General features: G+C 32.0%; 2 protein-coding genes across 2 annotated transcripts; one reads left to right on the top strand and one right to left on the bottom strand.

Moving 5' to 3' along the window:
• The first annotated feature begins 2,649 nt into the window (after nucleotides 1-2,649).
• On the top strand, nucleotides 2,650-18,832 carry LOC127720053 (uncharacterized). Its single transcript, XM_052226459.1, has 6 exons — nucleotides 2,650-2,875; nucleotides 10,137-10,202; nucleotides 13,331-13,416; nucleotides 15,016-15,133; nucleotides 15,780-15,838; nucleotides 17,290-18,832. Exons 1-6 carry the CDS (start codon nucleotides 2,663-2,665, stop codon nucleotides 17,393-17,395), a joined length of 648 nt encoding a protein of 215 aa, XP_052082419.1. The 5' UTR covers nucleotides 2,650-2,662; the 3' UTR covers nucleotides 17,396-18,832.
• A 10,971-nt stretch (nucleotides 18,833-29,803) lies between these two features.
• On the bottom strand, nucleotides 29,804-42,259 carry LOC127720909 (carbohydrate sulfotransferase 1-like). Its single transcript, XM_052227648.1, has 4 exons — nucleotides 42,247-42,259; nucleotides 37,199-37,373; nucleotides 31,729-32,163; nucleotides 29,804-29,813 (listed from the first exon to the last, which is right to left on the bottom strand). Exons 1-4 carry the CDS (start codon nucleotides 42,257-42,259, stop codon nucleotides 29,804-29,806), a joined length of 633 nt encoding a protein of 210 aa, XP_052083608.1.
• Nucleotides 42,260-60,948: the final 18,689 nt, after the last annotated feature.

The raw sequence follows: 60,948 nt of genomic DNA, 5'->3' as shown, positions 1-60,948 counted from the left end.
GATATTTTTCTAATAAGAAGTGTTCTTTTCTCTGATTTAAAAGATAAAAATAGTGACTCGGAGATGTATTTTGTTTCTGATAAAACACTAAATTAACGTTCGACGAACAGTGGGTTTAGCAAAAAGCACACACCTGAATATCTTCTTTTTCGTGTGCTCCGAACAGATTCAAAGTCACATTAGCATTATTAGGTTGACTGACATCTTTTTGCTTATCAGAGCATTTAACAGACTGAAGCAACTTTACGCATGGCGGGTGATGCATTCATGGCAGGAGACGCTTATCCTGTCGGTGCACCTTTATTTGTCTCTTCCTGGTCGATTTTTGAGATTTTAACAACGGTGAAGTACCGTCACATTAACTCATCAGAATGTAAACCAAAGAATACCCTTACTCATATCTTTGCATTACGTACAACCAAACCGGCACAGCCTTGTATAGCGAAACTCATGCTATACATAGAGAAGAATCAGTTTGGCTGTGCAGGATGTATAAATTCGAGGCAACTTGTCTGCCCCTATCAAACATACCTTCATTTCAAGCGGCAGTCAAAATTCCTGTCCTTTATCCAGGTAAATCCATTGTAGAACTTACCTCTTTGATTTATAGTCAATTTGTTCTCGTCTTAAATTTGCATGAAATATTTAATTGCTACTGAGTGCTAACAAACAACAATCAGTCAATAATAAACATGCTTCTTTTTCTCTGCTTCATATTATACACTTCTGTTTTGAATTAAGATTTTTCTAAAAATTCATTTGTAAAATTTGTTCTATTGTAAGAGCAATTTGTGCTTTTGTCATTATGATCACACAATTACTATCTAAAATACAGAGTGGTTACATATTTAATGAAGTTTCACTTAAAATTATACAAACTTTCCCAATTTCATTTTGAAGAATAAACTCAATTTTACCAAACCATTCGTTATTTCCTTTGCATATGATTGTGTTTTTGTTTGTATGCATCTCAACGATAATTATCCCTTTTTTAAAACAAATAACCTGAAACTGAACAGCCAATTTGTTGAATTTGGTACAAAATGACTAGGTACTTTTAGTCATTTTATATAATGCATGTCAAGGTCAGGCTTTTATAAATTGCCTGAAAATTCAGTCATTTTACAAAATGCCTTAATTTAGAAAATGCCTGTAACATATACATGTATTTAATTAGCAGACACACTCTGAACAGCAAATTTACACATAAGATATTTTTTTAAGACCACAGCAGTCTGAGAAAACAGGCCGACGGACGTCAGAGCAATCTCGGACTTTATATTAACCATAACTATTTATTTAAACATGATATTTTCTTTTTCACGAAATAACGAAAAACAAGTCAATTATTTTTTATCTAATCAATCAAATTCAGATATTTTGTAAAAATAAGTAAGAAATAAAAGCATATATCTGGTCAAATTCTAGAAAGATAGATTGTCCGCCTTCCACCAAATATCCCATTGTTTCATTCGACAAGACTGGTTTCATCAAGGTGTCAGAGAATTTCGAACCCCTTATATCTCGAAACTACTTGTATTTTAACTAAATTTCAAATGTACATACATTAAATATAAACGTGCATACAGTACATGTAAATATAAAACGTACATACAGTACATGTAAATATAAAACGTACATACAGTACATGTAAATATAAAACAAGTAACAAACGGTAATGAACTATAGTCAGCAACCTCAGAGGCAGATTAAAGGCCGGGGGAGGGGTGTCAGGGGGCCCGGGCCCCCTTATGGAGCACGTATATACTATATAGGTAATGAGACAGCAACACCACGACACAAATTCCAAAGGACATATACAGGTCAACATACGGTTTGATGTTTCATTGACCAAAATCTAATTCAACAACAAACAAATGTCTATACTTTATATGTCAAGCTCTAGTAACCCACATTTACTTTGGCAAACATCAACTTGACCTAAGGAGATGTGGTATAATTGCCAATCCACCAGTGAAAAAAGTACATAGACGTAAAGAAGTAAAGTTTACGTACGGCCTTCAACAATGAGCAAAACATATACCGTATAATAAGCTTTAAAGAGCACAAGAAAGACAAAACATGAAACAATTCAAAATTAAGAGAAACAAAAGATTACCAAAGACTCAACACCAGATTCACCTGATATCTGTATTAGTAGTCTCATGATTCCCTGAAAATAAATACAAAAACAAAAAACAAAACTCAAGCGAGATTAATATATATTATTCTAGCCCGTTATAAAAACAAAACAAAACAAAACAAAACAAAACAAAACAAAACAAAACAAAACACAAAACAAAACAAAACAAAACAAAACAAAACAAAACAAAACAAAACAAAACAAAACAAAACAAAACAAAACAAAACAAAACAAAACAAAACAAAATCATCGGGTAGACTTATAAAAATACCGTTTATTTTTCGGAGAATCTGTTCAAAGATATGAAAATATCTATCACAAGTCAATTTTTAGTGTCTATACAATTTAATTCAAATTTGCTGACAAAGATATAAAAGTTTATACGAGGAGATTCGATATTTTTCAAAATGACGCATAATGTGCTGCTCCGGGGAATTCAGAGTATCTTTTAGTATAATCTTTTATCCTCTCGGAACTACCTTCCCGTAGTCTATCTTGACTTTTCATTAGATAAAGAAAATGACAGGCTTAGGCCAAGATCTACAAAATTACCTCTCGAGAAGTAACAAAGAAACAAATATCTCAGTATCAGATGACTCAAGCAGTACAGGTTTTAGCCTAGGAAGGCTAAATTTTTTCAATAAGTCCGATAAAAGCTCTCAAAATGATTCTAATGACGTGGCAAATGGATGGTTTTCTCAGGCACAGAAAGATCCGTATTTACCAAGTCTTGTATGTTATACTAGTTTGATATCAAAATTTCATTTTCTAAACTTTGTCCTCCCTTCATTACTGATGGGTGCAAGACAATTCTGCCTAAAGACAACTCTGACCGTCTACAATAAAGACAACTTGGACTGTCAACTCAGACCGTCTTTAAGTCAGCTATATTATATAGTTATAATATGAGGCAGGCGTTACCTGTGAAAGGGGACGAAGTCTGTTAAAAAAGATACGGAAATACGGAAACGTTTCCGATTTTTGTCCTGGTGTAAGGGACTTTAGTTGTGACATCATTTTCAATGTAAACAAAGAAACACTATGATTTCATTAGTATGTTGATTTTTATATATTAATTTTTAGTTTTATTGATTTGCTTAATGGTATAAGGTCCATCCCCATAATATTTTACTCAAATCCTGAGATAAACAATACCGGAAAAGATTTCTGCGCTGATGTGGGAAAATAAAAAAAGTTAACGATTTGAGTTCATTAGTAGATTGAAATTTTTTTTTTTAATTTCTTTTTTATTGATTTTTGTACTGTAATTGTGGACTTCTTCCCCATATTATTAATATTTGAGAGATCTTTACTTTTTTCATTGCTTAAATTGAAATTGATAAGACTTTTATTTCCTCATGGTAATGTCTGTTTGATTATGTACAAAAATGTAAATTATTACTAGATTGAAGCTCTAAAATATATACTTGTCTTTGAAAGTAGACAGCACTATTTAGAATGTTACTTACAATTTAAAAATACAATGTAGAGTTGATTTCAAGTACAGGATCCCTACGGTTCCTCTTCACCATATTCTTAATTTAATATTAGTTTCCTGATTTCCAGATATTTCTGCCCTATTCTGTATTCTGTAGGTGTCGCTGTTGACACTGGATTGTCTCTCTTGTATCATATCAAAGTCACGCGTGTACAATTTTTCACTCAGATAAACAACTCACTTGTACTTTGATTATAATTATAGGTGGCAACTGTATTAATATATTTAAAAACAAAAGGGAAAAAATAAAATCTAACAATTATAATAATAATAAAAAAAAAAGGATAAAAAAATTATTTAATCAAATTGGTTCGACTAGCGGATAAAATCACCCAACAATTGCATTAGTGTTTCTCTAGAGAGGGAACAGTTGTCATTCTTTTCTATCAACAATAAAAATTTCTTAATCGATATGTACTGATCCCATGTTAAAATATAGCTCATGTATAAGTTTTTGTCTAGCCTCTTCATAATTTCTTCTGCCCTATAATCATTGTTATAAATCTCTTCATTTATTCAATGTTTGTCTAACCAGTTTTGGGGGCCTCGGTGGCCGAGTGGTCTATATAGTTACTACTGTAATCACTAGCCAGTCAACACTGAGGTTGTGAGTTCGAACCCCGCTCGTGGGGTGCACTCGACTCCAATCTTAATTGACTAGGATTGTCAGTTTTCCTATCGAAGGTCGGTGGTTTCCTCCGGGCACTCCGGCTTCCTCCACCAATAAAAACTGGCCGCCACGAAATAGCCCAAAAGCAGTTCTTAAAAGTGGCATTAAAACACCAAAAATCAATCAATCAATCTAACCAGTTTTTGAAGACATTGAGGGAGGGGGCTAAATGGTAATATTATCTGGCAGTTTGTTCCAAGTTTTGGCTATTCTTACATTTTTTGTCCTAAGAGAAAGAGTGTTTTCTGATATTTGATTCAAACCTTTGGTGGACCACTTTGTTACTATTTGTTCTGCTACTAATTCTTTTTTGTGAGTCTTTTGCCAATTTTAAAAAAATGCTTGCTTCCTTATCATAGTAGCCATTTACGATTTTAAATGTTTCGATCATATCCTCTCTTATTTTCCCTATATGAAAATGTAGGTAAACCTAGTTTTTTCAATCTCTGGATAACTCATATCTTTGAGGCCTGGTAGCTGTTTAGGTACCCTTCTTTGAACTCCTTCTATCTTGTCAATATCTTTTTTCTTGTATGGTGACCAAACTGAACTTGCGTAGTCCAGGTGAGTTCTTACCATAGTTTTTTACAATGGTAAGAATGTCTCTGTACCCAAATATTTAAATGTTCTGAGAGCCGCAAAGATTAAGTTGGCCTTATTGACTTTTATGACAGTCAGGGATACTATTTGTACAAGTTATTTTCATATGACCACAAAAATTAAAAATTTTTTGGTCGTATATTGGTATCCATTGTCGTCGTCGTTGTCGTCGTCAGGGTCGTCCGAAGACAGATGGTTTCCAGATAATAACTTTAGTATAAGTAAATAGAAATCAATAAAATTTTAACACAAAGTTTATAACCACAAAAGGAAGGTTGGGATTGATTTTGGGGGTTATGGTCCCAAAGGTTTAGGAATTAGGGGCCAAAAAAGGGGCCCAAATAAGCATTTTTGCAGTTTCCAGACAATAACTTATGTTTAAGTGTATGAATCTCTCTGAAATTATACCACAAGTTTCCATACAACAAAGGGATGGTTATGGGGGGTTATGGCTCAAACCATTTAGCAATTAGCGGCAAAAAAGGGGGAAAACAGGTTTTTATGGTTAAAGGACAATTTAGACAATTTAAAAGCAGTGTAAGGGAGGTAATTCAATCCATTTAAAGAATACTGTTGTATATATGTTTGATTACCTCCCTTATACTGCTTGTAAATTATGTATCAAGAAATGATGATTGTCTTGAGATGATTAGCTGTAAATTTATTTTAACCATGACTGTATGTCATTTAATATTTGAATATTTTATGATGTATTTAAATGAGTAGTTATGGTTGCAAACTCCATTAGAAATTTGAATTGAGATTATTTTTGGAATAAGGGAACGGGGGGAGTTGAAAAAAATTGGGGGAGAGGGGGGGGGGGGGGGGGGGGGGTAAATAAGAATTTGTGGGGGGCTACAATTTTTCTCCTTACAGATTTCAGAAATTAAAAAGAAAATTTCTTCAAATATTTTTTTTTTTTGGGGGGGGGGGTTAATATTCAACAGCATAGTGTATTGCACAAAAGCAAAAAAAAACAATTAAATTTTTTTTTTGGGGGGGGGGGGGGGGGGGGCAATTCACAACAGCATAGTGTATTGCACAAAAGCAAAAAATTGAATATAAATTCAAATCATATAACCAATTTTAAGTTCTTTGACTAATTCTGTGTCAAATATTTAATTACAATCCAAATACAGACCTGTATCAAGCGCGAATAATGTGTCCATTTTGGCCGCAACTTTTAAGGGTAGGACATCTGCGGTCGTATCCAGCTGCGCTCAGCAAAGCAATTTATTATTTATTTGAAGAAGTAAATAATAATATACTTGTATAAGTAAATATGTTATATTCATTTTTTCTTATAAGTTTTGAATAATCCCCTTATTTTTCTCAAAAAATTAACTTGTATAAATAATTTTTTTTACTTTCTCTAAAATTCTCAAGTTATGGGATGTAAAAACATGCCTTAAACAATTTTTCTCTGGTAAGTTCATAATTTTTTATTAGAGTTCAACGTTTCGTCTCATTAATTAGAAAAAGAAATTAATTGCGCAAAGATCTTAAGTAATTGCGCAAGGCCTTCAAAAATTGCCCCAAGGCGGCTTGTAAATGAGCAGTGTTTTTAAGATAACAGGCAAATGAGATTTTCATTGTCCATGAAATTACACTTAAATGATTAATAAAGACATCTACAAAGGACAGACAATTAAAAATTCTATCAGAGCATAGAAGTCCTGAGAAATTCAAGAAAAGAAGATAGCATGACCTTTTTACTTGTATAAGTAAAAAATCTGAATGTCTAAGTGACATAAATAAGCCATTAAAATGATTAAACTATACAAGTAAATAGAATACACTTGTATAAGTATCTTACAAATTTACTTTTATAAGTATATTAATATTTATTTTAAAAAAAGGGGGGTATGTAGCTTTATAATCAAATGAACAATAAAACGTCGATACAAATGTCGAGTCACATGCATGTATATATATAGATAAAGTTGTGCTTGCAGATTATGCAGGGCTATTCAAGACCGTGCTACAGGAACATCGCCCATAACAACGGCACTCTTCTCTATCGTGTATAAAAGCCTAAATAGGATTTCTACACCTACCCATACAGATACAGATATCGACGAAAAAGACTGTGTCTGAAGAGAAGTGGGACTGTCTTTAATGCAAAGAACAAAGGGAGATAATCTCCGAGAATATTGAAGCCAGTTTTGACAATAAAAATGATGAAAAAAAGACAAGCCAAACCATTAAATTAATTCTATTTAATTATTATGATTTTAAAATGAAATGAGACTATAAGAAAACATTATGATAAATAACAAATTCAATTTACGGATAAATAAAGTTTGTTTAATGAATTAATGAAGATTTTATTCTAAATATAGAATCACTATGGCATGATGAAGTAGAAAATGACATTAAATCAATTATTGCATGAGACTTCATTTCAAATGCAGTAAGGTGTATAAAGAATACTTTTATGTTAGATATAACCTTTTCTCTAATTCTTCGTCAATTTATCCCTTTCTGCACCCATTGTATAAAAAAAATTTAATCAACGTGTGGTTCGTTTGATCTCAGTTCTTCATTGGTTAAAATCCGATTATGACGTCGAATTTTCTTGCTTTCCTCTGAATTTCCTATTGTGACGGCATGAAAAAAGGCGACCATGCCTGATGACGTCCCATAGAAAGAACACATCTTTTTGCAGATCATTCGAAAAGAAGGAATAAATTTGCCTGCGTATTGTTTGAAAATCATTAGAGAAACAGATTCCACCACCAAATCTCGTGTAATACGATATTTATCCACTCTCGACAGTTAAATTTTAAATATTTAAAACGCTCTGCAAGCCTCGTGTTTTAAATTTGAAAATTTAACTGTCTCGAGTGGATAAATATCGTATCACACTCGATGCAGTGGTAGAATCTATATTTATCATATAAATAGCCCAAACTCCATGTTTATACTTTGTTAGAATTGGCATTATAGACGGTTCGATTTGACTTAAAGTTAGTTTTAATGTAAAATAAATTGATAAAGATCAGTAAAAATTTTAATTCATATTAAACAAAGTATTTTGATTATGTTTTGCAAAGTCGGCAAAATTTAAAGGATACTGTTATTCATTAACCAGTTTAGTGCATTAATTATGTATGAAACTGCCCTTTTATTAATAAAAGCAAAACTGGTCCATTATAGACTAACAGGGTATTAATACAGGGCCATTATGAATAAACACAACCATTATGAAAAAACAGGGCCATTATGAAAAAACAGGGCTATTATGGATTTTCAGTTGTTTTCAATTCAAATACATTTCAGGGGGAAAGAAACATCAAGAAATTGAAATTGCCAAGAATCATGACTTAAATTATTTGACCTAGTTGTCAAGTTAATAATTACATAATACATTCCATGATGTCTATCAATTTATTTAATTCTGAGTTTTAAAATCCAGAATGAAATCTTGTATTGTGTATGCCATAAATTGCTTTGAATCATGTGAATAGGACAACAATAAAATTATATTTACATTTACATGTTATTCCATCACTCTTTAAAAGTTACTTTTTAATATTGCAATTGGTATAATTATATATATACAATTTTGCCCCCAAAAAACTGATTTGGCTTGGTTAAATATTACACATTGAGGGTTTGGTTAATAAAATTGTTAAGAAATGAGTGTTTTTATGCCCCGCCGTAGTGGAGGGGCATTAAGTTTTACCCTTGTCCGTCTGTACGTCCGTCTGTATGTCCGTCTCTCTGTACATACGTCACAAAATTGGTTTGCGTTCTCTAACTTTAGTTTGCCTCAACCAAATGTTATGACACTTATACACAATGCTTATTACCACAAAACACAGATAATGTTTGAATTTTGTTGGCGTCACTTTTACTGTTCTAGAGTTATGCCCCTTTACAAATGGAAAAATTGCTGATTTTTTTGTTTCCGTTCTCTAACTTTAGTTTGCCTCAACCAGTTATTATGAAACTTATATTCAATGCTTATTACCACAAAACACAGATAAAGTTTGAATTTTGGTTGCATCTCTTTTACTGTTCGAGAGTTATGTCCCTTTACAAATGGAAAAATTGCTGATTTTTTTGTTTTCTTTCTCTAACTTTTGTTTGCCTCAACCAAATGTTATGAAACTTATGCACAATGCTTAATACCACAAAACTGAGATCAAGTACAAATTTGGGTAGTGTCACTTTTACAGTTCTTGAGTTATGTCCCTTTATAACGTTATACATGTATGCAAGTGGGGACATCATCTGTGTCCCAGGACACATTCCCCATTTATTTTAGTTGACTTTATTATTATAGACAGTCCGAATTGACTTTATAGATGGTCGGACTTGACTTTATAAACTCTCCAAGTTGACTCAGTCTGAGTTGTGTCTGGGCTGAGCTGTCCCGCATTCTTACTGATAACCTTTGTTTTCAAAACACTAAGACCCCAACAGGAAGTTGTTTTTAAAGTAACTGTTTTTTTCCGAATTGGACTAAATAGCTAAAGGTGCAACGTGGAATGTTTATGAGTAGGATCCCTTGTAAGATGCTGATTTTCAGAGGGATCAATCTAACAAATTATTGGCCTTGGGCTGTTTTCTGCGCTTTGGTCGGGTTGTTGTCACTTTGACACATTCCCCATTTCAATTCTCAATTTAATTAATTTTCTTGAAAGTTACTACTTTTGACCTCAACAATTTGACTTTTCAATAGTTTTGTTAAATTCAATAATTAAGATTATTTGCATTGAAAATTTATTCCCAAATTGGTTATTCTTTGGGAGATATTCTCCAATCTGTTTATCCTGGCGTAGTAATAAAGCCCATATGGATTCTACAAGGTACCATCACAGATACAGAATCCTGTAAAAGGATTCACAGTCAAGAGTGTTTTTGAGATCTCAAAAATTATTGATCAGAATGGTGATGTGTGTATTTCAGTTGACTTCTCTTCTTGCTACACAAAAGCGAAATACAACATAAAATATTCCAAATAAATGTAAATTCTATAATCTAGTGGCAAGATTCAAAAGTGACAGTGTTTAAATTGGTTATAGTACATTTTGTACCTATAAATTTCCTGCAAAAATTGGCACACTAATAACTTACTTTTTGTTATTTATAAGAAAAATTAAGGTCTAAGTTTTTGGTGCTAAACCTAACTTTTGGAAACCCTTTTTATGTTGAAAGTTCACAGTGAGATTATAATACAAGGTAACACATGTGTATGACAATTGTTTTTATTTCAGACAAAGAAACAAAGAATCTTGGGATTTATACTATGTTTATTGATGGGAACATTCTGTTTTTCATTGGTAAGTTTTTAGCAGTACAGCAAGGCCTTTTTATACGACAGCAAAAAAAATTTGGCGTCGTATAATGCTATGATGTCATCGTCATGGTCTGCGTCGTCGTTGTCGTCGGAAGACACATTTGGTTTCCTGACAATAACTTTAGTTTAAGTGAATGGCTCTCTATGAATTTTTACCAGAAGGTTCAACACCACAAAAAGAAGGTTGCGATTGATTTTGGGGGTGATGGTACCAACAGTTTAGGAATTAGGGGCCAAAAACAAGCATTTTTGAAGTTTCCGGACAATAATTTGTGTGTAAGTGTATGGATCTCTCTGAAATTGTACCACAAGGTTCCATATCACAAAGGGAAGGCTGGGATTGAGTTTGGGGTAAATTGCCCCAAACGTTCAGGAATTAGGGACAAAAAAGGGGCCAAAAACATTTTTCTAGTTTCCAGACAATAACTTGTGTTTAAGTGTATGGATCTCTCTAAAATTTTTGAAATCTTCTATTGCACAGTATTGCGCAATAGCACAGTATTGGGCAAAAGCAAGAAATCTTCAATTGCACAGTATTGCGCAATAGCTCAGTATTGCACAGTAGCACAGTATTGCGCAATAGCAAGAAATCTTCAATTGCACAGTATTGCGCAATAGCTCAGTATTGTGCAATATCACAGTATTGCGCAATAGCAAGAAATCTTCAATTGCACAGTTTTGCGCAATAGCAAGAAATCTTCAATTGGACAGTATTGCACAATAGCAAAAATCTTCAATTGCACAGTATTGCACAATAGCAAAATATCTTCAATTGCACAGTATTGTGCAATAGCAAGAAATCTTTCAATTGAAAACAAATACAAATGTTTTAACCAATTTCGATGGGATTTATTAAGTCTTTAATTTTTGTGGGTTCTAACCTTGTTTAATTTTTTGGGATATTGGGCCCCATTTTTAAATTGGTCTACATTGAGGTCAAAAGGGTCTAAAATTAAACTTTGTTTGATTTCATCAAAAACTGAATTATTGCGGCTGTATGATTTGCTGAATCTTACTGTGCATTTAGATTTTTATTTTGGGCCCTGTTTTCAAATTAGTTCATATTACATTTTTGTATTAAGGTTTGAAGGATCCAAAATTAAGCTTTGTTTGATTTCAACTAAAATTAAATTATTGGTGTTTTTTTATATGCTGAATCCAACCATGTTATTAGATTATGGATATCAGACCATTCTTGGTAAATTAAATGTCCAATTTCAAATTTTTAAGATCTTTGACCACATTTATTTTGTGACAGAAACCTATATTATGTCAAAATTTGATCACAATCCAAATTCAGACAGTATCAAGCTTGAATATTGTGTCCAAACTTGCCCCAACTGTTCAGGGTTCGACCTCAGGGGCTGCGCTCAGCGAAGCATTTTATTATATGTCTGTATTTAAGATTGGTACAGGTTGCAGGGTATGTCATGTATGAATGACAAAAATAGTACAGTGCAGACCAAGATCAGCTGCATTTTCAAAGTAATTTGCGTACTAATGCTATTAAATTTAAAACTAACAGCAAACACAATTTTTTGAAGATATTTTGGGCATATCCTTAAAAGTCAAAGAAAGAAATGATTAAATTTAAAAAAAAAATTCATTACATTGTCATTAAACATGCTTAAAGCAGAACAAAATCAGTATTTTTACCTACCAATTCCCATTAGGATGAGGTCATCACTTCAAAGTTTGAAACAGACATTTTTTCCTCCCAGGCAAATATACAGAATTTTGTGTTTTTTCCCCACCGGAATTATAACAAGAATTACTAACAGATAATTAATTTTGACCTACGCTTTCTTCCCCTTTTTAAAATTTTTTAAAAAGTAAATGTACTTTTGGAATTTTTTTTACTACATATACATGCCTATCAATACTTCTCTTCAATCTTAACTAATGACCAATATTACAGTTAGATAAAACAGAATTATACACAGTATATTTTCCTAAGTACATGATAATATTTTCTAGAATATTTGAATATAAAAAATAGTGTCATTATTTTTCATGTAAAAGACTTTATGCATGTTTTTGGATTCATGACTTACTTTATATCTTTACTATTAAAATAAGGAGTCCAATTTGTTAGCTGGCATGACGTAAAAACGATGAATCAGAGATTTCAATTTTCTATAAAACTAATATAGGACAATGGTATTGATTAAAAATTACACCATTCCAGACCCTTTTGTTTTCCACATAATATTACCAATAATTAACCAGTTCTGGGTCGAATCCGATACCGATACCAAAAGTATATGTCACATGTAGTTTCCGGTTGTAGTTGTTTTTCTTTATTCTTCCCTCCACTATCTGGAGTACCACTACTATATTGTAGATGGAAAACCAGGACGGGTTAAAACAGAAAAATTCTGAAAGCAGAGAAAACTCTGCACCTTATAATCAGCATGACTTTTTCAAATGACAATATGAATACTAAAAGTCCGCGCTAAATATAAGGCGTAGGTAATTTATTTCAGTCATGGACCCACGATGTTGTAGGTGTGTTTTAGTATAATAAAAAGGTTATAGTCAGAGAAGTTATGTAATATCTAGTGTTTTAAATATACTGTTTATTATTATTCGTGGGATACCAATTTTCGTGGACTTCATGGGTATAGGTAAACCATGAATTTAAATGTTCAACAAAGTACAAATTTTCTGTAGACTTTAAACACAGACTTAGACAAAACCACGCTTTCATATATCCAGGGGCCTCGGTGGCCGAGTGGTCTAAGTAGTCGAACTACTGTATCAATAGCCTGTCAACACTGATGTTGTAAGTTCGAATACCGCACGGGGAAGGTGCACTCAACTCCAATCTTAATTGACTAGGATTGTCAATTTTCCCACCAAGGTTGGTGGCTCTCTCGGGGCACTACGGCTTCCTCAACCAATAAAAACTGACCGCCACGAAATAGCACAAAAGTGTTGAAAGTGGCATTTAACACCAATCAATCAATCAAATATCCATGATAATACATGTGTTTCTCAATCCACGAAAATTTGTATCCATGAAAATAGATGAATCCACAGTATTAGAATTTAAAGGTATAGTTATAAATCTTTAAGAGTAGCCAACATGACTTTTTATCTTTTTTCCAGGCAAGTTTATACATTCCATTACTGATACTGAAAGCCAGGAAGTTTGCAGTTCTATACACATTAGGCAGTTTATTCATTATATCTAGGTAACATTAAAGTTCTGTACCTACTTAGGAGTTTATATACATGTATCATATATATCATGATATATCATACCTTCTAAAACCTCTAAAAATCTCTTTGGGTAATTTTAAGAAACAACTGGCCTAATACATTTTAGAAAGTGTTATTAGTCTAATATACTATAGTTTTGAATTCAAAGCAATAGGAGTTCGCCGATGTTCAAATCCCATAATTCTATTTCATGTATTAAGAAGAAACTAATCAAGGTAAAAAAAAAACTAAGGAAATCACATAAACTCTAATAGGAGCAAGATCGGGTGCATCGACAGGTTAAAAGTCAACTGCTATAGATATAGGAAGATGTGGTATGAGTGCCAATGAGACAACTCTCCATCCAAGTTACAATTTATAAAAGTAAACCATTATAGTTCAAGGTACGGCCTTCAACACGGAGCATTGGCTCACACCGAACAGCAAGCTATAAAGGGCTCCAAAAAATTACTAGTGTAAAACCATTCAAACGGAAAAACCAACGGTCTAATCTATATAAAAACGAGAAAAGAGAAACACGTATGAACTACATAAACAGACGACAACTACTGTAATCAGATTCCTGACTTAGGACAGGTGCAAACATTTGCAGCGGGATTAAACGTTTTAATGGTGCCAAACCTTCTCCCTTTTCTGAAACAATAGTATAACATCACAACATAGAAAAACACACTATGAAATATCAATTGGAAGGCTTAACTCCATCAAAAAACGTAAATTAACACACAATGAACGAATAAATTTGACCTGTGACACCTGAATGCAAATAACCTGAATGCAAATACACAGTTAATAAAAAATTACAAGGGATGAATAATTAAAGTCAAAAGTAAATAAACAGGTTTAAACAAAGTTAAAGTATGATATCACTGTGAAATGTCAAACAATTTTTAGAAAATCATCACTTTTGAAGAAACCTGCATCATATTATACACAGGTAAATGAAAATAATTTTGTTGTTAAGTATACTTCTTCTTTTGTGTGTATAAAATCTTCTGATTAGGAATACCAAGAAATTTCTTTAATATCAATGAAACTAATCTAATCCCTGCGTCACCTGCCATATAAATTCACACTCTGTAAAAATGCTACAACTTGGAAAAGGACATAATAGGAAAATTTACAGTTCAGAGGACTATTCCTATGAATGAGTATATATGTGCTTAGCTCCTCTGATTGCCTGTTTTGAGGTATTGAGTTTATATTGGAAAATTCAAAATTCTCAATCAATTTGTTATGATTATGACAAGGAAAACAAATTACAGCATCAATCTTTCTCAGGTCATATAATTTTCATGCCAATGACCAGATAAGTGAACCTGGTCTGAGATTACTCTGATGGCTGAAAGACTTTTTTGTAATCTCCATTTATTTTGATAAGGGATAAAACTGTGAACTTTTTAATCCCTAAGCCTCACTTGAAATAAAATGTATATCCATTTTCTACATATCATATATGGAAGGGTAGTTAATGTATAAAAAAGAAAAATACAAATATATATATATATAGAGAAAAATGTGTTTATTTATGTATAGATTTTGTATTAAAACATATCTATGCTGGTTTTCAGTTTTTCGTTGTTATGGGGACCAATGAATCATGTAAAACATTTATTCTCTGTTGAGAGATTACCATTTACAACAGCATATTTTGGATCCATGTTGGCAACATTATATTTTTCACTTTGGGTAAGTGTTGATTAAATAATCTGTTGCAGGTTAAGGCCTTAAGGTGCATGAATTTTACAGAAACCATATCAAATAGAAAAGAATTGTATACAAAGTATCTGTTGTAAGTTTCCAAGAATCATCTACATCAGATATTCAATAAATTATCAAAATCTATATAATTTATGATAAAATATGAAAGCAAGTGAATGTGAGCAAGACACAATGCAAATTTTATTTTAAACTTTCACAGAAATGGAAAAAACTAAGGTTTTCCAAATACCTGTAAAAAGGCAGGGATATAGCGCTTCCCTAAGGAAGAAAGCTGAAAGTCTCATGTCATTTATGTCATGGTAGATGATTTTTTTTATTAATGCCAAGGTACAACTAAAAACAAAATGTATGATTTTATGAAAACAATAACATTTTGCTTTATAGAACTTTTAACCAAGTATTCAGACCAATACCAATTCTATTGTACATGTCAGTTGGTTCAGCTATTGTCAACAGGTATGATAGGCAAAGCATGGACACAGGATTAGTATTTGAATCAGATTGTGCAGTGTAAAGAGAGAGATAATGTTGGATTTGAACTATTGTTAAAAATATAAGTAGCATTGTGAATTTTACACTCATGTTAACATGGTTTATTATTTGATGATTGTAGTTAAGGAGTACAGTGTTGACAGTAATATTTGCTGTTATACAGATATTAGCATTAGTTTGGTAAGTTAATATTTTTATCAATGCAAATTCTTAATTTATTTTATGATTTCTGAAATACAAATATTGTTTAACAAATAATTTATTTTAAAGGGTTAAGAAATTGACGTTGCAATTAAAGAAAATATTTTTTATAATTGTTTTACACTATTGGAATGAGGGGGGCCTCGGTGGCCGAGTGGTCTAAGTAGTTACTACTGTAATCACTAGCGGGTCAACACTGAGGTTGTGAGTTCGAACCCCGCTAGTGCAGGTGCACTCGACTCCAATCTTAATTGACTAGGATTGTCAGTTTTCCTATCGAAGGTCGTGGTTTTCTCTGGGCACTCCGGCTTCCTCCACCAATAAAAAATTGGCCACCACGAAATAGCCCAAAAGCGGTGCTTAAAGGTGGCAATAAAACACAAAAAAAATCACTATTGGAATGGAAATTTGTGTATCAGCAGCATATAGATTTTGGGAGAAATCTATTGATTTGAAATTGGTGATTTGATGATTATAAGACAAATTTAAGAATGTTTTTCGCCAATTTTATGTGCTTTCTAAACAAATGTTCTAGTTTTGAAAGAATTATTAATCAGTAATATTTAAGAGAATAAAAAAGATAAATGCATTAAATTTAATTCTAAATCAATATTGAAATAAATTTTATCTCATAGATTTTTAATATTTCAACTGTGCAATGAAATAATGAAAAATGAACTCCCATTTATTTTATGACAAAATATTGGGTTCAAATACTCGTTTGACTGCTATAATGATATAAAAGAGTTTTACTATAGAATTTTATTGATTAATTGTTGATAATATCTAATGCCTAATTGATCTTGTATATAAAGTACACGTTGACCAATAAATCAGTTAGGTAGGTTTCCAAAGTTTTTAGACTGAGACAAAGAGAGGGGTCTACTGCCTTTGGAAAAGGATATATTGCTTAGGGACAGATTTTGGCCACTTACAACTTCTAGACCCCTCAAAGAGTCTGATTTAAGATTTCAATTCCAACTAGACATGGCAGCATATTTATACATCCTGTGCAGCCAAATGGATACCCTTTCAACATGGGTCTACATTCCAGAACTGTTGGGAAAGCCAAGTTTTTTTTAGGGGAAACAATCTGCTCTATCACCCTCTCAGCTTGTATTATTAAAGTATTATAATAAATGTTCTGGTATTAACAATGATTAATGTCTTTTAAATTTCAACTTCAAATAAATAAACTATGACGTCTTGTACATAACAACCATCTGTATTTAATAAAGCACACAATTGATAAAGCATCTCTAAGTCTTGTGAAGGGTAATAGAGTATAAGCCATGGAATAGAGTAAGTTATCTCCCTTGTATTAACCAATCAAAATCTGACATTTTCACATAATGTATTATAAATTTCTTTACCCTTTGCATTGGATTTCTATCATTGAATTTATTTTTTCACCGTTTTTTTTACTACAGGTACATTGTGAGCTACATACCTGGAGGACAGACAGGACTGAAATTTTTCTCAAAAATATTTTATGCTGCAGCATCAAAGACAGCTTCTAAAACACTGCCAGTATAGCAGCAATGTGCAGTATTAGTGTTAGGAAGGATTTCATTATCAGGAACAAAGGGACATAACTTGTGATAATGTTGGTTACAATCATTTAAAAATAGATTTGTGTCTTGCATACCCTGTTCAAAGTTTCAGATAAAACTCCACACTAGAATTCTGATAGTGGTGTTGATGAAGAGAAAATGTAAATTATTGAAAATAACATTTTATTTATTGTTGCTATAAAAGAATTTTGAAGAATGTTTTTTTTTTTAAGTTTAATAGATTTTAGATTTGATGCAAGATGAGCTATTTCGGAAGCTCAGATATGATGAAGGAGTTGAGAATTATTCATTCATTTTAAATATTTTACCAGCTTTAATTCATTTCATCCCCAACACCTCAATCATTTCCCCATGTTGAATATCACTAGGATTTATACAATTGTTAACGGGATGTTACAGTGAAAAATCTGTCATACATATAAAATTATCTTTTTGTTTTATAAACATTTTTAATGATGTAAAAGTGGTTTTTGTTGTTGAAGCAAAATTTACTTCTTTTTTTCCAGAGCATTAGGTCCCCCTGTTACATCAACAGAAGTGTTCTATATATTTATATAAGATATCAATAAGGTGAAAAAAGTAGACACTTTATTTTCCAATTTATAAATGTGCGGAAATACTCATATAAATGAAAGATCTGGGATAGATGTCATTGATGCAAAAGAAGAAATAAAGTGATGAATAATTCTACAATATATTCTTTATTAATTTTGTAATTAAATTTAATTAGAAATAAAAAATGAAATATTTATTGAAGATAGGATTTTTTTCTTCAATTTTGGTTAAAGTTTGTAGGAAAATATTTGTCATAGCTCCTTTAAAAGGGCAAATTCATGTTTGCCAATTTGACTCAAATTCTCGTATTTGATTAATAACATACAAAGCATATATCCAAAATACAAAAAAGTCTTATATAAAGATTAACCATACATGAACTTGATAATATTTTGTGTGTATTTTTGACTAGACGTCATCTAATTTACCATCGAGATGACCTCCGAAGACTGCCGATGGTCATTTAACCAAATAAAAACATAAATATAAACAAAAAGCGACCACATGCAATTGGATTTTTCTAGGTCTGTTTGATTTCATATTGTAGGTTAAAAAGTATGTTTTTCATCGTTTTTACCTGTATAAGAATGATTTTTTGTGGATCGAATCAGTCAACCAAATGGTTCATCCTTGTTTCACTTTCAATGTTGACATTCTTTTCCTTTTAATACCTGAATACATGTGTGACCCATCTCCAGCGAAGGGGTTAAATTGAAGGTCACTTGAATACGGATTCAATGAGATCGTATTATTCACTTGCAATTGAATAATTCATCAACAATGTTTCTAAGCTTATTTTGACAAAACTGAACCAAACTGGCTGCTAGAAGCGAATTGTTATTTATCTATTTCATTTTTATTAATGATTGAACAAAAAAAAAATCACTGTATCTCTATATGATATTACTTAGATTAACAAACATGTACCTGTATCACCTAAGGGAGCTACCATTTGATTTTTATGGGGGGGGGGCTAGGATGAAATTTGAAAAAAATAGACAGGACAGGAGTTGGCAGGATGAGATTATTTGCAAAAAAAAAGACAATTTATGTAAAAATAAACTCAGGATAAACTAAAAAAAAAAAGGCAGGACCGAATAGAGTGAAAAATAAAAAGGCAGGACCGAATAGAGGGAAAAATAAAAAGGCAGGACAAAATTTTTCATCCTAGCCCCCCCCCCCCCCCCCCCCCCCCCCCCCCCCTTCCCCATAAAAATCAAATTGTAGCTCCCTAAGAATTCAACAATTCAATGGACAACTGAAAGGGAGGAGAATGCACTCATGAAGGTGGGGACAAATATTAAATTTGCATTCTTTCTCTCCCTCCTAAACACACAAATTTAAGGCAATTTACAAAACCCAACTTATTGCTAGATTTTGGAATCTAAAGTTAAAAAAAGGTAGAGTCACTGAATTGCACAATACAAATTAAAAAAAAAGTAAATAATTTTGAATGTCTATAAATTATCTTCCATCAGAACTCTGCTGCTTCAGTATAATACACAGTACCACTAGTTTAAACTATCTGTTTTCATCTTATTGTTATTTACATGTTTCATATTCAATATTGTGATATATTTTACTGTTAATAAAAATGGTTAACCATGAGATTTGTTGTTCTGTGCTATACTTTCTTTTCATGTCAGTCAATAACATTTAAGCTCTGTTGACACTTATTACCATATGAGCTATTGCTATCATTTTGTGCTGCAATGTACATAAACCTTTTGAAAATCCTCGTTGGTATCACAAGTTCTGAAATATCTCAACTGGTACTTAGGGAGATATGTACCCTATATACAGGTGGCAAGGGAATGTTGCTAGTAAATGAAAAGTTCCCTATGGAAAATTTTACGTCTTCTATTTTTTTTCAAAAAGTTAATTTCTCGACAGATCCTCATTGTCAATTGGTATGTGTAAGGGCAGATATGAAGTAGATCTAGCTGTATCTATGGTATTTTTATTACTAGATGCAATCTACAGATCCTTCAAACTTCTGAGTTAATCAGTGAATTGGCATTATCTTAATAATAGAACATTAGGTAAAGTATGTTGCTAGGTTCTTAACATTATTTGTTAATGAAGTCTGTCTCATGGAAATAAAGGAACAATTTTGCATGGAGGGAGGCACAATTGATTCCCATTAGGATGACAATTGTCTGTTGAACCCTTTGAATGCACTTCAACTTCGTCCTTTATTTGACCTTTTCAACATTTTTTTATTTGAGTGGCGTTGATGAGTCTTTTGTTAACAAAACGACAGTCTGTCCTACAAAATTTTAATTCATGTATCTATGATGAGGTTATTGAAAACATGTCCAATGAACGTAATTAATAAAGGCAACAGTAGTATACCGCTGTTCGAAATTCATAAATCGATTGAGAAAAAAACAAATCCGGGTTACAAACAAAAACTGAGGAAAACACATCAAATATAAGAAGATAACTACGACACAACAGAAACACAACATTAAAATGTAACACACACACAAACGAACTGCGTTGTTATTAAAAAAAAAGAAGGTATTTTTGTGATGTCTGCTTCAGAAACGTTTTTACTTGATTTATACAGGTATTTTTTTCAAATTTGATCTGCCCTTTACGGCGAAATATCTCTATCCATGCTGGCCTTTCATTTTAATATATCAAAGATGGACGACTTTATTCAGTCTCTTTATATGTAAAACAAGTTACACTTGGGTATAGGATGGAGAAGTCAAATTTTAATACTACTGAATGAGAAGGACCTTGATAATAATGTACTCGGATACACTTTTGGACTTTTATTTTGAGTCCACATCTGATTTATTCTGCTATTAAGTATATCATTTCACTGTTACCCGTAGTCTGATTTTGAATGCCTTTAGAAAAGATGTAAAGGATAGAAAAAAATTTGTGTGGAACAATATGCAGACTGAGCAATATAAAGTTGTTTGTAAGGATATTTGTGTTATTATTTTTACCAATAAAGTGAAGGATGATTCATTTGTCATGTTTGATCAAAATTCTAAACGGAATCCTGTAGGTACAAGTAAAAATGTGTTTATGTATAGCTGAGAATACTTTTATTATAAAAGTGATATCGATCGGGGTGAATATTGGGTTCCAAATGAAATCTCACTACCTATAAATACCTTGATCAACCAAATTATGTAAAGAGATTTACACATAAAACAATTTTATTCATTAGCTCTCTCTAAATGGACAATAAAATATTTGTCATTGACGAAAATTAGGGCAACAATAGTTAACCGATGTTAAGAATGAAGATACAAATCTAGATAAAAAATAAAATGTGAGGTATTCGAATCAACCTCAAAAAGAGCGATAGCGTGTGCGTCGACGGGATAAAGGTATCCTCCTATGCATGTCGCACCATCATGCGAACCTACACTTCCTCAAAATGTCACAATCTGGAATAGCGTAAATCGGCAAATTTACACATCAGACGACTTTTCCGAAGATGATCGCGAAAACATGCCAGTAGGGATTTGACACACAGACACATCGTATCGGTCAACCAGTTCGTGATGGTGCCCTATTAAACTTATGAAGTGTCGAGCATGTTTTGTGGCAGGAGCACACCTATATAAATTTATGAAGTCCATAAAGCGTGATCACACACAAGCGTAACGTATTGAATAAGATACGATGGGAACAGAGGGTATGTTACTCATGAGTTTGGGATTTACGATTGGAAAGTTGAAATCACGTTTGTTATTGATTCTTGTTTGAATCGACAATCTGTATCAATTTTGAGGAAAAGATCAAGATATGAAGCAGACTTTCTTGTTTTAGTAGTATTCTAAAGGGAGCTACCATTTGATTTTTATGTGGGGGGAGGGGCTAGGATGAAAAAATTTGTCCTGCATTTTTTTTAGTTGTAATCTCTGTCCTGCCTTTTTATTTTTCACTCTATTCGGTCCTGCATTTTTTTTTTTGTTAGTTTATCCTGACTTTTTACATAAATTGTCATCCTGTCTTTTTTTTTGCCAAGTTGCTCATCCTGCCTCTTTTTTTTTTACTCAAAACTCCTGCCCTGCCTTTTTTTTTAAATTTCATCGCTAGCCCCATAAAAATCAAATGGTAGCTCCCTTAATGGTCTCAAGTTTACTGGGATATATGAGGTGTAAACACGCACTGAAATGTGTGTTATTGAGTGACAGGACATCGTCAATACATGCATCTTAATGTGATTTTAAAGAACTTTACAAGATGCTTTTTCTTTTTGTCTTTTGGAAGGATTCGTCTGTATGAATTCTGCTTCATAAGACTACATAAACAAGTCGACCAGTAGAGTATACAATTAGTATACCTGTTTAAATACCAAGCTATCAAAACTCAACAGATATGTTGTCGATAAAAAAGTCAAGCATCTTAACGATATCATAACATAAAACAACGAGTTTGTATGTACGATTCTCATTTTTGTAGAAAAGCTCTGTTTAATGAGACACTGTAGTCGATTTTCAATTGAGCATATAAAACATTAGTGTAGAGCGTAGAAAAATCCATTTTTTTATACTACTGCAATTTTGCAAAGATTGTGATTAAAGAGTATTTCTTTAGAACTTTTAAGATTCTAATCTGATTGACACCAGTTGTTGAATATAACCCATCACAATATTTCCTATAAGCCATCTTTTACTGTAAAACAAATATGGTAGTAAGAATTATAGAAAGATGATTATTCGAACAATTGGACGACCAGGCTATATATCGCTCTTTATAAAGTTTTTGTGAAGATTTTTGTTATTTAGTATAAAGACTGGAAATTTTCATCGTCATTTTTATGTTCTAAGATACCAAAGAGAGGAGAAAGGATTTGTGATTTTTTAAAATCTTTTGTTGGATTCCAAGAATTGCTGTTAGTTCCAAGGTCTTTAGTTAGACATTCCAATTAATGATTTTTGCATTTGTAAACTGGAACAACACATAATTTGACGAAAGAATAGATAAACCATGAGCTTCTCGAATTGGTACGGAAACCCATGAGTTTATGGTACATCTTTGTTTTTATTGCGTCTCTGAATGCATGATCGAACAGCTTTTTTACGTTCTAACGTTATGTTCAGTTGAGGGTCACCTGGTTCGCTTTTATCACGTTTTCTAACACAGTCCTCAACTGCAGCCACAGGTAACCTAAAATTCTTCCTACTTATTTAACAATCTTTGTCAAGAAAAAAGTGTTATTAAGAAAAACACATATGTTGCAAAAAGAAGTGCATTTTTTATGAATCTATAAGTCTTACCTACAATTATAGACAAATGAAGATAACTCAAACTTAATCAGTGAATTGGCATTATCTTAATAATAGAACATTAGGTAAAGTATGTTGCTAGGTTCTTTACATTATTTGTTAATGAAGTCTGTCTCATGGAAATAAAGGAACAATTTTGTATGGAGGGAGGCACAATTGATTCCCATTAAGATGACAATTGTCTGTTGAACCCTTTGAATGCACTTCAACTTCGTCCTTTATTTGACCTTTTCAACATTTTTTTATTTGAGTGGCGTTGATGAGTCTTTTGTTAACAAAACGACAGCCTGTCCTACAAAATTTTAATTCATGTATCTATGATGAGGTTATTGAAAACATGTCCAATGAACGTAATTAATAAAGGCAACAGTAGTATACCGCTGTTCGAAATTCATAAATCGATTGAGAAAAAAAACAAATCCTGGTTACAAACAAAAACTGAGGGAAACACATCAAATATAAGAAGATAACTACGACACAACAGAAACACAACATTAAAATGTAACACACACACAAACGAACTGCGTTGTTATTAAAAAAAAAGAAGGTATTTTTGTGATGTCTGCTTCAGAAACGTTTTTACTTGATTTATACAGGTATTTTTTTTCAAATTTGATCTGCCCTTTACGAGATATCTCTATCCATGCTGGCCTTTCATTTTAATATATCAAAGATGGACGACTTTATTCAGTCTCTTTATATGTAAAACAAGTTACACTTGGGTATAGGATGGAGAAGTCAAATTTTAATACTACTGAATGAGAAGGACCTTGATAATAATGTACTCGGATACACTTTTGGACTTTTATTTCGAGTCCACATCTGATTTACACTGCTATTAAGTATATCATTTCACTGTTACCCGTAGTCTGATTTTGAATGCCTTTAGAAAAGATTTAAAGGATAGAAAAAAAATTTGTGTGGAACAATATGCAGACTGAGCAATATAAAGTTGTTTGTAAGGATATTTGTGTTATTATTTTTTCCAATAAAATGAAGGATGATTCATTTTTCATGTTTGATCAAAACTCTAAACGGAATCCTGTAGGTACAAGTAAAAATGTGCTTATGTATAGCTGAGAATACTTTTATTATAAAAGTGATATCGATCGGGGTGAACATTGGGTTCCAAATGAAATCTCACTACCTAATCCCTTGATCAACCAAATTATGTAAAGAGATTTACACATAAAACAACTTTATTCATTGGCTCTATCTTAAGGGACAATAAAATATTTGTCATTGAGTAAAATTAAGGCAACAATAGTTAACCGATGTTAAGAATGAAGATACAAATCTAGATAAAAAATAAAATGTGAGGTATTCGAATCAACCCCAAAAAGAGCGATAGCTGGTGCGTCGACGGGATAAAGATATCATATGCATGTCGCACGATCATGCGAACCCACACTTCCTCAAAATGTCACAATCTGGAATAGCGTAAATCGGCAAATTTACACATCAGACGACTTTTACAAAGATGATCGCGAAAACATGCCAGTAGGGATTTGACACACAGACACATCGTATCGGTCAACCAATTCGTGATGGTGCCCTATTAAGGGCATACGATACAGTTACATGGGAGGTAATTACGTTGCTAACGTAAAATGTTATTTTGGCGACGTCAAACAGTGACATCGGGAAAAGATGTATTTTTCGACTGATTTTTATTATTCAAACTGATTTAACTTGAAAACGAGTTCATGGACCCCTCTTTTTTAAAATGACATTCGGTTTGATTACGTATGAAGATTATTTGTACCAATTTTCATGAAAAAGTCAATAATGTAATTTTTTTAAATTTGATAAATATACAGCAAAAAATTACGTTTTTTTCTACATTCATGAACATTTGATGAATTTGAGTTATTTCTAAACGAAAGATTTCATAAATTTATAGGATACTTATATAAAACAGAAATTACAAATAATTTAACAAAAAACAGCTTGTGTTTATCTTTTAAAACAAAAAAGTTATGCATTTCTGTCGGAAGGAAAAATACGTCCACAAATCCGAATTTTGAGCAAATATCTAAAATTTCGAACTCATTTTACTCAAAAAGTAGCACATGAAGGTATATATTTTTTATTACATATTTGATTTAATCAGGTAAAAAATAGCCTATTTGCAAATTTTCATCAAATTTTCATTATGGGATCAAAACTGTATCGTATGCCCTTAAACTTATGAAGTGTCGAGCATGTTTTGTGGCAGGAGCACACCTATATAAATGAAGTCCATAAAGCGTGAACACACACAAGCGTAACGTATTGAATAAGATACGATGGGAACAGAGGGTATGTTACTCATGAGTTTGGGATTTACGATTGGAAAGTTGAAATCACGTTTGTTATTGATTCTTGTTTGAATCGACAATCTGTATCAATTTTGAGGAAAAGATCAAGATATGAAGCAGACTTTCTTGTTTTAGTAGTATTCTAAAGGGAGCTACCATTTGATTTTTATGTGGGGGGAGGGGCTAGGATGAAAAAAATTGTCCTGTATTTTTTTTAGTTGTAATCTCTGACCTGCCTTTTTATTTTTCACTCTATTCGGTCCTGCATTTTTTTTGTTAGTTTATCCTGACTTTTTACATCAATTGTCATCCTGTCTTTTTTTTGCCAAGTTGCTCATCCTGCCTCTTTTTTTTTTTACTCAAAACTCCTGTCCTGCCTTTTTTCAAATTTCATCCTAGCCCATATAAAAATCAAATGATAGCTCCCTTAATGATCTCAAGTTTACTGGGATATATGAGATGTAAACACGCACTGAAATGTGTGTTATTGAGTGACTGGACATCGTCAATACATGCATCTTAATGTGATTTCAAAGAACTTTACAAGATGCTTTTTTCTTTTGTCTTTTGGAAGGATTTGTCTGTATGAGTTCTGCTTCATATGACTACAAAACAAGTCGACCAGTAGAGTTTACAATTAGTACTAGTACCTGTTTGAATACCAAGCTACCAAAACTCAACAGATATGTTGTCGATAAAAAAAAAAGTCAAGCATCTTAACGATATCATAACATAAAACAACGAGTTTGTATCTACGATTCTCATTTTTGTAGAAAAGCTCTGTTTAATGAGACATGTAGTCGATTTTCAATTGAGCATATAAAACATTAGTGTAGAGCGTAGAAAAATCATTTTTTTTATACTACTGCAATTTTGCAAAGATTGTGATTAAAGAGTATTTCTTAAGAACTTTTAAGATTCTTATCTGATTGAAACCAATTGTTGACTATATAACCTATCACAATATTTCTGAAAGCCATCTTTTACTTTAAAAAAATATGGTAGTAAGAATTATAGAAATATGATTATTCGAACAATTGGACGACCAGGCTATATATCGTTCTTTATAAAGTTTTTTTGTGAAGATTTTTGTTATTTAGTATAAAGACTGGACATTTTCATCGTCATTTTTATGTTCTAAGATACCAAAGAGAGAAGAAAGGATTTGTGATGTTTTAAAATCTTTTGTTGGATTCCAAGAATTGCTGTAAATTCCAAGGTCTTTAGTTAGACATTTCAATTAATGATTTTTGCATTTGTAAACTGGAACAACACATAATTTGACGAGAAGAATAGATAAACCCCGAGCTTCTCGAATTGGTACGGAAACCCGTGAGTTTATGGTACATCTTTGTTTTTATTGCGTCTCTGAATGCATGATCGAACAGCTGTTTTACGTTCATACATTATGTTCAGTTGAGGTTCACCTGGCTCGCTTTTATCAAGTTTTCTAACACATTCCTCAACTGCAGCTACCGGTAACCTAAAATTCTTCCTAATTATTTAACAATCCTTGTCAAGAAAAAAGTGTTATTAAGAAAAACACATATGTTGCAAAAAGAAGTGCATTTTTTATGAATCTAGTTTTACTTACAATTATAGACAAATGAAGATAACTCAATTCAAAATATTCTGATTACCAAGTGTTTTATCTCATTTTGAAAAAGGACTGACACTGATGAATGTCATTTGTTATGGCGAAATATCTGTCAGTACGACTTCATTTCATCTTGTTCTTAATTTTATTTTATCTTTTATCAATATCGTTGCACAGATAAGACTAATATATATATATATATATATATTTTAGTGCAGGCGGTATTGCCACGATGTCTGCGTTGCAGGGGTTCGAACCCCGCTTGAGGATAGAACAAAAATTTGCAAACGCAAATTTGCTGATCTAACAGTATTGGGATAAATTTCAGATGAAGTATATACACATTATGGTGTTAGCTCTGTATAACCACAGGTTATCTGAGGGGGAACGTCTGTCGTAAAGTTGTCACATATTAAGAAGTATATCATAAAATCAAAATTTGATATGACGGTATGGTAAGTAAAAGTATCATCATTTACAACAGACACAAATAAAAACAGCTGATCTGCAAGTTATACCATCTACTTGCCACTCTACATCATGTACTGTGTTACAACCCTAGATAAAGCCGACGAGGAAAGGAATTACTCGACTAGCTAAAGCTTTATTCCATAGCCTAGTTGGTCGAGTGGTCTAGGGCGCTGGGCACAGTGCAGGTGGTGTTTCCACGATATCTCAGATGCAGGGGTTCGAATCCCGCTAAGGGAAGAACAAAATTTTGCTAACGAAAATTCGCAGATCTAACATTGTTGGGCTATATTTGAGACGAAGTATATATTTTAAATTATGAAATATAATATGTTAAAATATAATTTTATGTCTATTTAATATGAATACATGTATAAATATTTTTAATAAGTATCATTCAAAATGAATGAATAATAACATTTTTCGGTTAAAACACTATACATATACATCCTTTGGTGTCTCTTCGAAGAATTTCGAACACACCTCGATAGCCCCATATTTGAATACACAAATATTTTTCTTTAAACTAAGTGAAACATGAACTTAAGTGACACACACTTGTCAATCAATGAAAGCTTGAGTAGTTAAAACATGATGTCCAAAGAAGGATAAAAAATTTACCTAAATAAACTAAATATGTGAGTTTAACAGGTTCACATATCTGAATACCAATATTGCGATATAAACCAAAACAGAACAACAATGGCCGCCAAAACAACCCGATCTGAAATAAACACAGACGTAGGGAGCCTTGTTACGTTTTATAATGTAACAGATACATATAAAAACAATCAGAAATCTTCAAACGGAAAGGTAATCCCCTTCGAATATATTGATAAGTCATTCTACGAACAAAAAGGAAATTGTGCCAGCTTTATAACATCAAATACAAGAATTCATGCCTGGATATCCGCTCTCGGAGATCTTATATATGACAAGGAAGGTACTGGTTTTGATGTGGTATGGATTGATAAGAAATCTGAAAGTGAAAAAAATTATACAACCTGAATTTGCTGTGTCCAATAAACATGACAGTAGCTTAGACTCTGATAATGACTTTCTATACAAAGTCATCATATATCTTACAACTGAAAATTTTTTAATCCAAGGTAAAGATTGGGAGTCATTTTGCGATACAAAATTTGAAGTCTGAAAAAATAAGAAATCATGTGGTTCTGATGGGTTAACAAATGAAATGTTGAAAATATCTTGTATTATAAACGTCAACATGTATGTAAAATTATTTAACTTAATTCTTTTTACTGGTATATATCCTTTTAAATGGAGAGAAAATTACATTAAACCAGTATTAAAAGGAGGGTGTTTTAATAACCCCCAAACTACAGAGGTATAGCACTTTCTAGCTGCTTAGGAAAATTTTTCTCAAGAGTTTTATATAAATTTAACCAATTTAGGTAATTTTCTAGTAAAGAGCTTTGATAAAAGAGCAAAACTATTGTCTTGTCTTAATAATAAACATAAGTAATTGATTTATGCACTGATTTGTATGCATTCCAATATATATATATATACATATATAGTACATTACCATATTTTTATTTTTTATGTGTATTCTCCCCAGCTGCAACATATGGAAAAAAGGGTTTACCATTATAAAGATTATATATATATAAATATTATATATTCTAACAATTTTAATTTGATTTGATATGTATTCTGTCATTCATTGGATTTTCTTTCTTTGTTTGTTATAATCTTTATGCCTCTCGGGGCCCAAAATTGGATAATAAAATTTATCTTATCTATCTTATCTTATCGTATAATCGTTTAGAAAAGTATTCTGAAACTAATAATATTATTTGTCGTGAACAGATTGGATTCAAAAAAGGATGCAGAACTAGTGATCACATATTAACTTTAAAAAAACTATTATTGATAAAGCTTTCAAATCAAACAAAAGAATATATATGCATGTTTTTTTTTATTTTAAAAAAGCTTTTGACACTATAAATAGAGAGGCCCTGTTACACAAACTTGCTGAATATAACATAAATGGACCATTCTTCAATATTCTAAAAGATATGTACAAAGAAGTTTTATTTGCAGTTAAAGTCACTGAAGGCATTACTAAGATGTTTCCTTCCACAGTTGGAGTAAAACAAGGCTGCATTCTGAGCCCTACCTTATTTTCTTTTTATATAAATGATTTAACCTCCATGTTTGATAACTCATGTGATTCTGTAACATTACATAACATAAAATTGTCTAGTCTTGTATATGCTGATGACCTAGTATTAATATCAGAATCTTCAGAAGGTTTACAAAATTGTCTAAACAAGTTAAACACTTATTGTGAAAAATGGAACTTGACTGTCAATCTTGACAAGACGAAAACAATGATATTTAATAAAAGTGTTAAAAAACTTACTAAAGACAAGTTTATATTGAAAAATGAAGTAATCGAATGCTGCACAGAATATAAATATTTAGGTATACTATTCAAGCCATCATGAATTTTTAATAATGCTGTAAATCTCCTCTGTAAAAAAGCTTCAAAGGCATTGTTTTGTATTAAAAAAATCCTTTACTCAGATAAGATGGATGTTTTTTCCCATATGAAACTTTTTAATTCGTGTGTTAGCCCAATATTACAGTATTGTAGTGAGATATGGTCACTAAATATTGTGAAGAACAGCAAAAATCTTGAATCTCAATACTTATCAATGGAATCAGTAAAACACCACATCGAATTTGCGAAAAGTCTTCTTAATGTTAATTCAAAGGCAGTAAATACAGCTGTATTTAATATATATTTATTTTATAATGTTTATAAAGTTAACAAGCAGTTAAATGATGGATTTGCTTCAAAAATTAAAATGCTACTATCAAAATTGAATTTCACTCATGTTTGGGAAAATCAATGTACCTTTTCTAAAAAATGATTACTTTTAGCCCTCGTGAAGAAGCGCAATGAAAATTACATTATATTTTGGAAAAATTGTCTCTTTATTGATGATAATTCAATAAATGGAAATAAACTAAGAACCTACAGAAAATTTAAAGTAAAGTATGAACTAGAAAAGTACCTTTTATTGAATTTAGATAAAAATGTTACAAAAAATTATGCCAAAATAAGAATAAGTAATAGTATGCTGGCTGTTGAACGCGGTAGATACAACAAATAGAATATGTCCTTTATGCCATAAAGAGGTGGAAGATGAATACCATTTTATCATAACATGTACAGAAATTAATAAAACTAGGATCAAAATGTTTAATGAAATTTCTAGAACTGTCCCCCGTTTTAATTCAACGAGTAAAGAAAACAAATTTGATTTTATATTTTCTTGTGAAGAATGTGATATTTTACTTATCATTGTTAACAATATAAGTGAAATGTATAATGAAAGAAACAATTATGAACTGTGTGTGATTGGTGGCTTAACTTATAATGTTATATATAATCATAATATTTGAATTGATAATTTTATAGAGGAGGCATGCTGTCAAAAATAGTATTATACTTAATATTAATAATCTTTTTTTTCAATGCTACATGTTTGTATTGTTTAATGTCTGTCATTTTGCCATTAATATGCCTGTCTGTCTGTCTGTTTGTTTTGTTTTGGTTTTGTATTGGTTTGTTTATTTAGTAACAATCCTATTGTTTGGATTTTAAACTAATAAAATTCTTATCTTATCTTATACATTTATGAATCATATTAACCAACTTCGATTCTGTTGAATATGATATTCACTACACATGTCTTCATACAATTTAGAATTATTTTTCCGATATTGCTTCAACATTGATTGCGAGTCAGAAACTCCAAGTCTTTTGTATAAAGTATTACATTCCTTGTCAACCAGTTTAGACACAATTTGTGGATATCTAGTTATCCACTTTGAAGATATGCTCAAAGAATTTCCTTTTTGCACACCAACTATTCCGTCATCGTTTTTATGTCCATTGGTATGCCTTTGCAGCCAAGTGGTTACACTATCTGTATAGTTCAGATTCAAGTGATTGTATATTATTTTTGTCACTGTAATTGGATCTGCAGTCAGACATTCATATTTCAAAACAAATGTCCCTTGATTTGTTTGATTATTTCCTTTACTGCTTATTAAATTTTTATTCATTCTGTCACACAATCCGTAAGCGCTGGTTTTCATATTCTTAACATCGGCATTATCATATTGAAAGAAGATATTTCGTGAATTTAAAATCGCCCTTGGATCCCTTACTAGATGTACAATCTTGAGACGAGGAATTCCAGTAACAATATCAAATAAAATATCCAATGACATCCGAATGGTTTTGATAAGGATGGTGTTTGATCTATTGCATATATCTTCCAAGTAACGAATACATTTTCTTTTCTTTACCAGATCTCTGTCTCCAAAATTTGCGAAGGTTCCAACTTTGGGTTTGTAACATTTTTTTAATCTTGACCTTCCAGTAAGGCTTTCAAATTTCCAAAACGAAGACAGAACTTCAGCTGGAAGAAGAGACATTTTGCAGCTAAAAATATTTTTGAATATTTCAAAAGTTGTGTTTCGGCTTTCAAGTTGATTTAGTTTGTATCTGAAATGATAAATAAAAATAACAGACTTAAAAGTGTGTGCTATAATACCACCAAAGTTAACCTGGTACAGCAGGCTATAAAAATCTGCACTTAGGCCCTGAAGAAAAAAATTATGACAGAAAAAAAAACATGCAAAAACTTAAACATTTTTATTCAAATATTCAAATGTACGATTCAGAAAACATGTTAGATTAGTCAATATATTTTTATTCTTGCCGCCGTTAAAAACTGGCCCTGACATAAAACGCCAGTAATCAAAAGGTATTCAAATTTACATGAAAAAGTAATGAACAAATACTTCTAAATGACATGATTATTATCTGGTTAAGGTAGTATGGATATCCTCCACAATCTTCACTTATAAATAGCAAAAATAATCGGTCTACATCCATAAAGAAATATGCAAATTTTGAGACAGTAATGCAGTTAATATGTAAAAGTTTCCAATGTATTGAAGAAAAGTATACGATTTATCTTATTATTAAGACTGTTTTTGTGCCTTAGCCACACAAGGGGAAATAAGTCATAAAATTCACTTTTATAAAGGCATGTCTAGAAAATTTACATATTTTGTATTGTAATAAGTAAACGAGTATGGTGACCCCTATTTTTATTTTTTATCTTTGAAAATAGGCTTATATAATTTACATTGTACATTCTGTCAAGTATTAACACATTGTATTTAATTTAGACCCCCAGTAACTTGACAAAGTATAACGCTTTTTTTATCGCTCATCTGGTATTTGATTTTTTGTTGTCTTCTGTTCCTTTATTATCTTTACTATTTTTAATTCCATGTTTAATGCGTGTTTTAGATACATTTGATATGTATTGTTCCTTTATTTTCGTTTGTACTTTGTTTATAAGTTTGCATGAATGTTTTTTGTTTTTGTTTTCGTTTTTTTTGTATATGTTCGATTTGTATTTTTGCTGTGTGATAGGTTTTTTGTTTTTTTGCCGCACCATTCTTTTTAGCTCTTAGAAATTAAAAAGTTGAGTTGGGTAGCATTCAAGCAAACTAATTATTTACATTGAACCAATTAAAAGGAGGAAACGATAAAAATTAAAGCGGGACAAATACACTAAAAGTAATTGAATAAAATGAATAGTAGATATCTTGCTTTGAAAACAATGAAGATAAATTAAGAAATATACATATCTTTTTTTTATAAAGGCGTTTAAATAGAACGAGCCGTTTTTGTTATTTCAAATGTTAATCCTCACTTTATGTTTAAGTTGTATGGCTGATAAATTTAATTCCAATTATTGTTCCGAACACGTTTGTATTACTCCCAGCAATTTTAACTGTATTCATGTTGCAGGATGCGTGACAAACGGATACTTTTTCGGTGTCGGCGATCAGCGTGAAAAGTTTGTATGAAGCTTTATATTTCCGAAGGAGGAAGAGCTGAATAATCAATATTTTGATTACCAATGGACGTGATCTTAAATTTCCGTCTTGCACATGTCTTTTGTCCTTGGCCTTAGTTGTTATGGTATAATACCACGATAAACACCAATTCGAGCAATTATTTTGGTTGTTAAGTAAAATTAGAGGCTCTAATGAGCATGTGTCGTTCGGCTAAGTCTATGTGCATCCTAAATAATGGACACTCTCCAACATTGTAGACTGGAATATATTTCATGACTAAAATCAACGCAAGGTCCGTCAGATAGGTTTCACCTGAAATTGACCTCAATGTATGGTTCAATGATCAATAGTTTTCGTGGTAAGGTCAAAAGCTTTCGTGATTATGTCAGTTTCTCGTATACTCCAAGTTTTTCGTCAACTATATCTGACGTTTGGAATGACTGAAAGATAAACACATAGAATAAAGAAGATGGGTTATGATTTCTTATGAGAAAACTATGCACCAGAGACCAAAAGGTGTGTGTATAAGCTACTCTAAGTCAACGTTAACGCACGGTCGTAACTTGACAATGAGCAAAACATATACCGTATAGTAAATATTGCTTTATATTATGTTGTTATATCATTCTAATATGTTAGGATGTTGAAAATTTGGATTAACATTTAAAATGATAAAAACGACTCATTCTATTATAAACGTCAGTATCAAAACAATGATAGTATTATTACAATTAACAGTGTATCCAAATAACATTGATCATTGAACCATTTGTTTTTACATAGAATAAAGCAATGATAATCATATTTTCAACTTTCTTGTTTTAGGTCATGTCATGAAATTTTTTAATTTAATCGGAATCACACTGGTTCCAACAACAAAAACAAACACCGAACATGATATTTTAAAAATACGTGACTTTTTTGTTGGGTTCGGTGATTACATAATTCAACAAACAGTCGGTATTCCAATGGGTAAAAAGGTGCAACCCTACTGATCGAATTGTTTTGTTTTAATTCAAAGAAGCAAAATTCATACAGAACCTTGAAGACAAAAAAGAAAAAGCATTTTGCTAACTTCTTCAAATTCACCTCCAGATATATATATATATATATATACAAGTCTAAATTGAAAACAACGTTCAAACCTATGATTGCGTTGGATAAAAACCGCAATTTTTATACGTGTGCATGCAAAACAAATTTCTTGTTAGAGGGGTCTAAATACAGCACAAACAACATTTTCCAAAAGACCAAAAAAGTGAAAAAGTATATTTTAACAAAACGCATTTGACTAACAGATCGAACAACAAATGTTCTTAAATCCTGCTGACTGCCATTGGCGATTGCCAAATAAACGGATCACAAGGTGTAATAAATGGATCTTAACTATAACTTTAATACCAAACAGAAAACAATAAACTTGCAGCGAAGATGGTATACCGCAAACAAAGGTGCAAAGATTTTTTGTACACCATATCCGGATTTCGACAATTAATGTCTCTTCAGTGATGTTAGAAATCGAAACGGATATTAGAAGTCCACATAATTAACCTCAATTTAGGATAGACTCTTGAATTTTGAGGAGTCAAAATAGGATGTCTTTGAACAGATCTTATAAACCCGAAGGCAAATAAAATACAAGCCCAAACGAAAAAATATAAACAAGTCTAAATTAAAAACAACGTTCAAACCTATGATTTCGTTGGATAAAAACCACAATTTTTATACGTGTGCATGCAAAACAAATTTCTTGTTAGAGTGGTCTAAATACAGCACAAACAACATTTTCCAAAAGACCAAAAAAAAATATTTTTACAAAACGCATTTGACTAACAGATCGAACAACAAATGTTCTTAAGTCCTGCTGACTGCCATTGGCGATTGTCAAATAAACAGATCACAAGGTGTAATAAATTGATCTTAACTATAAATTTGATCAAACAGAAAACAATAAGCTTGCGGCGAAGGTGGTATACCGCAAACAAAGGTGCACAGATGTTTTTTACACCATATCCGGATTTCGACAATTAATGTCTCTTCAGTGATGTTAGAAATCGAAACGGTTATTGGAAGGCCACATAATTTACCTCCATTTAGGATAGACTCTTGAATTTTGAGGAGTCAAAATAGGATGAACGGATCATATAAACCCGAAGGCAAATATAATACAAGCCCAAACGAAAAAATATAAACAAGTCTAAATTGAAAACAACGTTCAAACCTATGATCGCGTTGGATAAAAACCGCAATTTTTATACGTGTGCATGCAAAACAAATTTCTTGTTTGAGTGGTCTAAATACAGCACAAACAACATTTTCCAAAAGACCAAAAAAAGTGAAAAAGTATATTTTAACAAAACGCATTTGACTAACAGGTCGAACAACAAATGTTTTTAAATCCTGCTGACTGCCATTGGCGATTGCCAAATAAACGGATCACAAGGTGTAATAAATGGATCTTAACTATAAATTTAATATCAAACAGAAAACAATAAACTGGCGGCGAAGATGGTATACCGCAAACAAAGGTGCAAAGATTTTTTGTACACCATATCCGGATTTCGACAATTAATGTCTCTTCAGTGATGTTAGAAATCGAAATGGTTATTGGAAGGCCACATAATTTACTATTGATGATGTCCTGTCGCTCATAACCAACATTTCAGTGAGTGCTTGCATCTCATATATCCCAGTGAACTTGAAATTTAAGATGTTACCGAAACTAGAATGTCTGCTTCCTATCTTGATCTTTTCCTCAGTATTGACACATATGGCCGACTTCAAACTTGAATTTATGACAAACTTAAAAATTTCCTTTCACGGCAGTAACATATCCCTTTATCCATCGTTAATGCATGTTCACACTATACGGAGTTCATTTATAGGGATAGCTCCTGACACAAAAAACTGTTCCAACGGATTTGTGAGGGAAAATTACTAAAATTGTCACTACATCAAGTTAAAAGTCATCATCACGACTTGATTGACTGATGCGATGTGTCTGTGTGTCAATTCAATACCGACATGTTTTCGCGGTCTTATATCTTAAGATACCACTTGTGAGTAAATTGTATTCTGTTCTTGATTATGACATTTTGACGTTGTGTAGATTCGCATGAGACGCTTACCCTGTCGACACATCCGATATCACTTTTTTTGGAGTTTATGTGATTTCTCTGTATTTTGATTTTTACATTGATTTGTGATCATTTGTATCTTCTTAATCGATTTATGAGATTTGAACATTGGGACATTTATTGGTTGCTGATGCAGCGAATTCTATTAATTTTTAAAGAGGTGACAGATTTTCGTATCATATATATGTTCCTAGAGGAACGCGAGCCACGTTCTCGTATGAGTTGCAACACGTTGGTCTACAGTACTCTAGAGTATGGTTGTTGTTGTAGAATAGGTGAACTATCAGTTACTCATAGCACTACAGTACAATAACCATCAGCAACGCTTTGTTCTACGGGTACGCGAATCAACAGCTTCGTGTTGCTCTAGACAATGTGCCAACAACTATATTGTGACCCTTCGGGTTATCTAAAAAGAGATGGCATTTAACCATACATTGAATACGGTGTACGTATTCTTCCATCTCTAAAAAATATACTAGTAGTTTGAGAATATTACAAAAAGACATGTTGAATGATATTTACCTGCATTCTCCTTCTCTCGAGCACACACTATCTTTTGTTCTATAATTTCTAAAGTATATACCATAGAAAGGTTCGAAAATGAAAAACACATTTCTTCCTTGTTGAATTAATCCTGATGTAAAGGTTGATCCACTGCGCATGTACGATGCAATTACAATTTTGTTCTTGACTCCTTCTATAAAAAAATAAAACAATGTTTTAAAAAGATCAATATTTCATCTTCAGTATATAATTGTTTTCGGTTGAATTTATATTTATGCGCACAAAAGATCCATAAGTATTTATACCTACCACAATCGACTGTTTTAGTTCAAAAGTTTTCAAATATCTCGAAGCTCCATACTATAAATTAAGTATAAACACCTATGTGACTAGCTATAAGATTTCCAGGCTTCTAGAGGTACCTGGTCTTAAATGGGCTTATTGCATATTTATCCAGTACATACTGAGAGAAAACATCCGTCAAGTTATTATAACAGATTTGTTGAAACAACAGTGTAATGGGTCTTTTTGTATATCTACATAAGGAGTATTCGATTCAAGTTTTTAATTAACGAACGCATTTTTTTGAGAGGATACATTTACATTTCATTGGCGCTGATTAATTTCTCATGACCTATTTGAACACAGTTTCAAATGTACTAAAAACAGCTATTTGCTTTTTTTAGAAAATGTAATTCAAATTTAGACGTATCACCGGGTTTGTACTTACATGAGCAACACGACGGGTGCCACCTGTGGAGAAGGATCTGCCTACCCTTCCGGAGCACTTGATATCACCCCCACTTTTTGTTGGGGTTCGTGTTGCTCAAACTTTGGTTTTTCTATATTGTTTTGTGTACTGTTGTTTGTCTGTTTGTCTTTTTATTTTTTTAGCCATGGCGTTGTCAGTTTATTTTCGACTTATGAGTTTGAATGTCCCTTTGGTATCCATCGCCTCTCTTTTACACTTGCAATCAAATTAGTATAAAAATTGTCTGTAGTAGGCTTTTGTTTTCTTTTACAGTTTAATAACGCAAGTCCCTGCCAAACATAGCATGCAAATTATGCGGTTTATATAAACCTTAATTTTCAAAATGACGTTGCATTTATTATAACGATTTGAATTTTCGTGTGGCCATTTAGTGCGCTACTTCCTAATTTCATTTGCTCACGTCTAAAGCCAAGCTTTGGTACCTTATTTACTTACACAAGTAATTTTCAATATAAGATACTTCAAAAGAGATTTAATCAAATTCAAATACAATAACCCTGAAAACCGTATTTATTGGTTGTTCCTAGTATCAATGGTGAGATTGTATAGACAACATTAATGTAGTACATGTATAGCATAGAAAGAAATCCTAAAAATCATCCAGACTTTCGATTCAGTATATTTACAAAATGTGACGCAATGTTCATAGTTAAGGTAGCATCGGGTGCCCTCCGCCATCTTGGATTGTTAAATAGCAGGAAACGATCGGTGTAGATCTTTAATGAAATGTGCAAATTTGGGAGAAGAATGTCATTCAACTGTTAGACTTTTCATCTGAATGACGCAAATTATGTGTTTTATTATATTTTTTTACTGTTTTTTTACAAATACAGAACTACAGAATATGTTTTGCTTGATTCAATTTTTTCAACTTTGTCATATAAGGGGAGATAACTCAGATAATGTAACTTTTATACCGGAATGTGTTATAAAATTACCAGTACCTTATTTGGTTTTGTAGCAAGAAAAAACGAGTCCCGTGACCCTGTTTTGTCTTTTTGTATGTTGAAAGCCCATTATAGTAGCTCTCTTCTTATATTGTATCTTAATATCTATGGTTTAATTTTCTTTCTTACGCACTAAAATGTGTTTTCCAAGAATAATCTGTACATAATCTGACAATTTTGCACATCCTATAGCTTGAAAAACAAGCTCTGTGACCCATACTTTTTATTATATATTTGAGAAAGCCATGATATAAACTACATTTTCTATGGATTTTAATTTAGACCTACCATTTATCTTAACGGAGTTTTTCTATCAATGAAAATATACCTCCATAAGCCTGGAAATGTCATGGCGGGTCACATATATAAGATGCCAAAATCCTAAACTATGCACCAACATTAAACTTTTAAAGCCCACAGAACATCTAGAAACAGATGTAAATAATTCTAATATACAAATTTGGCCATTTTTATCACCTCTAATAAAGAGTTCTATTTCTTTTGTTTAATTTTAACTGGAAAACAGCCTAAATAAGTCAACTTTATTTTTATTTGTCTTTGTATATTTTTAACCTTTACTGTTTAGTCTATTTTTGATAATATATTTTTGGCTTTGCTCGGTATTTACACATCCCACGATTGTGTTATTGTGCTATGTTCATTTTTATAATCTTGTGTTTCATTTTTGCTTAGTATGTACTTTGTCTATAGAGTGTTTATATGCCATTTTGTTTTTCTTTGTTGAAATAGTTATTTGTTTTTTTTTGGAATTAAGATTATACCGCAATGATGACTGCTGTACCCAATTTTTGACATTTTTACCGATTGTGTCTGTTTGTTTTGCTCACACATTGTTGTCAATATAATGGAATTATATGCGACTTTCATACAAGTGAGAGGTTTAGCTAGCTATAAAACCAGGTTTAATCCCCCATTTTATACACAAGGAAATGCCTGTACCAAGTCCGGAATATGACAGTTGTTTTCCATTCGTGTGATGTGTTTGGGCTTTTAATTTTGACATTTGATAATGGACTTTCCGTTTTGAATTTTCGTTGGAGTATTATTGTTATTTTACTTTTTATTTGGTAAGTGGACTAATTGCAAAATGTTAGTTTATATGTCCGTCTGGCAAGGTTCATTTAACCTTGACTTCATGTTTATGGCCTATGATTATACCTATCATGTGATACACGAAAGGAAAATTTTAACTTAAAACCTGGCATGCAATTCAGCGTGTCCACTCTTGTTTTGATATATTAATCTGTCACATGTCTTAAAGTAACATTTTAATGATTTTTTTTGTTGCTTTTGACACGTTTATATTAAATGAATTGCGAGTCATAGCATTCAGTTACTTAGCTTTATTTTTTGGCTATTTTGTCTTGCATTAAATTAAGAGTTGTTAATATTTCTTAATATGATAATATAATAGTTCGATGAGTACTTTCTATTATTTCTTTATTATTGATGAATTATATTATATTTCTCTGATTTTCTACCCCAGGAATATATTATCTTAGCTGTATTTGGCAAAACCATTAAGTCCCCATAACGTATATATAGCCCCGATTAGGCTAACTAAAATTAATTAGTAGATTTTCATCCAGATTTTTGAAAAAAATGGGGCGGGTGGGAGGATTTGATTTTTTTAATTTTATTTTTAATGACTTAACTAAAAGAAAGCTCTTTAACTTCTTACTTTATTTGGTTTTTTTTCTAATTTGCTTTATTTGAGCGTTACTGATGAGTTTTTTGTAGACGAAAAGTGAGTCTGGCGTAAACATTTTCAATCCTGGTATATATGATGAGTTTATTCCAAAACTTAATACACGGTTAGAGATTATTATTTGAAAACAAAGTTCATCGGAAAAAAGTAGTGAGCAGGTTGTGTGAGCGAGTTTTTTTTACAGTGCTATAGCTATAACGTTTCCACTTTCAGGATGAAAGACGTTCATATAAGCCCCATAACTTATACATAGCTCCGATTATCTTAACTTAAGGAAAAACTTCGATTTGTACGTACGTCTGATTTTTTGTCCGTACGTCTAGAAAGGTTGTAAATAAATTTAAGACTATTAAAGATATTGCGCCATCAACACCCAATTTCTAAACAACACTTGTTTATCTTAAACACCTTTGAATTTACCTTCCCAAAAAACTAAATAAATGAAAAAAAAAATCAAAAAACAACAAAACAATAAAAATAAAAAAACAAAAACAAAAACAAACACACCAAAAACAAAACATACCTTTATTTTGAAACTTTTGATGTATCATGATAGGTTGAATTGTATTATTGTTCTCTTTAACCACTGTTCCACGAACAATTTTCGATTTTAAATAATCTTCATATTTATTATAGAAGTTTCCTACAAACAAAGAAAACAGCATCAATTGTCTATATTAATGCAATATACGTTTAATGAATGGTACAATTGTTTGATTTGTTCAAATTGAGAGAGAGAGAGAGAGAGAGAGAGAGAGAGAGAGAGAGAGAGAGAAAATCAAAAAAGAGCTGAGCCATGAGCGCATGATACGCCCGTTGCTTAAACAAGAATAAAATTCCATAACTCCTCCATGTCATATCAGAAATTTATAGAAAACTAAAGAGAGGTTATTTTTATAGATATAAACAATTCACCTAAGTTTCATGAAAATTGCTCAAAAAATTTTTGAGTTATTGTCGGAAAACTGGAAAATCCCCCTTTTTTAATGAATAAAACCCCATAACTCGGAAACGTAAAATCCAAAATTTATAAAAATCGAAAAGGAGCTCACGTCGATAGATATACACAATTCACCAAAGTTTCATGCAATATGGTTAAAGCGTTTTTGAGTTATTGTCCGACATGTTGACGACAGACGAACGGACGGTATACCATAATACGTCCCGTAAACGGGCGTATAAAAATGTTGTTGCCAAACAAATAGCGATCTTCACAGTGGACAGCACCACAGTGTAAAAAAACAAACCAATATGTGTTTTTGTATGTTAGAAATTATGGAAATACCAAATATAGCAATACTATAATGTAACAAGAAGTAATACAAATATATACAAGAACACAGATTTCATGAATACTGACATGTGAATTAAAAACACTTTTCAATGTGAATCAGATTTTAAATAGTGCTATCAAGTTCAGTGTTTTTCTACTTAAATTATCATTAACTATTTTCATCATATAGTGTATGATATTAACGAGAATGGGACACAATGATACTGGTATATATTAATATGAATGAATGGTTATTTCTATTATGAAATAACAAAAATCCTTGCTGTTCATTGTTTTATTATGTTAATTCCTAATACAAAAGAGATCAGCAACACCTAGAATTACCTCCATTTTTCATTATTACATATAACAAAATTAGTTTGGAGTACACTTAAACGTTAAGTTTAAACTGAATGTAAGTTGATTAGCTTTTACAACACTTAATCTGTTATTTTATTCAACATATGCCAACATTTTTTCAAACAATTTTATACCTCAAGGATGTACTTAGGTCAGGTTTAGGAATTTTTGTCAGATGTTCGGACTCCTTGGTTTTTTCCCTACCATACAGGGTGAAATATTTTGCCCAATAACACACATTTTTTACATATAAAACTTCAATAGCTCATAAAAGGTCTTTTACCAAAATTTAAGCAGATTCTAGATTTCTTTTCATTCGATTTGAGACTCAAGTAATACAAATGCAAATATAAGGTAAAAGTCCGAGTCAGCCCTTTCCCGCCATTTTTTTAAAATTAAATATCTCGAAAAGGAGTTCCATAACCTATCAATATTTTAGCTTATTTTGCTCAACTAATGATCTTCTAACTTATAGTATCATTTTAAAATCTAGATTTTTTTAATTTCACATAAGTACATCCTTAATTTCAAAATGTTGGCATAGGTTGAATGAACCATTATAACAACATAATGATATAAAAGTAAAGTTGTGCTCAATGTGCAAATAATATTTCCAGGATATTTCAGACCTAAAACTGTGTACATCAAAAGATGTATAAATAAATTAAGCGCTTTATTTTTATATTATAAGAAAAAAGTATAACAAAAATGCCGAACTCCAAGATAAATTCAAAAAAGGGAAAGTAAATAAAAACTGACAAAACCAAGCGTTATCAACCAATGGAACGAGTGAAAAACAACTGTCATATTCCTGACTTAGTACATGCATTTTCCGAAAATTGACAGAAAAGATAACACAAAACCACAAAAGGTAATCATGTAGCTAATGACAACTCGTTTTACTTTCTTAGACATTTTTTTTTCATGACAGGAAAACCTTCACAATAAAGTACCAATTAACCAGTACCTTTCTAAAAAGAAATGCAAGCTAAAAGATTTGGCAATCCTTATTATGGACAGATGTCCATATAGTTGTACGTGTAATTTCATTCACTATTTCTGTGAATATACGTAACTAACTAGGTCGCTACATCTGTTGACAGTATGAATTCAATGAAGAAAACACTATAATATTTTATATTAGGTTTATGACGTCTCGTCATAGAGAAAATTGAATTTATAGAATACACGAAATGGTCTTTCAGTACTAATAGTTTTTTAATAATAATAATTTAATACGCCAGACGGCGTTTCGTCTACATAAGACTCATCAGTGACGCTCAGATCAAAATAGTTATAAAGCCAAACAAGTCTAAAGTTGAAGAGCATTGAGGACCCAAAATTCCAAAAAGTTGTGCGAAATACGGCTAAGGTAATATATTTCGGGGATAAAAAAAATCCATAGTTTTTCGAAAAATTCAAAGTTTTGTAACAGGAAATTTTCAAAATGACCATATAATTGATATTCATGTCAACACCGAAGTTGCTGACTACTAGGCTGGTGAAACCCTCGGGGACGAAACGTCCACCAGCAGTGGCATCGACCCAGTGGTGTAAGTAGTTATCAAAGATACCAGGATTATAATTTAATACGCCAGACGCGCGTTTCGTCTCCATAAGACTCACCAGTGACGCTCAGATCAAAGTAGTTATAAAGCCAAACAAGTACAAAGTTGAAGAGCATTGAGGACCCAATATTCCAAAAAGTTGTGCCAAATACGGCTAAGGTAATCTATTCCGGGGATAAGAAAATCCTTAGTTTTTCGAAAAATTCAAAGTTTTGTAACAGGAAATTTATCAAAATGGCCATATAATTGATATTCATGTCAACACCGAAGTGCTGACTACTGGGCTGGTGATACCCTCGGGGACGAAACGTCCACCAGCAGTGGCATCGACCCAGTGGTGTAAGTAGTTATCAAAGGTACCACGATTATAATTTAATACGCCAGACGCGCGTTTCGTCTACATAAGACTCATCAGTGACGCTCAGATCAAAATAGTTCTACTAAAATATCGTTAGGTAATGAGATGAAAGAATGTTAGCAATGGGAAAAAATATCTCTTTTTGTCATACATTTCAAAAATAATTTCTCTAATTGGATAATATTGACTACTAGTAATAAGCTATATTTCTTAAGGCATCATAGATACTTGATGAACTCAAGATCAAAAACCTTGACATAAGAGTTCCTCATAGATAATTCATACCAAAATATTTGATAAACGGGACGATTTTTCCTTTTCTCTTGTTGCATTTTCTAAAGTACAGCAACAACCTCATTAAAGAATTAAGGACGCACGAAGATTACTGAAAGCTAGTTCAAAGCAAATAACAACTAATGAATACACCATTTTCTACAGACTAAAGTATCAGTACACATCCAACAAATTTCAACGGATTAAGTGTAAAGACTTCATAAACTCCTAAACAGTCTGGAAAACGCATGACCTTATGCAATGCCAAAATATAAGTAAACAGTATCGACAGGATGAATGGTCATGAGTTCTCATAATGGTACATGTATAGCTATGTTTTTCGTTGTGTTGCTGTCTCATAGACGAGGGTTTGGATAGGGTTTACAGAATAGAGAATAATGCGCAAAAAGTCTAGAATGATGGGCAATAAATATAAAGAATATAGAAAAATATAAGAAAAATAAAAGAAGAATGTGTCTGAGGACATGAATGCAACCGCCCAAGCTTTCAAACAAAAATGTGACGGACTGACGGACGGTCAAGGGTAATAATTAATGCCCCCGTCACCTCCGGCGGGCGCATACAAATAAGGAATAGAGAACAGTCGGGTGCTAAAATATAAAGAATAGAAAAAAATTGACAAAGAAATAAAGAATATAGAAATGAACGACCTCCCCCCAACCGCCATCCAGACCTCATGGACGTATACCCCTATATCTCCTTTTACTTTATAGTAAGTATTTCATCATTGCATCAGATATTAATGAAAATCTAAAACCATGTGTGACAACTTTGTGTTTAAAGTGGTAGAGGTCTACATGCAAAATGTAGAAAAAAGAAAATGTGAACACTGAGAAAATTAAAAATTCAAATGGTGTAACAATTAAAGCCTCAATATGACAAACAGTAGGGGGTAGGTTTTTTTTCCTAAAAAAATATTCTGATCCCCAATTTGATGGAAAAAAAAACATTGTGGTCAAGCAGATGACAAAAAAAAAAATATTCTGAATCCAGATTTTCCCCATACCTTATAGTGTTAAATTCTGGAAAAAAAATAATTTGATTGATAGCGTCGAAAAACTAAAAAAAAATGTTTGAAGTTAAATGGTTGCTCCCTTATCATAACTCGGATCCTGTGGATTGCAGTATTTATTAACTCATGGATGCGATATTAATCCATTCTCGATAGTTAACATTTTCAAATAACAAATGACTGGTTAGCTGCTATTTTAATAATTGAAAATGAAGCTATTCCTGCCAGGTGAAAAAATTAAATAAATGGGGCATAAAACAAAAAACTATAGTTACCTCCGAAAACTATAATTCCAACAAAAAACATGATTGGAAACACTTTAAATCGAAGCAATCTAGTAATTAGATGTCTAACCATGTCGCATGAAGTACAATCTCGTTCCGTTGTAACGGGATTTGGAATATTAATCATTCCTCTGTTGCGTTTACCATCACAGTAATTGACTCGATTCCAACCTGTAAAAGAAATGTTTTTCTAAAATTTTCATTCAACTTATTTTAGGAATGACTGTAATATTTTTTTTGTCTATGAAGAAATAACCTCAAAAATGTGGTGCACACTTTCAAGTTAAAAAAACCCACATATTCCTTATAATATAATTCTAAATTCCATTTTTAAGGAGTAAATTAAGAAAAAACGTTGGTGACGTTACGGTCACATGACAAAATTATGTTGACAAAAAAATTGCAGCCAATCAAAAGACTTGTTACATCCAAAATTAACTCATTGCCCTTGTTAACAAAGGAAGACTTGACTAATATAGATGTTTACCTTGTCGATGCACACGGTCTCAGTCAGTCTGGAGTTTTAGCGATCTCGTATGTTTTTGTTAATCTCGTTTGTATACTCTAAATTGGTTCACGAGATATGAACATCGTTAAACTGCTGTTGCCTTGAAATTGAATTATGTTATAGAAATCATTTCTAACATCAACAGTCCTAATTAAGACTGTTGGATTTCTAGTCACATGCTTGTATATTTCTAGAAAATAGCAATCCGTGTCAGAATCAAATGTTTTACGTGCTCAATTTTTCATATTAAAATTTAAATACACAAATGATCGATAGAAAGTGCACTTACATGTGTACGTAAACTTTTGTGAGACGCCGTTATCTTCAACTTATACATAACAGATAACTTTTACATTTAAATATTGAAGATAAGACAAATCGGGAAAAAATTAAACCTGCTTTTCCTAGGCTTTGTGAAATTCCACAGTCAGTTTCAGAAGCTAGGAGGGTCTGGATGTAGTTTACAGAATACTGAATAATGGACTAGACATGCAGAAAAAAGGGCAAAAAAGAAAAAAAAAGAATAGAGAACAATAGGCCCAGAAAAATAAAGAATGGAGAAGAATGCGTCGATAAGATATAAAGAATAGAGATGAATGGTCTAAAAAAAGAAGAAAGAATAGAGAAAAATGGCTTAAAAATAAAAAAAAAAATATGAAGAAATGAAGAAAATCCCCCCCATACAGACAATAAGCTAGTGAAACCCAGCAGAATTTGAAAATTAAAGAGGAGAAATGCTATGCATTAATTTTATAAATTTAGTCTATACACATTTCATGTAAAGAATAATAAATGTGTTTGTCCTCTGCTTTTACACACGTTTAGGTGCATTATTTACTTATTATTTACATGATTTTAAAAAGAAAGAGGTAAAAGAGTATCCATTCAATAAAAGTAAAATAACAAAAATACCGAACTCCAAGGAAAATTCAAAACAGAAAGTCCCTTATCAAATGGCAAAATCAAAAGCTCAAACACATCAAACGAATGGAAAACAACTGTCATATTCCTGCTTTGGTACAGGCATTCTTTATTTTTCCCTTATGTACAAAATGGAAAATATGTAAATATACACGAAAGGCAAAAATACAGTTATATATGAACTTCTGTAAAATTTGTTTTTCTCATACACATTGATCTGTTTTGAATAAAGATACCATTTCATACAAAATTCTACAACCTTAAAGACATTAATTTATCATAATTGTCTTGACCAGCAATATGTGTTGTCGAATAACATTTCTATTTTTATGGAAATACGTAAAATTGTTGAACAATATTTTAAATCTATTTTATGCGTCCAGCCTGAATCCGCACCTGATATATGACATACTATTGTTCGAACAACATAAAAAGATGTAAATTAATATTTTACCGTTTTAGTAAAGGACATTGCTTACGAAATTAGCACAGGAAATACTTATCTTACCTCAGTATATCATTTAATGATATTATATTACAATTTGCTCGAGAAAAATAAACCAATCGTCATGAACCATTAAATTCAAATTAGAATAGTAACAAATCCGAGGTCATATAGGGAAATTGGGCCGTTAAAAAAACATTTTACATAGAGACGTATTCAATTATTTGAAGCAAGATGTCGCTCCTTTGAAATAATTTGCTATCTTCATTTTTATATTGAATGAGCATTGACAGTGAATTTCAATATCTAATTGCATTATCGGAAGGAAAAAGTCAATTTAAGCAAGATGTTTCTTTTCTTAATAATACTCACCATTTTTTCTTCTTCTTAACTTTTCATAATAGTACACGAGGACGTATTCCCTGTGATCTTAAATCATTCTACTATTCATACATCGGCACAGGCGGATCTAGTATTTTGGAAAGGGGGCATACATTCAGAAAAGTGAAGATAAAAAAAAAGATCTGCATGATGCTAACAATTCAAATAAATTGTGAGAAACATGAGATTTTTATTTTTTGGCATCCAAAAGAAGGGGGTGTCTACGTACTATCCTGGACCCTCCACTGTCTGCGTCGATCTCAGTTATTGTCTGCTTTATGATTTTCCTTCCTAAAATCTTCCGTTGATAAAATAAGCTAACAAAAAACTAAAAGAGAGGCGAAAGATACCAAAGACACATTCAAACTCATAGATCGAAAATAAACCGACAACGCCATGGGAATAAAAGAAAAAGATTCCAATTCCCTCTTGCAATATTGACATTTGTATAAGTCGGCTATACTTTTTATGAACCTTTTAGTTATGAAGCTCTTCAAGTATCAAGTAATCAATATAACCTTTGCTATAAAAAATAGTGGAGCGTTCCTTACGAAGACAAATCCAGAAAAGCGCTTCGCATGCGCTAAATTTATTGTGGTATTTTTATTTCTAGCATTGTGTCTATTCAGCTCCTGGTGGACTGTTAGTTCCGAAGGTATCATCAGCTCAGCTTCAGAACAAATCAAAGGGTTGGCGCACCTAGACTTTCGTATCCGTCAGTAAAATCAATTTTAAAAAGACCATCTTTTTTGGTTGCGTGGGATGTATAAATACGCAGCCACGTCCAATCGGAACGGAAATTTTAAATCCGATACATCATTTTAGAAACTGGATATTTAGGGCTTCGTAGGTGGCGCTTGCAAAAAGGTTTGTCAATCTAACATGCTCTAATTTTAAATTTCAAGTGGCAGTAAACATGAGAAAGGATAAAAATGCTCATGTCTTGTCTTTCAATTTATGACAAATTTAGAATTTAAAAACCACGTAATAAATTGTGTTTATAGAAAATAAAAACAAATTTCAAATTTGACATCTTTGTCATAACTTTCTTAAATTTATCGATTTCCCTTGTACTATACACATGATACAGTACGTCGGTACTGACATAACTTGTAAAATAGTTTTTTTTTTCTCTAAAATTTCCCTGGATAAAATAAGAAATAACTAAGAAACCATCCAAACATCCTCATACAAAGATGACCTAAGCTAAATCATGAAATTCGTTTTAGACCCTTTTTGCTCGTATAGTTCCTAACGTTTCTACATACTTAAATATCCCTGGCTTTCAAATGTTTGGGTTTGAGCTGTCAACGTATATTTGTTCCGCCTAAGAGAAGTTCCACTGGAAACTTTGTTATAAACAATGTTCCTGTTGGAACAAATATTCCAAATTAGGAACATTTACTGTAATATTTATTCCAGTGGAAATAATATTCCAGAATATTGTTTCCACTTAGAATTTATATTATGAAGGAACTTCTATTCCGTGACAGAGCGTTACTGATGATAGTGAATCCAGACAATCGCTTCAAATGCATAACATTTAGAAAGTGTTAGTGTCATTTACTAACACTGGATCGATACCACTGCTGGTGGACTGTTAATCCCCGATGGCATCAACTGTTCAGCAATTCGTGATTCGCAATCTCATTAGAATCAGCTGTTAGTTTTCACTACGATACTCTCCACCCAATCAGCTGTTAGTTTTTGCTACGATACTCTCCACCCAATCAGCTGTTAGTTTTCGCTACGATACTCTCCCTCCAATCAGCTGTTAGTTTTCGCTACGATGCTCTCCACCCAAATCAGCTGTTAGTTTTCGCTACGATACTCTCCACCCAATCAGCTGTTAGTTTTTGCTACGATACTCTCCACCCTAAGTTACAGGGAGCGTAGCGTATCACAACATCGTTTTTTAATCAGATTGCGTGATTCGGTTCTGACATGATTTATAAGATATTTGTTTTTAAATTTCTAGTTGAACAATTAAATTAGGAATATTCAAAACCATTAGTATAACTCAATCTGACAACGTCAAAAGATAATATTTATCTATTTCTATTTTTTTATTTATTTATTTATTTATCTATCTGTCTGTCTGTCTGTCTGTCTGTCTGTCAGACTTTACACTCAATCTTCTTAAAGAGATGAATAATTAAAGATGTGGAATTCCTTTCATATTTTTGCTTACTAGTTAAAAAAAACGATAAATCATAATGGTCTTCAGTTGTATGTGTTGTGTTTTGTAGGGCTGTTGTTTGTCTTTACGTGGTTTTTCTTTTTTTGCCTTGACGTCGTCAGTGAAACTTCCAGAATGAGTAACAACCTTTACTGATAATTTTCTTATAACTGTAATTATTAAGTAAATTTGTCCACTCTGAGATCCACCCTGTTTTTGGTTGGGTTCTTGCTGCATGGTCTTTAGTTGTATGTGTTGTGTGGTTTTTTTTTGGGGGGGGGGGGCTGTTGTTTGTCTTTACGTGTTTTTTTTTTTGCCTTGACGTTGTCAGATTGACTTCTACTAATGGGTTTGAATATTCCTATGGTATCTCCAGCTTTTCTTCTAAATGATCGATTTTTCGTTATTTAATGATTAAATAAATCACGCTGGACAATATTTTATTTTAAGAGTTTTAACTTATTAAAGCAATATAAAATACTGATGTCCTTTTGATTATTGTTAATCTGATATGGATACTAAACATTTCAAATGATGATTTGGCTTTACAAGCATTTGATCTCTAGCATGTCTAGTGTACGTATGTAACTGATACCTCATCATAGCTACGCATGTCTGTATAATACTTTTTTTAATAAAGAAATTTAAATAAACAATTATATACGACATAAGAAGACCATTAGAAGCAATATGAAGATTAGAGAAACAGAAAGATAAAGTTTGCCAACAACAATGAACAAACAGATTCTTCCATGTCGACACATCCCGTATCACTCCTTTTTAAAATCCCTAGATTTTTTCCTTTGATTTGTATCTTCTTAATAAATTTATGAGATTTGACCATCGGTAAATACTGTTGCCTCAAATGTCATTATTTTTTTATAATCAGCGTGAGGTTTGGTTAATAGTAGTTCTACATTGGTGGTCAAAGTGTTATTATAACTTCATATTATCATGATTTTTTTAACAAATAAAACATTTCCACGTAATGAAAAAAGTACTACCGTCGATCCCTGATGACGTCACAAATACAGAACACATCTTTTTGAAATATGCAATGAACAAATGAATATTACTGCTAAAATTTAATAAGATGCAATATCTGTATGATAAAATAATAAAACTAAGTTCATATATACATCAAAATTTACAATAGGTGCCTTTTATTAATATGCATTATGTTTCAGCACATTATTGCTATTATAAGAAGAAAATGGAAAGTTTATGCTTGTGATTGGTAGAACCGATTAAAATGGCTGTCGTTAATGGTATATACGACCGGAATGCTGTTGAAATTAGGTGACGGAACCATTTTTTATAACGCGTCAAAAGTTTTACTGGTTGCAGCATTTATACTTCTTTGCGTACGAGTTCTAAAACTGTGTTGCATATCTGCAATTTTAGGACCAAAGTTAGTTATGATTCGCAAAATGGTAAGTATGAATATATATTCAATGTTGAAAAAAGAAGATATGGCATGACTTCCAAATAATGACATATTTTTAAAAATAATTTCTGTAGAAAAGTAATACGTGACTTTTTGTGTGCACAAACACTACAATCCGCACTATTGTCTCGACACAATAAAAAAAATGCTTATACATGACAAATTTGAATTATAGCAAACGATTCGTTTGAAGACGTTGTCCTTTGTATACACTTATTGTGAGTTTTTCTTTTTTTTTTTCATTTGAAAGACAATGACTACTCGACAGATAGTTAAGTTGCAACATGAAATGTTTGTTTAAATCTGAAAATCCCGAAATATCAAATAACAAATTCTTAAAATAACAGTGTTAAAAGTAAAGTAGCATTAGACGGTTTAATTTAGGTTATAATGAGAATAACCGATGTTAGTAACATTAAGTACTGGATACTTATTATAACGTATTAAAGTAAACTCAGTTTTTTTTTTTAAATGTTTTCAATTCAAAGCACTAATAAACCAATGTCTAACTGAAACGGTCATTTCATCCGAACAGCTCTTGCATGTTGATTCATCCATCCGAAAATTTTACGAACGCCATTACGAGTTGGTTGACCGTTGTGGAATATCTGTTTCATACGGAGGCCGGTTAGTATCAGGGTGAAGTTTTTATTTCAAGTCGTAATAACGAATTAGTAACTCGTTCTAACGACTTATCAACTCGTTCTAACGACTTATCAACTCGTTATAACGACATAGCTATCTCGTTATAACAACTTAGTAACTCAATATAACTACATAGCTAACTCGTATGACAATTCGGACATATCCGTCGTCATACGTGAAACTACGGAAGTCGGTTATTATAAGTGTGTGCTTTTGTTTTAAGTGATTTTATCGACTAAGTAACTCATTATAACATGCTGATATCAATGTTATTTGGTCTCTATTGGATTGTTATGGGCAATCATACCTCCTTTTCTTTATTTTTATATTAATCAAGTTTCAATGATTTGCCAGCGTATTGCGAGATATCTTCTTCTGCATCCTGGTGACTCATTAGATGGTATGCTAAACCCCGACTGTGAACTTGCGGAGGTTTTTTTTTATCTAACTCTCATATAACTTTTATCATCCAGAATGTTCAGTTAATATTTGTTATCAGTTCTAATCATCTTATATGTCCAACTTTTCAAATGTTAGTAGTATAAAGATTATACGACCTAAATATAAAGACTATTGTTAATGCGATATAGTAACACAATATATTTGTTTTACCATCTTCATAGTATATTCTATTGTATAATTTGAATTTTTAATCCATTAGATATTCAAATATTACCATTTTTTTCTAATATAGATAAAAACAAGTAATTTTGATAGTCTTTGTACTATAAAGCACCTTATTTTGATTCATAAGTCGGGCGGTCTATTTTGACTATATCAATGTCGAATTGAAAACTGTATTCGGCATCAATAAGATAAAACATGATGGCCTTTTTTCTATTTCGAGGACTATAAAACAAGACATGAAAATAATATAGAAATAAGGAGATGTGGTATGATTGCCAATGAGACAACTATTCGCCAAAATTCAATTGAAGTTGATGTGAGCAATTATAGGCAACCGTACAGCTTTCAACAATGTACTCTTTTCTGAAAGACAAATACTCAGAACTGAAGAAAGTATTTAAAATATCAAAAACGAAAAATACCTTCGTTTTCATTTTTGGTTTTTATGATAATAAAAATGAAAACCGAAACTTTTTCGAATTTTCTTTTTTAAATTTTAATTTCGCAAATAAAAAAAAACGAATGGACGCAAATAAACACGGACCGAAACACGTTCGTATTTTGTTTTTCATATTTGTTTTCTAATCACGAAAAAACGATTGGTTGCAAATATACATGGACTTTTACTGCTTTTAAGTGCCTGTTCAAAGTCAGTGATTAGTGGTTGTCGTTGTTTTATGATATATGTGTTTTTCGTATATTGTTTCAGCAACAAAAGATATGTATGAATGAACCTTCATTTGGCTGATGCTGCCATTCGTGTTTTTTTTCGATTATTTTAAAACCTCTTGGTATCTTCAATTGATATGATGGAAAACAAAACTATGTATCGAGCGAAAAAACTGTTTACAGTGAAAAGAAAAGGTGTCTCGTTAGTAAAATTATAGCCTCATTACTTATTTCAGATTTCGAACCCCGCACGTGGCAGGTGTTTTCGACTCAATTTTAATTGACTAGACTGTTAGTTTTCATGCCTAAGGTCAGGTGGTTCTCTGATGACACTACGGCTTTTTCTACTAATTAAACTGGCCGCAATGAAATAGACAAAAGTGATGAAAGTGGCGTTTAACACCAAATATCAATAAATTGATCATTGTTTATTTCAGACGTTTCCTACACAGATCATTGTTCTGTTAAACAAGAATCTATAATCTTGAATTTTAATTTGACTAAAGCAGATTTTCAGCATCACATAACTGTCTATTTGAATTATGACTGTACTATTGGCCTCTGGACATGAACAGCAGCTTCATCAAATAAAAATATGTTTGAAAACCTTGAAGAATGGATAGATTGAAATATTTATAAACTGTATTATAGCAAGTAAGTCGGTGAATTATTTGTAAGAAAACACGTTAAACAATTCAGGGATTATAGGGATAGGGCAATATATGTAGGGCCTACGATTAAAGGTCGGTGTGCCCATCACAATTTATGTGTGGCGACCTTCTGTTTATGTCTGTACCTAAAATTTAACTTTTTATAAGTTAAGTAAGTTCGTCTTCTAACTTTACGTCCACATCTTTCAATATACAATATTTATTTTTAATAGAAAAGGTTGTGTTTTAAGTCCAAGGATTGCAAAATTTCTGGGAATGAATCGCTCAGTCATTACTTCAATGCATATTTCGGTAGCTAGGTAGACATGTCGTTGGGAAACAAAACTTTCTTTCACTGGCAGTGTTTATAAAGATCCTATGTGCAAAAATGACAAAAATATCTATAGAGTAATGTCCCTGCTAAACTGAAGTATGCAGGTTTTAGCTCTGGAGTTCCCAGTGAAGACATTTTGTTCACGTTCAAACATTTGAAATACACAGTTACTAAATCAAACAACAGTTGAAAATCTGAAGCACATCTTGACATATACTCGTGTGTTTACTTATTCTGAACTGCTTAGACATGAAATGAAGTCATTAGACACATAGGAAAAGTCACACTTTTAAAACTACGATTTTCAGCCTATATCGCTGTTTAAATAGACAGAGTTGCCCTCCATACAACTTTGACACATAATCCCACATTGCCATCTGAAAAAGTTAAAACAAAAAATAATTATGATACACTTCAATATAAACGAAATAACATAACTTATAATTTTAAGGCATAGATTTTGTACGAAAAGACACAGTACTTATAGTTTACATACATAAAATGACAGGAACTATATTTATAGACAACCGATAACGAGCGACCAAACAGGTCATTTTTGAAAATTAGATCATTTCTTCTGTTTTTCTATTTAGTTGTTTGATCTTCCCTTCTCCTTTTCTCATTTTATTTACATGAAATTACACCTTAACTGAATGTTTGAAAATATAAATGTGCATCAAAAAGAAAATGTGAGGTAAACACCAATCAGACAGCAACCTAGCGACAAAAATAACTAAAAGACATGTGCACGTTTCAAGGTAAAATGAGATGGGAGTTTCCCTCAATCACACAGCATCCCAGCGACAAAAGATATGTATGAATGAACCTTCACTTGGCTGATGCTGCCATTCGTGTTTTTTTTTTCGATTATTTTAAAACCTCTTGGTATCTTCAATTGATATGTTGGAAAACAAAACTATGTATCGAGCGAAAACTGTTTACATTGAAAAGAAAAGGTGTCTCGTTAGTAAAATTATAGCCTCATTACTTATTTCAGATTTCGAACCCCGCACGTGGCAGGTGTTTTCGACTCAATTTTAATTGACTAGACTGTTAGTTTTCATGCCTAATGTCAGGTGGTTCTCTGATGACACTACGGCTTTTTCTACTAATTAAACTGGCCGCAATGAAATAGCCAAAAGTGATGAAAGTGGCGTTTAACACCAAATATCAATAAATTGATCATTGTTTATTTCAGACGTTTCCTACACAGATCATTGTTCTGTTAAACAAGAATCTATAATCTTGAATTTTAATTTGACTAAAGCAGATTTTCAGCATCACATAACTGTCTATTTGAATTATGACTGTACTATTGGCCTTTGGACATGAACAGCAGCTTCATCAAATAAAAATGTGTTTGAAAACCTTGAAGAATGGATAGATTGAAATATTTATAAACTGTATTATAGCAAGTAAGTCGGTGAATTATTTGTAAGAAAACACGTTAAACAATTCAGGGATTATAGGGATAGGGCAATATATGTAGGGCCTACGATTAAAGGTCGGTGTGCCCATCACAATTTATGTGTGGCGACCTTCTGTTTATGTCTGTACCTAAAGTTTAACTTTTTATAAGTTAAGTAAGTTCGTCTTCTAACTTTACGTCCACATCTTTCAATATACAATATTTATTTTTAATAGAAAAGGGTGTGTTTTATGTCCAAGGATTGCAAAATTTCTGGGAATGAATCGCTCAGTCGTTACTTCAATGCATATTTCGGTAGCTAGGTAGACATGTCGTTGGGAAACAAAACTTTCTTTCACTGGCAGTGTTTATAAAGATCCTATGTGCAAAAATGACAAAAATATCTATAGAGTAATGTCCCTGCTAAACTGAAGTATGCAGGTTTTAGCTCTGGAGTTCCCAGTGAAGACATTTTGTTCACGTTCAAACATTTGAAATACACAGTTACTAAATCAAACAACAGTTGAAAATCTGAAGCACATCTTGACATATACTCGTGTGTTTACTTATTCTGAACTGCTTAGACATGAAATGAAGTCATTAGACACATAGGAAAAGTCACACTTTTAAAACTACGATTTTCAGCCTATATCGCTGTTTAAATAGACAGAGTTGCCCTCCATACAACTTTGACACATAATCCCACATTGCCATCTGAAAAAGTTAAAACAAAAAATAATTATGATACACTTCAATATAAACGAAATAACATAACTTATAATTTTAAGGCATAGATTTTGTACGAAAAGACACAGTACTTATAGTTTACATACATAAAATGACAGGAACTATATTTATAGACAACCGATAACGAGCGACCAAACAGGTCATTTTTGAAAATTAGATCATTTCTTCTGTTTTTCTATTTAGTTGTTTGATCTTCCCTTCTCCTTTTCTCATTTTATTTACATGAAATTACACCTTAACTGAATGTTTGAAAATATAAATGTGCATCAAAAAGAAAATGTGAGGTAAACACCAATCAGACAGCAACCTAGCGACAAAAATAACTAAAAGACATGTGCACGTTTCAAGGTAAAATGAGATGGGAGTTTCCCTCAATCACACAGCATCCCAGCGACAAAAGATATGTATGAATGAACCTTCACTTGGCTGATGCTGCCATTCGTGTTTTTTTTTTCGATTATTTTAAAACCTCTTGGTATCTTCAATTGATATGTTGGAAAACAAAACTATGTATCGAGCGAAAACTGTTTACATTGAAAAGAAAAGGTGTCTCGTTAGTAAAATTATAGCCTCATTACTTATTTCAGATTTCGAACCCCGCACGTGGCAGGTGTTTTCGACTCAATTTTAATTGACTAGACTGTTAGTTTTCATGCCTAATGTCAGGTGGTTCTCTGATGACACTACGGCTTTTTCTACTAATTAAACTGGCCGCAATGAAATAGCCAAAAGTGATGAAAGTGGCGTTTAACACCAAATATCAATAAATTGATCATTGTTTATTTCAGACGTTTCCTACACAGATCATTGTTCTGTTAAACAAGAATCTATAATCTTGAATTTTAATTTGACTAAAGCAGATTTTCAGCATCACATAACTGTCTATTTGAATTATGACTGTACTATTGGCCTTTGGACATGAACAGCAGCTTCATCAAATAAAAATGTGTTTGAAAACCTTGAAGAATGGATAGATTGAAATATTTATAAACTGTATTATAGCAAGTAAGTCGGTGAATTATTTGTAAGAAAACACGTTAAACAATTCAGGGATTATAGGGATAGGGCAATATATGTAGGGCCTACGATTAAAGGTCGGTGTGCCCATCACAATTTATGTGTGGCGACCTTCTGTTTATGTCTGTACCTAAAGTTTAACTTTTTATAAGTTAAGTAAGTTCGTCTTCTAACTTTACGTCCACATCTTTCAATATACAATATTTATTTTTAATAGAAAAGGGTGTGTTTTATGTCCAAGGATTGCAAAATTTCTGGGAATGAATCGCTCAGTCGTTACTTCAATGCATATTTCGGTAGCTAGGTAGACATGTCGTTGGGAAACAAAACTTTCTTTCACTGGCAGTGTTTATAAAGATCCTATGTGCAAAAATGACAAAAATATCTATAGAGTAATGTCCCTGCTAAACTGAAGTATGCAGGTTTTAGCTCTGGAGTTCCCAGTGAAGACATTTTGTTCACGTTCAAACATTTGAAATACACAGTTACTAAATCAAACAACAGTTGAAAATCTGAAGCACATCTTGACATATACTCGTGTGTTTACTTATTCTGAACTGCTTAGACATGAAATGAAGTCATTAGACACATAGGAAAAGTCACACTTTTAAAACTACGATTTTCAGCCTATATCGCTGTTTAAATAGACAGAGTTGCCCTCCATACAACTTTGACACATAATCCCACATTGCCATCTGAAAAAGTTAAAACAAAAAATAATTATGATACACTTCAATATAAACGAAATAACATAACTTATAATTTTAAGGCATAGATTTTGTACGAAAAGACACAGTACTTATAGTTTACATACATAAAATGACAGGAACTATATTTATAGACAACCGATAACGAGCGACCAAACAGGTCATTTTTGAAAATTAGATCATTTCTTCTGTTTTTCTATTTAGTTGTTTGATCTTCCCTTCTCCTTTTCTCATTTTATTTACATGAAATTACACCTTAACTGAATGTTTGAAAATATAAATGTGCATCAAAAAGAAAATGTGAGGTAAACACCAATCAGACAGCAACCTAGCGACAAAAATAACTAAAAGACATGTGCACGTTTCAAGGTAAAATGAGATGGGAGTTTCCCTCAATCACACAGCATCCCAGCGACAAAAGATATGTATGAATGAACCTTCACTTGGCTGATGCTGCCATTCGTGTTTTTTTTTTCGATTATTTTAAAACCTCTTGGTATCTTCAATTGATATGTTGGAAAACAAAACTATGTATCGAGCGAAAACTGTTTACATTGAAAAGAAAAGGTGTCTCGTTAGTAAAATTATAGCCTCATTACTTATTTCAGATTTCGAACCCCGCACGTGGCAGGTGTTTTCGACTCAATTTTAATTGACTAGACTGTTAGTTTTCATGCCTAATGTCAGGTGGTTCTCTGATGACACTACGGCTTTTTCTACTAATTAAACTGGCCGCAATGAAATAGCCAAAAGTGATGAAAGTGGCGTTTAACACCAAATATCAATAAATTGATCATTGTTTATTTCAGACGTTTCCTACACAGATCATTGTTCTGTTAAACAAGAATCTATAATCTTGAATTTTAATTTGACTAAAGCAGATTTTCAGCATCACATAACTGTCTATTTGAATTATGACTGTACTATTGGCCTTTGGACATGAACAGCAGCTTCATCAAATAAAAATGTGTTTGAAAACCTTGAAGAATGGATAGATTGAAATATTTATAAACTGTATTATAGCAAGTAAGTCGGTGAATTATTTGTAAGAAAACACGTTAAACAATTCAGGGATTATAGGGATAGGGCAATATATGTAGGGCCTACGATTAAAGGTCGGTGTGCCCATCACAATTTATGTGTGGCGACCTTCTGTTTATGTCTGTACCTAAAGTTTAACTTTTTATAAGTTAAGTAAGTTCGTCTTCTAACTTTACGTCCACATCTTTCAATATACAATATTTATTTTTAATAGAAAAGGGTGTGTTTTATGTCCAAGGATTGCAAAATTTCTGGGAATGAATCGCTCAGTCGTTACTTCAATGCATATTTCGGTAGCTAGGTAGACATGTCGTTGGGAAACAAAACTTTCTTTCACTGGCAGTGTTTATAAAGATCCTATGTGCAAAAATGACAAAAATATCTATAGAGTAATGTCCCTGCTAAACTGAAGTATGCAGGTTTTAGCTCTGGAGTTCCCAGTGAAGACATTTTGTTCACGTTCAAACATTTGAAATACACAGTTACTAAATCAAACAACAGTTGAAAATCTGAAGCACATCTTGACATATACTCGTGTGTTTACTTATTCTGAACTGCTTAGACATGAAATGAAGTCATTAGACACATAGGAAAAGTCACACTTTTAAAACTACGATTTTCAGCCTATATCGCTGTTTAAATAGACAGAGTTGCCCTCCATACAACTTTGACACATAATCCCACATTGCCATCTGAAAAAGTTAAAACAAAAAATAATTATGATACACTTCAATATAAACGAAATAACATAACTTATAATTTTAAGGCATAGATTTTGTACGAAAAGACACAGTACTTATAGTTTACATACATAAAATGACAGGAACTATATTTATAGACAACCGATAACGAGCGACCAAACAGGTCATTTTTGAAAATTAGATCATTTCTTCTGTTTTTCTATTTAGTTGTTTGATCTTCCCTTCTCCTTTTCTCATTTTATTTACATGAAATTACACCTTAACTGAATGTTTGAAAATATAAATGTGCATCAAAAAGAAAATGTGAGGTAAACACCAATCAGACAGCAACCTAGCGACAAAAATAACTAAAAGACATGTGCACGTTTCAAGGTAAAATGAGATGGGAGTTTCCCTCAATCACACAGCATCCCAGCGACAAAAGATATGTATGAATGAACCTTCACTTGGCTGATGCTGCCATTCGTGTTTTTTTTTTCGATTATTTTAAAACCTCTTGGTATCTTCAATTGATATGTTGGAAAACAAAACTATGTATCGAGCGAAAACTGTTTACATTGAAAAGAAAAGGTGTCTCGTTAGTAAAATTATAGCCTCATTACTTATTTCAGATTTCGAACCCCGCACGTGGCAGGTGTTTTCGACTCAATTTTAATTGACTAGACTGTTAGTTTTCATGCCTAATGTCAGGTGGTTCTCTGATGACACTACGGCTTTTTCTACTAATTAAACTGGCCGCAATGA

The sequence above is a fragment of the Mytilus californianus genome, unplaced genomic scaffold (genome assembly GCF_021869535.1).
Source record: "Mytilus californianus isolate M0D057914Y unplaced genomic scaffold, xbMytCali1.0.p SCAF_11, whole genome shotgun sequence".
In the NCBI taxonomy this organism is placed as follows: Eukaryota; Metazoa; Mollusca; class Bivalvia; order Mytilida; family Mytilidae; genus Mytilus; species Mytilus californianus.
Note: the sequence above shows the minus strand (reverse complement) of the source record. Positions and strands in the feature narration are given on the sequence as shown.

What these genes read in the sequence shown, in the direction of transcription:
- LOC127720053 (XM_052226459.1), top strand. Translation starts at nt 2,663, where the DNA reads ATGACAGGCTTAGGCCAAGATCTACAAAATTACCTCTCGAGAAGTAAC. An exon ending in CATTATATTTTTCACTTTGG is followed by an intron (nt 15,134 to 15,779) that starts GTAAGTGTTGAT and finishes TGATGATTGTAG; the next exon opens with TTAAGGAGTACAGTGTTGAC. An exon ending in CAGATATTAGCATTAGTTTG is followed by an intron (nt 15,839 to 17,289) that starts GTAAGTTAATAT and finishes TTTTTACTACAG; the next exon opens with GTACATTGTGAGCTACATAC.
- LOC127720909 (XM_052227648.1), bottom strand. An exon ending in TCGAGAGAAGGAGAATGCAG is followed by an intron (nt 32,164 to 37,198) that starts GTAAATATCATT and finishes TTATCATTTCAG; the next exon opens with ATACAAACTAAATCAACTTG.